Here is a 62,862-nt window from a genome sequence, read left to right as displayed (position 1 = left end):
ATTTCAAAACTTTTGTATTCTCGATTGAAGGTGGTGGCAGAGAGGCTTGTTTCGTGGAATCAGAGTGGCTTTGTTCCAGGGAGGGTGATTTCGGATAATATCCTCCTTGCTCAAGAGCTTACTCATAGTCTTTCTCTCCCCACTCGTGGTGGCAATGTCATTTTGAAATTGGATATGGCCAAAGCCTATGATAGGGTCCAATGGTCTTTTCTGTTGGATGTTTTGAGGCATTATGGCTTTTCAGAGCAGGTAGTGTCGATGATATCTGCCTGCATTTCTCATTGCCAATTTTCAGTTAATATCAATGGTTCACTCACCGGATTCTTTGGATCCACTAGGGGTCTCCGGCAGGGCGACCCTTTGTCCCCACTTCTTTTCATTCTCGGGGCTGAGTACCTTTCGCGTGGTCTTGATCGTCTTTATCGTCATCATCCTGCGATTAGGTACCGATCTGGTTGTGATCTCCTTATTTCCCACCTGGCATATGCTGATGATATCATTATTTTTGCCAATGGTGGGAACCGTGAGATGAACAGTCTCATGGAATTTTTGCATCACTATGAAAATTGCTCGGGGCAGTTGGTGAATGCAGTTAAGAGCGTTATTATTTTGTCTCCGAGGTGTTCTGGTCGTACTCGTTCCCGTCTCCTTCGTATCACTGGGTTTGGGGAGGGTCATTTTCCTATCAAATACCTCGGAGTTCCTTTGTTTCGTGGGAATAGAGTTTGCTCTCTTTTTGATCCCCTGGTGCAGATGGTGCGTAAGAAGTTGGAGGGTTGGGAGCTTAAAACTCTTTCCCCGGGGAGCCGTATGACCCTCCTTAGGAGTGTTCTCCTTTCGGTTCCCATTTACATGTTCCAGGTAGTCCAGCCACCTCTGGCAGTTATGGAGAGGCTTGAGAATGTTTTCAATGGTTTCTTGTGGGGATCCAGATCCTTGGATAAGAAATGGCATTGGGCGAGGTGGTCTCGTGCATGTCTTCCTGTCTCTGAAGGGGGTCTTGGATTTCGCAGGCTCAAAGATATTGTGGAAAGCTTCTCCATTAAATTATGGTTTCGTTTTCGTCAAGGCTCATCTCTATGGGCCAAATTCATGATGAGAAAATACTGCCAGTTGGTGCATCCAGCTTGTGTTTCATCTGCTGGGTTCATTTCTCCCACTTGGCGTCGTTTGCTTAAGATTAGGCCTCGTGCTGAATCTGGCATTCGATGGAGACTTGGGATGGGAGATGTTAATTTTTGGGATGACATCTGGTGTGGTGATGTTCCCTTGTCTAGTCAGGTTTTGGTTAGGGGGGATCGAGGTGTCTGTGTTTCTCACTTTCTTTCAGATGGGGCTTGGGATTTTGACCTCCTCTGCTCAGTTGTCCCTCCCTCTGTTGCTGAGACTATCACTCTGATCCCTATTGCATCGGGGGAACCCGATTTGGCTATTTGGGTGCATAGTTCTGACGGTGTTTTTTCGCTGAAATCCGCATGGGAGCTTGTCCGCTTGAGAGACCAAGTTTCTGATATCTTCACTCCTTGCTGGGGCAGTTGGCTGAGGCCTACTATGTCTTTCTTCCTCTGGAGGTTTTGGCATCAATGGCTTCCAGTTGACGATGTGCTCCAGCGTCGTGGCTTCGAGCTGGCGTCTAAATGTCAGTGCTGTGCGATGCCTGAGACATTCACGCATATTTTCATTGATAGCCCTCTTGCCAGGTCTGTATGGCATTACTTTGGGGCTGTTTTTCATGTCCGTATTCCCATTACTAGTGATTTCAGACTCTTCCTCAGTGCTTGGAAGAGGCATCCGGGGTGGACATCTAGAGGCCACGTGAAGGAGTTTTTGCCTTTCATTGTGTTATGGTTTCTCTGGACAGCTAGGAATGATGCGAAACACCGTCATTTGCACATTTCTGGGGAGACTGTTAAGTCTCAGATTTTGTCCTATTTACGTCTCGCTCACGCTGCGTCTACTGTTAAGCCCATGCACTGGCGTGGTGTTTTGCATGCTGCGAGGACGCTGGGGTTTTTTGTTGATATGCGCAGGGTTCATAAAATGGCGATTGTCCGTTGGTTGAGACCGCCGGTTGGGTGCTTCAAACTGAATGTGGATGGGAGTTCGAGAGGTAGTCCTGGAGCTTCTACTGTCGGTGGTGTTGTTCGTGACTCCTCTGGTCAGGTGCTGGTTTCTTTCAGTGAGTTCATTGGAGTTGGGACCAATATCCGGGCAGAACTTTGGGCTATTTGGAGGGGTCTTCTCATTTCTTCTGATCTTCATTTCTTCCCTCTTTGGATTGAGACTGACTCTCGTATATCTCTTCTTATCCTTAGCTCCCGCCGGTGTACTTGGGGTCTTGAGCATATTGTTACACGGATTCTTTTGCTGATGAGGGGGCGTTCAGTTCATTTATCGCATATTTACCGGGAAGGGAATTCGGTGGCTGATGCCTTGGCGGCGAGGGCTCATTTGCTTATGAATTATACCTTAGAGTTAGGTCCTTCACTACCTAGAGATATCTCCATCCTTGCCCGTTCGGATCGTTCAGGGCTCCCTTACCTCAGATATAGATACTCTTAGCCATTTGTGCCCTTTCCTTTTTTTGGATCTCTTTCTGTATCATATCTGTTTGGATATTTATATATATATATATATATATATATATATATATATATATATATATATGTATTTTATTGCAGGTATATTGCTCTTGGAGTTTGTTTCTCATTTTCATTTGCTCTGTGCTAGTGGTCCCAGACACTGGCACATGATGTGTTTGTACTGGTTGGTTCCGGGTGGGCTACAACACTCTTTATGTTGGTGCTCATCTATGATTTATTCCTGGTTCTTGGCGGGCGTTTTCTGCAGGGTTCTCCTTGCCCGCTGCTTTCGTTCTTGCATAGATGTTTGCTGGAGGTTGTGGTGGTTCAGGGGTTCTTTCTGGATGACCCTCTGTATTGTTGCGACTTTAGTCAGACTTATATTTCATGGGCTTTATCACTTTATTCGCCTGCTTCAGATGCTGGATCTTCTTTGTTCTGGCTGGATTGCGGTCTACTTTTTGGTCTTAGATCGCCATTGTACAGTGACTTCTAGGTCTGGCCTTCTTTTGACTGGTGGGCTTCATACCGTTATCAGATTCGATTTACCAGGATGATAGCTTCCGGATGAGAGTTTCTGCTTGGTTTCTGTTTTCATCTCGCAGCTATCATTTTGTCTTCATCAGTATGTGGTCTTTAGCACTGCTTGTATTTGTTTAGTTTGGCGCTCTTTAGTAGTATTCTAGGGTTAGTTTTGCGCTTGTCTTTACTTCCCTAGTTTGCTTTGTTGTTATAGTTTCTATTGCTTTAGCCTTTTTGAGGAGGTTTTGGTTTTTCCCACCTCTTATTTTAGGTTTTTATTGTCTTCTGTATTTTGTTACTGTTCATTTTGTGGATATATACAGGTAGGGGTCTGCCTAACCCCCCCGCTTCCGGCGGTGTTTTCCGGAAAAAAAAAAAAAAAAAACCCTAAACCCTAAACCCTCAAAAAAAAAAAAAAAAAAACCCCTAAACCCTAAACCCTAAACCCAAAACCCTAAACCCTCAAAAAAAAAAAAAAACCCTAAACCCAAAACCCTAAACCCTAAACCCCTAAAACCCTAAACCCTAAACCCTAAACCCTAACCCCTAAACCCTAAACCCTAAACCATAACCAACCATTTTGCCCCCAAAAAATTTTCTCTTAAAAAACACACAGTAAAAGGTGAGAAAAAACACACTAAACCCGTCACTATTCACGCCCTACCTGCCGCCATGCCGCCGCCGCCGGATCCCGGCCGGCCAACCACCCCACCTGAACCGCCACCTCACGACGACCCCACCTGCCAAATTTCAGACCAAATGGACTCCGGCAACCCCATCGTTTTTCCGACTGAAATCGCGCTGCTTTTGTCTCTTGTTTCGCCGGCGCCGGTCTCTGCACTTCACGGCGCCGGACATGGACCATTCGATTCGCCTCTTCGAGACGAAACTTTTGCTTCACATCCATGCCGTTCTGCCTCCGCCGTTCAGGAGCTTTCACCGATATCATCCTCGAAGTTACTGTTCACTGCGCAGGCGGAAGGTCTTTCGTCGATTCCGGCTGATTCCGACCACCTCTGTTCAAATGGGCTCCCGATCTGTAATCCTCCCTTGGAGACGAAGCTTTTGGCACATGAATCAGCTCCAACGGTGTTCGCATCGGCCGGCAATTTTAGATCTAAGCATCCAGCGTCGGACGCGTTGTTCACGTCTCCTTCATCTTCAAATTCCGGTGCCGTCCCGGCGAATTTTTTCAATTCCTCTTCACATCATGATCGTCCAGTCATGGGTCGTGTTTTGCCTCCATCAATTTCTGGATTCCGGCCACCGGTCGGAAACCCCCAATTTGTAGGGCAAAATCGATTTTATTCTCACCCTTTGGTTCAATCGACCCCTCTTCCGACCGGTTCTAGTGGATTGAAAACCGGTTCCGTGATCTCCTCGCCGTCGCCGATCTTTGGTACAACTCCGGTGGTCAACTCGGTGGTCAACTCGGTCGGGTCAACTCTGCGTGTTGACCGAGTCAACTCAGCGGTCAACAACTCGGGTATGACTTCTAAATCTGATTCTCGTGCGACTAAGACGTTTCCGGTGTCATTTAGGGATGCTCTGGCCCCTACTTCCCCTCACTCGGGGAAGAATGGCTTTGGAGATGTCGTGAATGCTATGGAAGAAATGCCCCCACCGACTCTCAAGGATGGGAAACTGGGTATTTTTTTCCCGGATGAGGTAATGTCTTCCCTGATCGAGCCTTTTAAGTTTTCTTTAGTTGGGAAGATTTCTGGTAATAGATCCTTAGTCTCAAATTCGGAAATTTCTAAGGCATTTGCTCGTTTGCAATTGAAGCGATCTTTTGATTTGAGGTTTTTGCCTCGGGGTTTTCTGATCCTCTCACTTCATTGTGAGGAGGATTATGCGTTTTTTTGGACGCGTGGGCAGATGATGGTGGGACCTCTCGGGATCCGTTTCTCCAAATGGACCCCGGAATTCAATCTACAGGAAGAATCTCCCATCGCCCCTGTTTGGGTGCGTCTCCCGGGTTTGCCCATTCACCTGTTCAACAAGAAAAGTCTTTTTGCCCTTGCTTAGATTTTGGGCAACCCGGTGAAAATGGATGACTTTACTGCTGACTCCTCTCGGAGCGCTTTTGCTCGAGTCTGTGTGGAGTTGAATGTGTTGGAACCACCCGTTAAGCAAATTTGGGTGGGTTGGGGTGATCATACCCAGGAGATTGATGTTGTGTATGAGAAAATACCTGGGTATTGCTTGGATTGCAAGATGTTGGGTCATTCGACCGACGTTTGCTATTCCCATGGTAAAAATCCTAAACCTGCTCGATCCATGCCTGCTGATCGAGGGCCTCCTCAGCCGGAGGCGCCTCCTGCTCAGGCACCCCCTGAGGGTGCAGCCCCTGTCATTGTCCCGGGACCAGAGCCCCAGCTTCATGTCAATGGCCATGGTCCCCGGCGTAGACAGAGACGGAGGCCTGTTCGTCAGGCTCTCCCGAGGGATGATCTTCTTGCTTCGAACTCTTTTGGAGTTCTTTCCCATCTACAAGAGACAGAGGTTGGCTCTGAGGAGCTTGGATTAGGTGTTCCTGATCCCTCTGTCGTTTTGAGTTCTCATCAGGAGGCCCCTTCTTCTGACTGCCCTGCGGTCACGGTGGCTGAGGACGATGAGAGTGTTCCTTTTGTGGACTGCGTGGATGACCTTGGATCTCCACGCCCGGATGTGGTGACTGTGTTTGTCCCCCCGGAGGTTTGTATTGAAAATCATAGCAGCCACTCGGTCCCATCTTTTCCTGCATCCCCTGCTGATGCCACTTCTATGCTGGACGAGTTGATTGCTCGACAGGGACCCCCTATTCTTGAGATGATTCTCAGTCACATGTCGGCTGATGATCCTGATCAGGATTTTGATCGACATTCTGTGTCTGGAGTTAGTTGTGGGTCTGAGTGTAGTATTCTGGACACTGACATGTCCAATCCCAGAAAAAGACCTCAGGATGATGGTCGGCGATCGCGTAAAAAGCGATTGGATCCTTCTTCCACCCGTTCCCCATGAATTGTTTAATCTGGAATATCCGGGGACTTCGAGGTTCGGAGTCCCAGTAGAGGCTTCATGCCTTTGTGAAGGAGAAACAGATTAAGGTTTTGGCTGTTTTGGAGCCCTTGATTGATCTGGATCCGAGATTCATGACTCGCCGTTTGGGGTTTTCTGGAGTCATCTCTAATCTCTCCGGTCATATCTGGGTATTTTTTGCTGCTGATGTGAGGGCGGAGTGTGTTTTTGATCATGCTCAGTTCCTTCACATCAGAGTCTCTGCCTCTTTCTTGCCGACAGAGATATTTTGTTCTTTTGTCTATGCTAGATGTGATTATGTTCAGCGTAGGGATCTTTGGGCTTCTTTGCTTTTGGTTAAGCCTGTTTTGGGTCCCTGGCTGGTTGGGGGCGACTTTAATGTCGTCAGGGATGCAGTCTGAGTGCTTGGGCTCCCGTGGTGGTAGGTTGCTACCCATGGAGGAGTTCAACACTTTTATTCTTGATTCTGGCCTGATCGATGCTGGTTTTGAGGGGTCTTCGTTCACTTGGACGAATAAGACCATTTGGAAGCGGTTGGACAGGGTCTTGGTTTCTGTTGATTGGGGAGATCATTTCAGCTCGATTCGGGTTGAACATCTCGCTCGTACTGTTTCGGATCACTGTCCGCTTTTGGTTACCGCCCCTGTTTTTGCCCGTGGGCCGAGCTCGTTTCGCTTCCAGCGTATGTGGGTTAGGCACCATGGTTTTTTGCAGACTGTGAGGCTTAATTGGAATCTGCCTTGCAGTCTGAGCGGCATGCCTCGGCTTTTTGCCAAGATGAAGCGTCTCAAGCATCACCTCCGGTGGTGGAATCACGATGTTTTTGGTAACATCTTTGATAGACTCACTGAGGCTGAGAGGGCTGTTCGTTCAGCTGAGGATGTGCGTGAGGCCGATCCTTCTGATGCGAATTGGACTTCCCTGTCCGATCGCAATGAGGATCTGGCTCGTATCACCGCCATGGAGGCGGATTTTTGGAAACAAAAAGCGGCTTGCCATTGGCTTGAGGATGGTGAGCGGAACACCAGACTCTTCCATAATATGGTGAGGAAAAAGCGCGTGGCGAATAAAATTTTCCGCATATGGGAGAATGGGGTTTGCCTGACGTCTCAGGATTTGATTCAGCAGTCGGGAGCCTTGTTTTTCCAGGATCTTCTTACCGGGGAGCCCTCTGCGCTCGATTGCCCTGATTTTTCGGGTTTTTCCTCGGTTATCTCTGCCGTGGAGAATGATGGTATTGCTGCGATTCCCTCTTTGGAGGAGGTCCGCGCGACCGTCTTCTCCATTCACCCTGATAGCGTTGCTGGCCCTGATGGCTTTTCCTCGGCGTTCTTTCAGCATTGCTGGGAGATTGTCCATCAGGATGTTTTTGGTGCTGTTCTTGATTTTTTCCAGGGTTCTCCTATGCCTCAGGGCTTTACCGCCACCACGATCACTCTTATTCCCAAAGTCGAGGGTGCACGCGCCTGGTCGGACTTCCGTCCGATCAGCCTGTGCAATGTCACGAACAAGATCATCTCGAAGCTGTTGTACTCTCGGTTGAGGGATGTGGTTGAGAGACTTGTTTCCCCGAATCAGAGTGGCTTCGTTCCGGGTCGGATGATCTCGGATAATATTCTCCTTGCCCAGGAGCTCACTCACAGCATTACTCTCCCCACTCGTGGTGGTAATGTCATATTGAAGTTGGATATGGCCAAGGCCTATGATCGGGTCCAGTGGCATTTCCTCTTCGACGTTTTGAGACATTTTGGTTTTTCAGAGCGTGTCGTAGCTTTGGTTTCGGCCTGTATTTCCCATTGTCATTTCTCCGTGAACATCAATGGTTCGCTATCGGGGTTTTTTGGTTCCACCAGAGGCCTCCGGCAGGGCGATCCATTGTCTCCCCTTCTCTTCGTTTTGGGGGCGGAGTATCTTTCTCGTGGCCTTGACCGCCTCTACCTGCAGCATCCTGCGCTCAGGTACCGTTCTGATTGTGATATTTTGATTTCCCATCTGGCTTACGCTGATGATGTCATTATTTTTGCCAGTGGTGGGACTCGTGGTATGCAGCGCCTTGCTGATTTTCTGCATCACTACGAGAACTGTTCGGGGCAGCGGGTGAATGCTGCCAAGAGTTCTTTGATTTTGCCTCCGAGGTGCTCTGAGCGCCTCCGCTCCCGGCTTTTGCGCATCACTGGGTTCGCCGAGGGTCATCTGCCCCTCAAGTACCTCGGAGTTCCCCTTTATCAGGGGTAATCGCACATGCTCCCTTTTTGAGCCCCTCCTACAGTCTGTTCGTAGGAAGTTAGAGGGTTGGGAGATTCGGACCCTTTCCCCGGGGAGCCGCATGACCCTGATACGTAGCGTGCTCCTCTCCATGCCGATTTATCTGTTTCAGGTGGTTCAGCCACCTCTGGCTGTCATGGAGAAGCTTGAGCGGGCCTTCAACGCCTTCCTCTGGGGGTCGAGACCCTTGGAAAGGAAGTGGCACTAGGCCCGGTGGTCCCGGGCTTGCCTCCCCGTGCTTGAGGGGGGACTTGGATTCCGCAGATTGAAAGATCTCGTGGAATGTTTCTCTATCAAATTATGGTTTAGATTTCGGCAGGGCTCTTCTTTATGGGCGAGATTCCTTTTCCGAAAGTATTGCCGGCTGGATGCTCCTGCCTGTGTCCCCGCCCGTGCTTCTATATCCCCCATTTGGCGTCGTCTCCTCAGGATCCGCCCTCGCGCGGAGCCTGGCATTCGCTGGCGAGTTGGTCTCGGAGATGTTTCCTTTTGGGATGACACTTGGTTTGGGGACGTTCCTTTGTCCTCCCGGTGTGTGGTCCGCGGGGGCCGTGATGTTCGGGTCTCTCATTTTATTTCTGAGGGGTCCTGGGATTTTGATCGCCTCTGTGCGGTTGTTGCTCCTTCGGTTGCCGAGGAGATTGTTTTGATCCCTGTTCTTTCGGGTGACCCTGATCTGGCACGATGGATCCATAGCTCCGATGGTGCTTTCTCTGTGAGATCTGCTTGGGAGCTGATCCGTCAGCGTGCTCCGTCTTCTGATATATTGCGCCCGTGTTGGGGGAACTGGTTGAGGCCTACAATGTCGTTCTTCCTCTGGAGATTCTGACATCAATGGCTCCCAGTTGATGAGGTGCTCCAGCGCCGGGGTTTTGCGTTAGCCTCGAGATGTCAGTGTTGTGATATGTCTGAGACATTCACACACATATTCATTCGCAGCCCGGTTGCTCGGTCTGTCTGGCACTTCTTTGGCGCCGTGTTTCGAGTTCGTATTCCCGACACTGAGGATTTCAGTTTGTTCCTCAGTGTGTGGAAGAGAGATTTGGTCTGGTCCCGGGGGGGCCATGTGCGGGAGTTTCTCCCCTGCATCGTTCTGTGGTTCCTCTGGACTGCGCGAAACGATGCTAAGCACCGTCATCTTCCTGTTTCTGGGGAGACGGTGAAGTACCAGATTTTGTCTTACCTGCGTCTCGCCCACTCTGCGCATACTGTCAAGCCCAGACATTGGCTGGGTGTGTTTCATGTGGCGAGATCGATGGGTATTTCGGTTGCTCTCCACAGATTACATAGGACGGCGATTGTTCGCTGGCTGCGACCGCCGTCCGGGTGCTTCAAGCTTAATGTGGATGGGAGCTCGCGTGGTTTATCTGGGGAATCTTCTGCTGGTGGGTTGTGCTCTCATCCAGCGAGTTCATTGGAGCTGGGTTTTCTCTCCGGGCTGAGCTTTGGACGGTTTGGAGGGGTCTTCTCCTTTGTTCCGATCATTCTTTTTTTCCTCTATGGATTGAGCTTGATTCTCTGACTTCTATTCAGCTCATTCGTTCCCGTCGATGTTGCTGGGGTCTTGATCACATTGTTTCCAGGATTCTGGTCCTTTTGAGGGGGCGGTCTGTTCATATTTCGCATATATTCCGGGAGGGTAATTCGGTGGCGGATGCTTTGGCGGCGAGGGCCCATGACCTTAGGCACTTTACCTTAGAGTTAGGTCCTTCCCTACCTAGGCACATTTCCATACTTGCTCGCTCGGATACCTCCGGGCTTCCCTATATGAGATATAGATGTTCTTAGCTGTTTGCAGCCCTTCCCTTCTCTTGGATCCATTTCTTTTGCCTCTCTATATGTATATGTATATTTTTTCTTTGCAGGTACTGTTAGTTAGGGGGTTTCTCTTTTCCCCTGTTCTGCCAGACTGGTGTGAGTGGGCTCAGACACTCGCACACTACATGTTTGGTCTCCTCGGGATTAGGTGGGCTCTTGCACTCTTCCTATTGGTGCTTTTCTTTGGCCCTCTCATATTCCCTGGAGCGCTATTTCTGTTTGTGCTTCTCTTGGGTCCATTCCTGGACCCCGGCGGGCGTTCACTGCAGGCTTCTCCTTGCCCGACGACTTCTCTCTTTTACTTGCCGACTGTTGTGATGGCTCTGGATGATCTTTTTCATTGGTTTCTATGGCCCGGGGTTACCTTCATGTTGGGGCTTCTATGTTATATATTTTGTTGCGGGCATTGGTGGCTCTGGATGTTCTCTATTGGTTGTTTCTTTTATCCGAGTCACAGTCGTGCGATTCATGCTTTCATTTATGCTATTATGAGCTTAGGCCGTCGTCATTCTCTTCTTCGGTCTGGGAGCTTCTATGGTTTGAGCTGGATTGCGGTCTTATTTTGGTGCTTCGACTGTTATTGTATTGGGACTTTCCAGCTGATTACTGTCTTCACTGCGGGATCCTGCACAGTTGATCGATCTCGTATTAGGATGTTCTTTTCAGTTTGATATTACATTGACATACAGCTCAGATATGGGTATCATCAGTGGTCTTTTGCCCCTACTTTTGAGCTGGATCATTACTGTTTACATATGTTTCGATTTGTTTTCATGTTTCTAGCGTTGCTCTTAGGTGTTCTGTTTTATTATGCATCTCACTTAGGGATTTGCTTTTGGCTCGTGTATTTGCCTCCCTAGGTCTTTGTTTTTTTTTTTTATGTTCTGTATGACTAGCCTTTAGAGAGCTTTGGTTTCATCCTCCTCTCTTAAGGTGTTATCTTGTATTGTTGTTTTGATGTTATATACTGGTAGGGGTCTGCCTAACCCCTCCGCTTCCGACGGTGTTTTATCCAAAAAAAAAAAAAAAAAAAAAAAAAAAAAAAAACCCTAAACCCTAAACCCGAAACCCCAAACCCTAACCCCTAAACCCCTAAACCCTAAAACCAAACCCCAAACCCCAAACCCTAAACCCTAAACCAAACCGCCCCAAATAATTTTTCTCTCCAGTGAATAGTGCCCCAAAAAAACCCAATTTTTCGCCCAAAAATCGCCGCCATTACGGCTGGCATTTTGCCGCCGGTTCCCGGCCGGTTCGCTGGTCCATCTGAAACGCCTTGTCGAGGCGACCAACATACTGAAATTTCAACTCTTTCGGAGTTGATTTGCCCGTTCAATTTTATGTCTGAAAATTCGAAATTTCCGGCCAAAAAGTCGTCCCCGACGAATTTAGCTCCGTTTTTTGTAAATGATATACCATTGGATTCGTCTCTTCACGGCGAGTCAGTTGTCCAAATTTCATGCCAATCGGAGTCGATTTGCCCGTCCGATTTTAGTTCCAAACGTCCGCCTGCACTGTTCACGCAGGAACCGTCCGCGGTTTCCTCGATTCCGGCCAGCTGCGGCGTTGTTTCTCCGATCCCAGCCCCGATCTGGAATGCCCATCCAATTGCGAGTCCAATGGAACAAGGCCTGTCCTCTAATTCGTCCCCGTTCGACGGAAATTTCAGATCTACGAAATTGCTTGTTCAAACCCTAGCGGCGAGCAACGTTTCAGTCGATTCCTCCGGCGTCGGAGCTTTGTTTTCTAATTCATCTTCAGGATGTCTTCCACATGCCATGGGTAACACATTGGTGTCATCAATTGCAGCTTCCTGGCCGCCGATCGGAAACGCCCAAATTGGCGAGTCACGACCGATTTCGTCCCATCTCAACGACAAATTGGACCTTGTCCCGTCCGAGTCTGGCAATATGGTCACCGGTTCTGGAACCACCTCACCGTCGCCGGCCCTCGGTCAGTCGCCGGCCGGTGATATCCGAGTTGACTCGGCCGAGTCACTCGGCCGGTCCTTGCGAGTTGACTCGGCAGTTCACCATGAGAGTTCACCTGTTCCGGTTGCTGCGAAGGCTTCTGGACGTTATGTTCCTCCTACGATTTCATTTCGGGATATTTTGCGTCGTTCCATTCCACCTTCGACGGTTCAGAGTTTTGCTGATGTTCATGACTCGATGGACGAGGTGCCTGATCCGACAGATCGTGATGGGATCCCCGGTATTTTATTTTCGGACCAGGTTATTTCCTCACTCTCTGCTCCATTTAAATTTGCTTTGATCGGACGCATTTCTGGGAACCGGGGCATCACCCCGAATAAGGATATTTTATCTGCTATTTCTTGCACTGGTTTGTTGGGCTCCCACACTGTTCGTTTTCTTCCTCGTGGATATATGGTTCTTACTCTTTCTTGTGAGGAGGATTATTTGAAGTTTTGGGAGCGGCCTGAGATATCTATTAGGACTGTGGTGATTAGGTTTTCTAAATGGACTCCGGAGTTCAAGTATGAGGCGGACTCTTCAGTTGTTCCGGTTTGGGTTAGATTTCCTGATTTGCCCTCCACCTTTTTGATAAAAAAAGTTTGTACCCGATAGCCAAGATTTTAGGTAATCCGGTTAAAGTTGATGAGATTACTGCTAATGGTTCTAGGGGTTCCTTTGCTCGGGTATGTGTTGAGCTCGATGTGCTTAAGCCTCGCCCGGGGAAGATTTGGGTAGGATGGGGAGATCATAGTCAGATCGTTGAGGTTATTTATGAGACTGTTCCCCATTTCTGCTCTCACTGTAAGATGTTGGGACATTCACTTGATTTTTGTGCTCGGAATGTTAAGTCTTTTAGGACTAGGCGGTCTCAGCGTCAGGCTGCTCATGCACCTTCGTCCTCTGATCAGCAGCCACAGGGTCCACGTTCTCCTGGTAAGGGTGTTGTTCCTGATTCATCGATTCAGGATCTTAGTGTGCCGTCACAGGGTGTTTCTTTTGATAATGACCATTCCAGTGATAGTGCTTATGAGCGTCCAGAGCAGGTTTCTAAGCGTCCCCGTCGTCGGCCTGTTTTGAGGGTCGATCCGAATCGGCCTATCTCTCAGAAGAATTATTATGAGATACTGTAGGAGTTACCTATTGAGTCTGGTCCTGGTGAGTCTTCGGGTACTGCGAAACCCCGCCCACGGAGGGTCACGTCACTTGTTAGTAAGATCGCGATTGAGGGAATCTTGCGGCAGGTTATCCACTTCCGGTGCGCTCGTCCAAGGTAGCTTTGGTTCCGGACTGCTCGTCTAAGGATATGGTTTTGGTTGATATGGTGTCTCCTTCTGTTGCAGTTGTTCCTGCATCTGTAGTTGTTCCGGTAACGTTGGTTGAGTCTGCTTCTGCTGTTCAGGATGCTATGGGTGATTCTCCAGTTTATATTACTCTGCCTGTGGATACCCCAGTTTCTACTCCATTGCCTTCATTGGCGATTGGTTCGGTTAGTGTTGGCAGTGTTACACCTGTGATGACTTCTTCGACGACGGAGTGTTTATCGTTACCTCTTCCTGGACGTACGCGCTCCCAGCAGCGAAGGTATTACCGTAATAAGGCGCTTCAGTCGAGTTTGCCCTACGGGCGTCCTCCTGAACCTGGTTGATCTTGTTTTTCCGCCTTTTTTTGGGCGTTAGGTGGTGGGCGTTCACTGCAGGGTTCTCCTTGCCCACCATTTTGTTTTATTTTGTATGATGTATTCCGGGGCACTCGCTGGTTTGTTTGTATTTGTTATGTTGTATTTCGAGTTGCCCTGTAGTAGTATGTTTTTATTTCTGTTTTGATGTTATGATTGTGATATAGCCTTTCCGGAGGTCTTGGTCTAGTCCCCCTCCGTTAGGTTTTCTTTGTGAATAAATAAACTTTATTTTAAAAAAAAAAAAAAAAAAAAAAAACCCTAAACTCTAAACCCTAAGTTGCAAAATGCTCTCAACCCAAAAAACCCCAAAAAATCGCCTAAAGTTGCTGTCACTGCCGCCATGCCGCCGCCGCCGGTTTCCGGCCGGTTCACCACTCCACCGGAGTCGCCTAATCAGATAGAACAACATATCCAAAAATCAACGCCATCGGATTTCGTTTGCCCGCCCAAATCGCCTCTTGAAATTCCGCAAATTCTGGCCGTTGTCTCGTCGTTGCGATCCACCGGTCCGATCGACGCCGATCATACATCGTTGGAAGCGCCTCTTCATGGCGATTCATGTGTCAAAATTTCAGAAAGATCGGAGACCGTTTGCCCAGCCGATTTTACATTCAAAGTTGCGTCGGTACTGTTCACCGCGCCTCCTTCTACGATTTTGTCTACGCCGGCCGATTCCGGCCACCTCTGTTCAATCGGGACCCCGATCTGGAAAGCCCATCACCAGATGATTCTAACGCCTCAAGCCCCATCGTCATTGGTGTTCAATTCCGACGGGAATTTCAGATCTACACTTCGCCCCACTGAAACCCAAACGCCGACGGAGTGTTTCCTCAATTCCGACGCCGTCGCCGCTCCGGTGATGAATTCCTTTGAACCGTGTACTCCACTTTCGATGGGTAATCCAATTATATCTTCAATTTCTGGTAATTTATCTCCGATCAAAAACGCCCAAATCGGCGATTTTCAATCGATTTCATCCACTTCTCGCGTCCAAACGGCCCCTCCGACGTCCGGTTCTCGTGCTTTGGACACCGGTTCTGTACTCCCCACGACGTCTCCGGCGATCGCTGCAACTCCGGCCAGTAACTCGCGGGTCAACTCGGGCGAGTCAAACCGCCGTGTTGACCGAGTTGACTCGGCAGTCAACGGTTCTGCATCTGCGGTCAAACCCGTCCTTCGTGCTGAGGTTCGGGCTTCTGTTTCTTTTCGTGACGCTCTTGCACCTCCGTCTCCTCGCACCGTGCAGAAAAGTTTCGAGGATGTGCGTAATTCAATGGAGGAGATGCCTGAGCCGTCTATTCTGGATGGCAAACCGGGTATCCGATTCTCGGTTGAGGTAATTTCTTCACTGATTGAACCTTTTAAATATGCTCTAGTCGGTAAAATTTCGGGGAACAGGTCCTTAGTCCCTAATTCTTCAATTTCTGTGGCTTTCGAAAAAATGGGACTAGTGCGATCGTTTGACTTGAAATTCTTACCTAGAGGTTTTTTGGTCATTTCTCTCTCCTGTGAAGAAGATTACGCGCGTGTTTGGTCGAGGGGGAATATTTTTGTGGGACCACTTGGGATCCGTTTTTCTAAGTGGACCCCCGAATTTAATCTGCATGAGGAATCCCCCATTGCGCCAGTCTGGATCCGTTTTCCGGGCTTACCGTTGCATTTGTTCAACAAGCGTACTCTTTTTGCTCTTGCGAGTCTTGTAGGTAAGCCTGTTAAGATGGACGACCACACCGCTGATATCTCTCGAGGCGCTTTCGCCCGAGTATGTGTGGAAATTGATGTTTTACAGCCTCCCATTCAGACCCTCCATATATTTTGCGGCCCTCCATATGTGCTTCTACTGTTTTGGTACAGTGCTTCTCCAGCCGGATACTATTTTGATTGCGGGATCATTTACTGCAGACCGATCTCGGACTAGGATGCCCTTTTCATGTTGGACTTACAGCGACAGACGGCTCAGAGATGGGTACAATTGGTTGTCTTTTGCACCTACTTCTGAGTCGGACATTTATAGTTTAGACATGATTCGATTTGCTTTTATGTATTTAGCGATGCTCTTATATGTTCGTTTTTATTATGCGCTTTTCCTAGGGCTTACATTTTGGCCATGTATTTGCCACCCTAGGTTTTATGTTTCTATGTTTTATGTGTTGTCAGACTAGCCTTTCGAGAGGTCTTGGTATAGTCCCCCTCTCTTTAGGCCTTACCTTGTATTTATTTTGTGTTTATATATATATATAAAAAAAAAAAACCCTAAACCCTAAACCCTAAACCCTAACCCCAAACCCAAACCCTAAACCGAAACCCAAACCCGAAACCCCGAACCCTCAAACCCCGAACCCTAAACCCTAAACCAAAAAAAAAAAAAAAAAAAAAAACGCATTCTGCCCCAAAATTTTTTTCTCTCAAGTGAATAGTGTCATAAAAAAAGCCAAAAATTCTCCAAAATTTCGCCCCCCATGCCGGAGCCGGTTCCCGGCCGGTTCACCGGACCACCTGAATCGCCTTCTCAAGGCGAGCATCGTAGCCAAAAATCAGCTTCATCTGAGGTCATTTGCCCCTCCAAATCGACGGTCAAAGATACGAAATTTCCGTCCAAAATTTCGATTCCGGCGAGTTCTACTCCGTTCCGGTCGCAAAATATATCAATCGAATCGCCTCTTCCAGACGCACCTACAGTCCAAATTTCAGAGCAATCGGAGTTCGTTTGCTCACCCAATTGCACGGTCAAAGTTCCGACGGCACTGTTCACGCGGTCGCCATCTACGTTTTTGTCGATTCCGGTCGGCGCCGAACTTGTTTCTCCGATCAAGGACCCGATCTGGAATGCCCATGGAGAGACGCTTCCATTGGTCCATCCCCCGTCACCAGATGTTGCCGGAGGGAGCCGGAATTTCATTTCTACCGATCGGCTCCCTCAAACCCTAGCGGCGCCGGAGAATTTTTCGAATTGCGGCGGCGTCGTTGCTCCAAAATTCAATTCCTCTTCACAGTGTGATCTACATGTCATGGGTAATATTCCTATAACTTCAATTTCATCAAAATCGGTGCCAAACAAAAACGCCCAAATTCAAGTGGATCAACCGATTTTGAGCGATTTTTCCGTTGATTTCGGCCACGTTCTGACCGGTTCTTTCCGTTTCACCACCGGTTCCGATCTCCCAGCACCTTCGCCGGCCCACGCTTCAGCTCCGACCGGTCGCCGCCGAGTCAACTCGGCCGAGTTACCGAGTCAAACCGACAGCCTACCACCCTTGGCTTCTCGTGCGATTTCTACCGGCAAAACAGGTATTTTTACTACTCCTACTGTTTCTTTTAAGGATGCTTTAACACCTCCCTCGCCCCGCTCTATTAAAAAAAGTTTTAATGATGTTCGTCATGGTATGTCTGAGATACCAGCACCGACTTATGTCAACGGGAAACCAGGGATTCGGTTTCCCGATTCAGTTATTTCTTCCCTGGCTGCTCCCTACAAGTTTGCCCTTGTTGGTAAAGTTAATGGGAATCGGTCGCTTGTCCCCAACTCATCTATTTCTGCGTACTTGGCGGCAACCGCCTTCTCGAGACCTTATGATTTAAAATTCCTTCCTCGTGGCTTCCTTGTCCTTATTCTTTCCTGTGAGGAAGATTATGCGCGTCTCTGGTCGCGTAGATCTATGCATTTTGGTCCTCTAAGTGTTCGATTCTCCAAATGGACTCCTGAATTCCAATTCCAAGCGGAATCTTCCATTGCTCCAGTCTGGGTCCGCTTCCCTGAACTCCCCCTTCACCTATACGACAAGACTAGTTTATTTGCGTTAGCAAAAATTCTAGGGAACCCAGTTAAAATCGACGATTTCACTGCCGATGTTTCCCGAGGTTCTTTTGCTCGGGTTTGCGTTGAAATTAACGTTTTGGATCCCCCAATCAAGCAGCTCTGGGCGGGTTGGGGAGAACATACTCTAGACATAGATGTTGTGTATGAAAAGATTCCAGATTACTGTACTGACTGTAAGATGCTGGGCCATTCTACTTCTGTTTGCTATTCTCATGGCAAAAATCCTAGGCCGGCTCGTTCCACAAGATCCACTGCTTCGGCCTTTCGGCCTACTCAAGATTCTCGGGGACCCCAACCCGGAGCTCACCCTTCCTCCTCTCTTCCCTCTGAGGTTCCCTGTCAGAAGGATGATATTCTGCCTACCACTCCTCTCCCTCCTTTGAAGCCTCAGGCTCCGACAGTTCACGCTGTCAGACGACCCCGTCGTCGTAAAAGAAGATCTGCTCAACATGCCACTTACAATCAAACCCCTGCCAAAGAAAATGCCTTCGAGGTTCTTAGGAATTTGGATGAAGGTGATTCTCTAGATTTCCCACCACTTGTTCCGTCTCCTCAGGTGTAGCTAAACATTGTTCTGAGAAGACCCCAGCTTCCGCTTCGATCCCCTGTGTCATCCCTCGCCCTGCTTTCAGTGAAACTTCGCTTCCTAGCCCCGTCCAGTCATCCCTCTCGTTTAAATGTGCCCCTCTAGCTCAGCCATGGGCCAAGGAGGCGGAGGAGGAGGATGACGTTCTTTTTACTGATTGTGCTGAGGACCTTGGTTCCCCGCAGGTCGGTGCTCCTTTGGGAGTGGATCTCATTCCTCTTTGTGTGGAAAACCATAGCAGCCATTCCATCCCTTATAGTCCCTACATACAGGATGATGTTTCCTCCCACCTTCTTGAGACCTTAATTGCCCAGCAAGGATTAGTCTCGTCTGAGGTTAGTCTCTTGGCTTCTGAGTCAGAGCGGGATCTTGCCATTCTTTCACCCCGCGGATCTGCTTCTTGTGATGGTAGGGACTCTGTAGATCTTGATAGGGATTCCGACATGATTGACCCGAGCAAAAAACGTTCTTTGCCCCGGGTATCTGATAATGCAGCCAAGAAACGGCACCCTTCTCGTGGCCGTTCCCCATGAATTGCATCATTTGGAATGTCAGGGGTCTTGGGAACCCGATCTCCCAACAAAGGCTTCATGCCTATGTTAAGAAGCATCGTGTCAAAGTCCTAGCTATCTTGGAGCCAATGATCCCGCTTGATCAGCGTTTCATTACTCGTAGGTTGGGATTTCGTAGTGTCATTTCATATTTTTCGAGTCACATCTGGGTCTTCTCTTCTGAGGATGTTCAGGTTGAGTGTGTCCTTGACCATGCTCAGCTTTTACACGTCCGCGTCTCTGCTTCTTTTCTACCTTCTTCTGTCCTTTGCTCTTTTGTGTATGCCAAGTGTGATTACACTGAAAGGCGCGATCTTTGGGCTTCGTTGCTTCAGATCAAACCTGACATGGGTCCTTGGCTTGTTGGGGGGGGACTTCAATATCGTTCGTGATTCTAGTGAGTGTCTTGGTTCTTCTGGGGGGCGGCACCTTCCCATGGACGAATTTAATGCGTTCATCCTTGAGTCTGGTTTAGTTGATGCTGGGTTTGAAGGGTCGTCCTTCACTTGGACGAACAAAACCATCTGGAAGCGTCTGGATAGAGTCCTCGTTTCGACTGACTGGTGTGATTTTTTCCATTCTATCCGTGTTCAGCATCTTCCTCGTACTGTCTCGGATCATTCCCCCTCCTTATCTCCACTCCCATCAGTGCTCGTGGGCCGTGTTCTTTTCGGTTCCAAAGCATGTGGACGAGACACCACAATTTTCTTCAGACGGTGCGCTTGAACTGGCATAATCCTTGTCATCTTGCGGGTATGACTCGGCTCTTTGTCAAGCTCAAGCGCCTTAAGAGTCACCTCAAGTGGTGGAATCAGGATGTCTTTGGTAACATTTTTGATAAAATCTCTGCTGCCGAGTCTGCTGTGAAAATAGCGGAAGGTGCTTGTGAGACTGACCCTTCTGATTTACATTGGACTCGCTTGTCCAAATGTAATGAAGATCTTGCGAAGGTCACTGCCATGGAGGCGGATTTTTGGAAACAAAAATCTGCCTGCAAATGGTTAGAGGATGGTGAGAAAAACACCAAACTCTTCCACAACATGGTCAAGAAGAGACGTGTGGTTAATAAGATCTTCCGTATTTGGGAAGATGGGGAGTGTCTGACCTCCCCTGAGCTCATCCAAAGCTCTGGTACCGCCTTCTTTCAGAACTTGCTTACTGGGGAACCTTCTGTTCTGAGTTGCCCTGATTATTCTGATTTCATCCCTCTGATCTCGGACTCAGAGAACCGCCATCTTACTGCAGACCCTTCTTTGGAAGAGGTCCGTGCTGTCGTCTTCTCCATCCATAGGGATAGTGTTGCGGGGCCTGATGGTTTCTCCTCGGCTTTCTTCCAGCACTGTTGGGACATTATCCAGCATGATGTTCTCGATGCGGTGTTGGACTTCTTTCATGGGTCCCCGATGCCCCAGGGTTTCACTGCTACCACCATCACTCTGATTCCGAAAGTTGAGGGAGCTCAGTCTTGGACTGACTTTCGTCCTATAAGCCTCTGTAATGTCACGAACAAGATCATCTCGAAGTTGCTTTATTTGCGTATGAGCAAGGTTGTCGAGAAGATCATCTCTATGAATCAGAGTGGTTTCGTTCCTGGCAGACTTATATCTGATAACATCCTTCTTGCCCAGGAACTCATTCATAGTTTCAACCTACCCTCTCGCGGGGGTAATGTCATCATCAAGTTGGATATGGCTAAGGCCTATGACAGGGTCCAATGGCCTTTTCTCCTCCAGATTCTCAATAAGCTTGGCTTTTCGGATACAGTTGTTGCCATGGTATCGGCTTGCATTTCTCATTGCAAGTTCTCTTTGAATATCAATGGCAATCCCGCTGGCTTCTTCAGTTCTTCCAGAGGTCTCCGTCAAGGAGACCCCATCTCTCCGCTCCTCTTCATTCTGGGGGCGGAGTATCTCTCCCGGGGGCTGAACCGCATTTCTCTGCTATTTCCGGATACTCGTTTTCGATCGGGGTGTGGCACCCTGGTTTCCCACTTAGCCTATGCTGATGATATCATTATTTTTGCTAATGGTGGGACCCATGGCATTCGGCGCATTATGGATTTTCTTGGGCATTATGCCAATTGTTCGGGCCAGATGGTCAATGTCTCCAAGAGCGCTATCTTCCTTCCTCCTAGCTGCCCTGCGAGTTCTCGGCTTCGGCTTCTTCGTTTGACTGGCTTCAGAGAGGGGCAGCTTCCCATCATTTACCTTGGAGTCCCTCTTTTCCGAGGGAATCGCAAGTGTTCTCTCTTCGATCCCATTATTAAAGCCGTTAGGAAGAAATTAGAAGGTTGGGACTCCCGCACCTTGTCTCCTGGGAGTCGTATGACTCTTATTCGTAGTGTGCTCCTTTCCCTCCCCATCTATCTCTTCCAGGTGATCCAGCCTCCTTTGGCGGTCATCGAGAGACTTGAGATGATTTTCAATGGTTTCTTATGGGGGTCTCGACCCCTTGAGAAGAAGTGGCATTGGGCCAGATTGTCTCGTGCTTGTCTCCCTGTCTTTGAAGGGGGTCTCGGGTTCCGCAAGTTGAAGGACTTGGTTGATGGTTTTTCGATCAAGTTATGGTTCAGATTCAGGCAGGGCATTTCCCTCTGGGCGAAATTCCTCCTGAATAAATATTGTAGGACTGAGCATCCGTCTTATGTCCCCATTCGGGGGCACATTTCTCCTACTTGGCGCAGGATGATCCATATTCGTCCTAGAGCAGAGTCAGGCATCCGTTGGCGGGTCGGCACCGGGGAATTATCCTTTTGGGATGATACCTGGTTCGGCGATGCACCTTTATCCACTCTGCGTCAGGTCCGTGGTGACCGTGGCATTCGTATCTCTTGCTTCTTTTTGGATGACGGGTGTGTAGTGACCCGTTCCAGAATCACCTACTAATCAAAAACTAAGCATGCAAATAACCTAATCAACAATAATCAGAGATAACAGCGGAAAAAGTCAACAACTATACCGATTATACAACCCAATCGAAGTCTATAACAACTCAAAATAAGGTAAAGAATATCTGGTACAACCATATCGAAATCAAAACAATACCGATAAACTAAACCAACCAGCTACTCAACGTCCTCCTCCTGCTCCTCCTGAGCTGTCCAACCTGAGGCCTGCCCCGTGGGAATGGGGTGTCCAAGAATAAACAAAACCGAGGACGTGAGCGATAAGAACGCCCAGTACAAAAGTATGAGTATACAGACCTATATGAAATGCACATGCTATGATCATGATACCGGGGTAGTCAAGAAACAGGAATCACAAAAGGATCTCAAACTGCTCAGTCTAGAGGCGCCAAGTGGATAGTGCCGCGCGGTCCAACCTCTGGGTCACTGCATCCACTACAAGACAGACGTGGACCTAAAATGTCCCGGACCACCGAAGCCCTCCCGACCCGTCGGCCACTGTGTACTCTCGGTGTCCATGCGTCCACAAGACAGGGCTGAGCGGCCCCAAGATATAGCTTATCTCGAAAGAGATACAGCTCAACAGTAAAGGCTATCTCAAAGGAGATACGGCTCAACATGAAATGCAACGTGCAGTAATAAACGTGACATAATAGCATGCATCATATGACATATATCAATGCACCACATAATCATGCAACACATATATGAATGTATACTCAACCAGGATATCTCGGATAGTACTTTCGTACCTCTATCACAGCAATCCTAATCCACTGGAACCACCAGACAACAGGTCTAATCCAAGCCTATTCATCAAGTGAAAACCATCACTAAACTTATCTACCAGACTTAACTAGATAATCCTGAGATAAATACTGATAAAATTCCAAACCTTCGTCCGTCGCTAGCCCGCTGATGCCGCTAGCTCCCAACTAGAGCACAGCTCTGCTACAAGACCAGCAGCTCCCCGCTAGTGCCCAAATCTCGGAACACGACTAGAACCTGTCAGAAACGACTGAAATGCTATGAAATTCTCTGAATTGGCGAGTCAAAATGAGGAAATCCGACCACTATTTATAGGCCATGTTCGGATCCTCCGAACACCACTTCGGAACGTCCGAACGCTACGTGTCCACTGGCTCTTGACAGCTCATGATCGGATCCTCCGATCATACACTTCGGACCGTCCGAACATGCACGTGTCCAGCTGCTCTTGACACCTCATGATCGGATCCACCGAACCTACACTTCGGAACGTCCGAACTCCCACGTGTCGATCAACTCTTGACACCTAATGATCGGATCCACCGAACTCACTTCGGACCTTCCGAACTCTTCGGTGCTTCCGAACCATCTTCGGACCTTCCGATCATGATTAATCACCATTAATCCGTTAATTACCCAATTTGGAATTCGGGCTACTACATTCTCCCCCCCTTAAAAAGATTTCGTCCTCGAAATCAGGCTTAGAGAATGAACAAAATGAAATAACAACATCATTACCCTCAAAATCTAAAGGACAACCCATCACTAGACGCTTAGCTAACCCCGAATGACCCATCGGAGTAGAAACAGAAAGAATGACGTCTAGAGAAACATGCGGTAACTTATGACGCTTAACAATTCGTCCTGGTCACCCCAACGACCTACACTTCCCTGACTACTCTCATCACCAAAGTGGTCAGCCATTGCTACAACATAGAATAGGGAAACTAGTAAATTGGTCAACGGAATTCCCAAAACAGAAATCTATATCCCAAAATCGTATGCATGCTCTGATACCATAAATGTAGTGACCCGTTCCAGAATCACCTACTAATCAAAAACTAAGCATGCAAATAACCTAATCAACAATAATCAGAGATAACAGCGGAAAAAGTCAACAACTATACCGATTATACAACCCAATCGAAGTCTATAACAACTCAAAATAAGGTAAAGAATATCTGGTACAACCATATCGAAATCAAAACAATACCGATAAACTAAACCAACCAGCTACTCAACGTCCTCCTCCTGCTCCTCCTGAGCTGTCCAACCTGAGGCCTGCCCCGTGGGAATGGGGTGTCCAAGAATAAACAAAACCGAGGACGTGAGCGATAAGAACGCCCAGTACAAAGTATGAGTATACAGACCTATATGAAATGCACATGCTATGATCATGATACCGGGGTAGTCAAGAAACAGGAATCACAAAAGGATCTCAAACTGCTCAGTCTAGAGGCGCCAAGTGGATAGTGCCGCGCGGTCCAACCTCTGGGTCACTGCATCCACTACAAGACAGACGTGGACCTAAAATGTCCCGGACCACCGAAGCCCTCCCGACCCGTCGGCCACTGTGTACTCTCGGTGTCCATGCGTCCACAAGACAGGGCTGAGCGGCCCCAAGATATAGCTTATCTCGAAAGAGATACAGCTCAACAGTAAAGGCTATCTCAAAGGAGATACGGCTCAACATGAAATGCAACGTGCAGTAATAAACGTGACATAATAGCATGCATCATATGACATATATCAATGCACCACATAATCATGCAACACATATATGAATGTATACTCAACCAGGATATCTCGGATAGTACTTTCGTACCTCTATCACAGCAATCCTAATCCACTGGAACCACCAGACAACAGGTCTAATCCAAGCCTATTCATCAAGTGAAAACCATCACTAAACTTATCTACCAGACTTAACTAGATAATCCTGAGATAAATACTGATAAAATTCCAAACCTTCGTCCGTCGCTAGCCCGCTGATGCCGCTAGCTCCCAACTAGAGCACAGCTCTGCTACAAGACCAGCAGCTCCCCGCTAGTGCCCAAATCTCGGAACACGACTAGAACCTGTCAGAAACGACTGAAATGCTATGAAATTCTCTGAATTGGCGAGTCAAAATGAGGAAATCCGACCACTATTTATAGGCCATGTTCGGATCCTCCGAACACCACTTCGGAACGTCCGAACGCTACGTGTCCACTGGCTCTTGACAGCTCATGATCGGATCCTCCGATCATACACTTCGGACCGTCCGAACATGCACGTGTCCAGCTGCTCTTGACACCTCATGATCGGATCCACCGAACCTACACTTCGGAACGTCCGAACTCCCACGTGTCGATCAACTCTTGACACCTAATGATCGGATCCACCGAACTCACTTCGGACCTTCCGAACTCTTCGGTGCTTCCGAACCATCTTCGGACCTTCCGATCATGATTAATCACCATTAATCCGTTAATTACCCAATTTGGAATTCGGGCTACTACAGGTGGGACTTTGATAGGCTCTCATTTGTTGTTGGTCCAGTTCTTGCTGAGGATATTACTCTGATCCCCATTGCTTGTGGTGAGCCAGATGTTGCTCGCTGGATTCTGAGCCCTGATGGCGTATTTTCTTTCCGGTCTGCATGGGAGTCCGTGCGTGCGAGAGCTCCCATTCAGGATATTCTCACCCCCTGCTGGGGTAGCTGGCTGAGGCCCACTATGTCCTTCTTCCTGTGGAGATTTTGGCATAAGTGGCTTCCTGTTGATGAGGTGCTTCAGCAGCGCGGGATTACTCTGGTGTCTCGGTGTCATTGTTGTGACATGGCAGAGACGTTCTCCCATTTATTCCTTGACGGCCCGATTGCCCGTTCTGTGTGGCATTTCTTTGGGGCCATCTTCAGGGTTCGTATTCCTCGAACCCTTGACTTCAGTTTGTTTCTCAGTGCTTGGAAGAAGAACCTAAAATGGTCACCTGGTGGTCATGTGAAAGAGTTCCTCCCCTTCATCGTTCTGTGGTTCCTTTGGATTGCTAGAAATGATGCCAAGCATAGACAGCTGCATATCTCTGCTGCGACTGTCATATCTCAGATCACGTCTTACCTCAGACTGGCTTTTTCTGCACATATCGTAAAGTCTAGCCATTGGCTGGGCTTCTCCCATGCTGCCAGTCTCATGGGCATCTCGGTTCGTCATATGAGAACCCGCAAAATGATGATTGTCAGATGGCTTCGTCCCTCTGCGGGTTGTTTCAAATTGAATGTGGATGGGAGCTCTCGGGGCAACCCCGGTGATTCTTCAGCAGGTGGCATTGTTCGAGACTCGTCAGGCAGGATCATCCTTTCTTTCAGCGAGTTCATTGGTGTCGGGACCAATGTCAGAGCAGAGTTGTGGGCCGTGTGGAGGGGTCTCCTTATTTGTACTGATTTCAGCCTTTTCCCTCTTTGGATTGAGACCGATTCACAGATTTCTATTCAGACTCTCAGATCTAGGAGGTGTATTTGGCTCGTGGATCACATTGTTACCAGGATTGTTTGTCTTTTGAGGGGGCGTCAGGTTCATATTTCCCATATATTCCGTGAGGGGAACTCGGTGGCGGATGCGTTGGCACTGGAGGCTCATACGCTGAGGCGGTATACGTTAGTTCTAGGATCCTCCCTCCCCAACCATGTTTCCACTTTTGCCCGATCTGATCTCTCTGGTCTCCCTTACCTCAGAGCCAGATGTTACTAGTCTACGTACCAGGCCTTGGAAAAAAAATAATAATTTGTGAGTGCGTGCGTGTGTGGGTGTGCCTGTGTGCGAGGTTGTTCGTGTGCGTGTATTGAGTTATTGATTTTCTGGGTGTGTGCATTTTTTTGTGTGTGTTTCGTGTTCTTAGGTTTATTACAGGTGTGTTGCTTCCTTGGGTGGGCTTCATCACTCGATGTATCTCCGATACTTGGGTTGATCTCTTTTAGCCCCAGCTGGTGAGTCATTTATGGGACTTGAGGTTACTATCGATTTTCATAATTGGGGCGTTGTCTACTTGCTCCAACTGTTATTCCTATCATCTCCTGGGTTTCTCAGAGGTTCTACAGTACCCGATTAGCGAGAGCCACTTAGGCTGCTGAGATGGATCAGTTTGTATGTTCTGTGAGACTGGGTTCTGATACTTGCTCTCTCCATGCTTCGTTTCTTTGGTCTGAGAGTGATCCAGCACCTTCTCCGTTGGTGCGGTTTTCTAGACCCCTACTGCTCTCTCGCGGGCGCTCTCTGCAGGCTTCTCCTTGTTCGCCAGCTTTTTTCTTTTATGTTCTATTGGTGAGTGTTATGGCAGCTCTGGATGATTTATCTCAGTGATTTCTCTGTTCCCGAGCTACATTTGTTTTATGGTTTACTGTTTCTATGTCCCCTAGGGTTTAGCTTTTGCTGATGTATTTGCTACCTTAGGTTTTATTGTTGTATTTTGTTCAGTTGCCTTTTGGAGAGGTCTTGGTCTAGTCCCCCTCTTCATTTAAGGTTTTATTCTTGTACTGTTTTATTTTGTGGATATATACAGGTAGGGGTCCGCCTAACCCCCCGCTTCTAGCGGTGTTTAAAAAAAAAAAAAAACCCTAAACCCTAAACCCAAAATCCTAAAACCCAAACCCAAACCCTAAACCTAAACCGCCCCCAAAAATGTTTCTCTACAGTGAATAGTGCCCCCAAAAAACCCCAAATCGCCCAAAAAAATCGCCCCCATGTCGGAGCCGGTTTCCGGCTGGCCACCTGTACGATCAGGTGCGCCTCGTCGAGACGAGGCTGCTGTCCAAATTTCAAGTCCAACGGAGGTCGTTTCGCCAGCCAAATCGACGGTCTACTCTCCGGAAATTGCGCAGATTCCGTCGCCCGGAATCGCCCCTGTCTCCGATCATCGTCCGGCGACGATTTTTACATCATTGGATTCGTCTTCTTCAGTCGATCCTATGGTCCAAAACTCAGCTCAAACGGAGTTCATTTGTATCCCGAAATCGGCCGGTGAAGTTTCGTCGGCACTGTTCATCGCGACGCCGAATGTTTCGGCTCCGATTCCGGCCAAATCCGGTGTTGGATCTCCGATCAAGACCCCGATCTGTAATGCCCATGATGAGACGCGTCCATTGGTATCTTCAATTGCATCATCGGAGTTCGGTGGCGGCGGCAATTTCAGATCTACGGTTGAATGTACTATTCCCGCGACTTCGCCGGGGTCTTTCTTCCATTTCCGGCGCCGATACTTGTTCAAAATTCAATTCCTTTGGCCAGAATACTACTCAAGGCATGGGTAATTGTTCCATCGCTTCAATTTCAGAAAATACGTTGCGGATCAAAAACGCCCAATTTGGTGGGTTAAATTCGAGTTTCTCACCGAGTTTCGTGTCTTCGGAGCCGAGTTCGTCCGGTTTTCTCGAGTTCATGGCCGGTTCTGAGGTCCCCTTCACTTCGCCGGCCGTCGGCTGTACTCCGGTGGGGTCGGTCCGAGTTGACTCGGTCGAGTCACCCGGTCCACTCAAGCGGGTTGACTCGACAGTTCATCTTGTGCATTCATCCGTTCCGGTTGCTTCGAAGGTTTCTGGACGTTCTGTTCCTCCTACGATATCCTTTCGGGATATTTTGCGTCGGTCTTCTCCACCTTCGCAGGATCAGAGCTTTGCTGATGTTGTTGATTCAATGGACGAGGTGCCTGTCCCGACTGATCGTGATGGGATTCCTGGTATATTTTTCCCGGATCAGGTTATTTCTGACCTCTCTGTTCCATTTCGTTTTGCATTGGTGGGGCGTATTTCTGGGAACCGAGGTTTGACCCCGAATACGGATATTTTGTCGGCTCTTACTTGCACTGGTTTGCTAGGCTCCCATACTGTTAGATTTCTCCCCCGAGGGTATATGGTTCTTAATCTTTCTTGTGAGGAGGATTATTTGAAGTTTTGGGAAAGGCCTGAGATCACCATTAGGACTGTGGTTATACGATTTTCGAAATGGACCCCGGAATTTAAGTATGAGGAGGATTCCTCTATCGCTCCGGTTTGGGTTAGATTTCCTGATTTACCTCTTCACCTTTATAATAAGAAAAGCTTGTTTCCTATCGCTAAGATTTTTGGTAATCCCATTAAGGTTGATGAGATTACAGGTGATGGTTCCAGAGGTTCTTTTGCTAGGGTATGTGTTGAGATGGATGTACTTCAGCCTCGTCAGGATAAGATTTGGGTAGGCTGGGGTGATTATTTTCAGTTTGTTGAGGTTATTTATGAGAGGGTTCCCCGTTTCTGCTTCCACTGTAAGATGCTCGGTCATTCGCTAGATTTTTGTTCTAGTAATGGGCAGCGTTTTGGTACAAGGAGGCGTGGGCCTCAGCGTCAGGCTGCTTCTGTACCTCGGTCTTCTGATCAGCAGCCCCAGGGTCCACGTCCTCATGGTAAGGGTGTTGTTTCTGATTCTTCACTTCAGGCTCCTAGTGTATCGACACAGGGTATTACTTCTGATTTGGTACAGTCCAGTCATTCTACTGATGCTTCTGTTATTTTGAGTGTTCCTTCTTCTATGTCAACCGAGCCGGGTTGGGTTCATTCGCGTAGACGCCGTCGACCTTTGCAGCGTCCTGCTCTGACACCGTCTGTTCCCACGATTAACTCCTTTGATATTCTACAGACCATACCAGATGTTGATTGTCCGGGTGCTTCATCTGGTGTTGTACAGCCTCTTTATAAACCGACTGTCTCCCGATCCCTCGTTGAGGGCACAGCTGATGATGATTTTGATTATGGTAATGATACTATCCCTTTTTATACTCCACAAGTTGGAACCCCTCTGGTTGCTGTTCTGTTGGTTCCGTCCCACGTGGTTGAAGTTGTTCCAGTGGGGACAGACCCGATGATTGTTTCCACGGCTCCGTCACAGTTGGTTGTTACTTCAGCTTCTGGTCCCATTACTCCGTTTCAGATCGACCTTGGGAGTGGTTCTCGAGAGGCTGATTTGGATCTTCCTCCTACTACTGCTTCTCAGTCCTTGCCACTACCAGGTCGGACTCGCTCACAGCAGCGTCGGTATTACAGGACTCAGAAGAGTCAGGTGGGGTTACCCTATGGGCGACCGCCTGATTCAGGTTGATATGATTTTCTGATGGGCGTTCACTGCAGAGTTCTCCTTGCCCATCAGTGTTATTAGTTTGTATGATGTATTCTGGGGCGCCTGATGTTTATTTTCTGGGTTGCTCTGTTGTAGTATGTCTTTTATTTTGTTATGATGTTATGCTTATTTCGCCTTTGCTGTGGAGGTCTTGGCCTAGTCCCCCTCCCATCAGGCTTTCTTTGTACTGCTCTTTTGTTGTTCATAAATAAAATTTTCTGGAAAAAAAAAAAAAAAAAAAACCCTAAACCTTAAACCAAACCCTAAACCGACCCCAAAAAATTTTCTCTGAAAAACACACAGTAAAAGATGCGAAAAAACACACTAAAATTCGACACTATTCACGCCCTTTCCACCGCCATGCTGCCGCCGCCGGATCCCGGCCGGCAAACCACCCCATCTGAACCGCCTCCCTCTGGCGAACCTCCCTGCAAAATTTCAGACCATTCCGACTCCGGCAACCCCTTTAATTTCTCGACTGAAAAATCGCGTTTTCCGGCCATTTCCGTCGCGACGGTCTCCACCGTTCCGATCGATGAACAAAATATACCAATAGAATCGTCTCTTCAAGGCGACACTTATGTCCAAAAATCAGTAAGATCGGAAAACATTTGCACCGCCGATTTCACCGTCAAAGTCGCGCCGCTACTGTTCACCGCGACTCACTCCACGTGTTTGTCGATTCCGGCCGATTCCGGCAACCTATGTTCAAACGGGACCCCGATCTGTAAAGCCCATGAAGAGACGATTCTAATGCCACCGGCCCCGTCGTCATCAGTGTTCATTTCCGATCGGAATTTTAGATCTACGGTTCGCCCAGCTGAAACCCTAACGCCGACGGTGTTTTCTTTCAATTCCGGCGCCGTCGCTGCTCCGTTGGCTAATTGCTCTGAACCATATACTCAGATTGCCATGGGTAATTCATCTATGTCTTCAATTTCTCGTAATTTTTTGCCGATCAGAAACGCCCAAATTGGCCAATTTCACTCGATTTCATCCGATTCTCGTGTCCAATCGACCCCTCCGCCGTTCGGTTCTGCTCCGTTTGGTACCGGTTCTGTGCTCATCACGCCGGCGCCGTCCCACGGTGGTATTTTGGCCGTAAAGTCAACGGTCAACGGTCAACGGTCAACAACTCGGGTATGGCTTCTAAATCTGACTCTCGTGCGAAAAAGACGTTTCCAGTCTCCTTTAGGGATGCTCTGGCTCCTACTTCCCCTCGTTCGGGGAAGAATGGCTTTGGAGATGTCGTCAATGCTATGGAAGAAATGCCCCCACCGACTCTTAAGGATGGGAAACCGGGTATTTTCTTCCCGGATGAGGTAATGTCTTCTTTGACCGAGCCTTTTAAGTTTTCTTTAGTTGGGAAGATTTCTGGTAATAGATCCTTAGTCCCAAACTCGGAAATTTCTGCGGCCTTTGCTCGTTTGGGATTGAAGCGATCTTTTGATTTGAGGTTTTTGCCTCGGGGTTTTCTGATCCTCTCACTTCATTGTGAGGAGGATTATGCGTTTTTTTGGACGCGTGGGCAGATGATGGTGGGACCTCTCGGGATCCGTTTCTCCAAATGGACCCCGGAATTCAATCTACAGGAAGAATCTCCCATCGCCCCTGTTTGGGTGCGTCTCCCGGGTTTGTCCATTCACCTGTTTAACAAGAAAAGTCTTTTTGCCCTTGCTAAGATTTTGGGCAACCCGGTGAAAATGGATGACTTTACTGCTGAATCATCTCGGAGCGATTTTGCTCGAGTCTGTGAGGAGTTGAATGTGTTGGAACCACCCGTTAAGCAAATTTGGGTGGGCTGGGGTGATCATACCCAGGAGATTGATGTTGTGTATGAGAAAATACCTGGGTATTGCTTAGATTGCAAGACGTTGGGTCATTCAACCGACGTTTGCTATTCTCCTGGTAAAAATCCTAAACCTGCTCGATCCAAGCCTGCTGATCGAGGGCCTCCTCAGCCGGAGGCGCCTCCTGCTCAGGCACCACCTGAGGGTGCAGCCCCTGTCATTGTCCCAGGACCACAGCCCCAGCTTCATGTCAATGGCCATGGTCCCCGGCGTAGACAGAGACGGAGGCCTGTTCGTCAGGCTCTCCCGAGGGATGATCCCCTTGCTTCGAACTCTTTTGGAGTTCTTTCACATTTGCAGGAGACAGAGGTTGGCTCTGAGGAGCTTGGATTAGGTGTTCCTGATCCCTCTGTCGGTTTGAGTTCTCATCAGGAGGCCCCTTCTTCTGACCGCCCTGCGGTCACGGTGGCTGAGGACGATGAGAGTGTTCCTTTTGAGGACTGCGTGGATGACCTTGGATCTCCACGCCCGGATGTGGTGACTGTGTTTGTCCCCCCGGAGGTTTGTATTGAAAATCATAGCAGCCACTCGGTTCCATCTTTTCCTGCATCCCCTGCTGATGCCACTTTTATGCTGGACGAGTTGATTGCTCGACAGGGACCCCCTATTCTTGAGATGATTCTCAGTCACATGTCGGCTGATGATCCTGATCAGGATTTTGATCGACATTCTGTGTCTGGAGTTAGTTGTGGGTCTGAGTGTAGTATTCTGGACACTGAGATGTCCAATCCCAGAAAAAGACCTCAGGACGATGGTCGGCGATCGCGTAAAAAGCGATTGGATCCTTCTTCCACCCGTTCCCCATGAATTGTTTAATCTGGAATATCCGAGGACTTCGAGGTTCGGAGTCCCAGCAGAGGCTTCATGCCTTTGTGAAGGAGAAACAGATTAAGGTTTTGGCTGTTTTGGAGCCCTTGATTGATCTGGATCCGAGATTCATGACTCGCCGTTTGGGGTTTTCTGGAGTCATCTCTAATCTCTCCGGTCATATCTGGGTATTTTTTGCTGCTGATGTGAGGGCGGAGTGTGTTTTTGATCATGCTCAGTTCCTTCACATCAGAGTCTCTGCCTCTTTCTTGCCGACAGAGATATTTTGTTCTTTTGTCTATGCTAGATGTGATTATGTTCAGTGTAGGGATCTTTGGGCTTCTTTGCTTTTGGTTAAGCCTGTTTTGGGTTCCTGGCTGGTTGGGGGCGACTTTAATGTCGTCAGGGATGCATCTGAGTGCTTGGGCTCCCGTGGTGGTAGGTTGCTACCCATGGAGGAGTTCAACACTTTTATTCTTGATTCTGGCCTGATCGATGCTGGTTTTGAGGGGTTTTCGTTCACTTGGACGAATAAGACCATTTGGAAGCGGTTGGACAGGGTCTTGGTTTCTGTTGATTGGGGAGATCATTTCAGCTCGATTCGAGTTGAACATCTCGCTCGTACTGTCTCGGATCACTGTCCGCTTTTGGTCACCGCTCCTGTTTTTGCCCGTGGGCCGAGCTCGTTTCGCTTCCAGCGTATGTGGGTTAGGCACCATGGTTTTTTGCAGACTGTGAGGCTTAATTGGAATCTGCCTTGCAGTCTGAGCGGCATGCCTCGGCTTTTTACCAAGATGAAGCGTCTCAAGCATCACCTCCGGTGGTGGAATCGGGATGTTTTTGGTAACATCTTTGATAGACTCACTGAGGCTGAGAGGGCTGTTCGTTCAGCCGAGGATGTCTGTGAGGCCGACCCTTGTGATGCGAATTGGACTTCACTGTCCGATTGCAATGAGGATCTGGCCCGTATCACCGCCATGGAGGCGGATTTTTGGAAACAGAAAGCAGCTTGCCATTGGCTTGAGGATGGCGAGCGGAACACCAGACTCTTCCATAACATGGTGAGGAAAAAGTGCGTGGCAAATAAAATTTTCCGCATTTGGGAGAATGGGGTCTGCCTGACGTCTCAAGATTTGATTCAGCAGTCAGGAGCCTTGTTTTTCCAGGATCTTCTTACCGGGGAGCCCTCTGCGCTCGCTTGCCCTGATTTTTCGGGTTTTCCCTCGGTTATCTCTGCCGTGGAGAATGATGGTTTTGCTGCGATTCCCTCTTTGGAAGAGGTCCGCGCGACCGTCTTCTCCATTCACCCTGATAGCGTTGCTGGCCCTGATGGCTTCTCTTCGGCGTTCTTTCAACATTGCTGGGAGATTGTCCATCATGATGTTTTTGGTTCTGTTCTTGATTTTTTCCAGGGATCTCCTATGCCTCAGGGTTTTACCGCCACCACGATCACCCTAATTCCCAAAGTCGAGGGTGCTCGCACCTGGTCGGACTTCCGTCCGATCAGTCTGTGCAATGTCACGAACAAAATCATCTCGAAGCTGTTGTACTCTCGGTTGAGGGATGTGGTGGAGAGACTTGTTTCCCCGAATCAGAGTGGCTTCGTTCCGGGTCGGATGATCTCGGATAATATTCTCCTTGCCCAGGAGCTCACTCACAGCATTAATCTCCCCACTCGTGGTGGTAATGTGATCTTGAAGTTGGATATGGCCAAGACTTATGATAGGGTTCAGTGGCAGTTCTTATTTGACGTTCTGAGACATTTTGGTTTTTCAGAGCGTGTTGTGGCTTTGGTCTCGGCCTGTATTTCCCATTGTCATTTCTCCGTGAACATCAATGGTTCTCTATCGGGGTTTTTTGGTTCCACCAGGGGCCTCCGGCAGGGCGATCCATTATCTCCCCTTCTCTTCATTTTGGGGGCGGAGTATCTTTCTCGTGGCCTAGACCGCCTCTACCTGCAGCATCCTGCGCTCGGGTACCGTTCTGACTGTGCTATTTTGATCTACCCACCTGGCTTATGCTGATGATGTCATTATTTTTGCCAGTGGTGGGTCTCGTGGTATGCAGCGCCTTGTAGACTTTCTGCATCACTACGAGAACTGTTCGGGGCAGCGCGTGAATGCTGCCAAGAGTTCTGTGATTTTGCCTCCGAGGTGCTCTGGGCGCCTCCGCTCCCAGCTTTTGCGCATCACCGGGTTCGCCGAGGGTCATCTGCCCCTCAAGTACCTCGGAGTTCCCCTTTATCGGGGTAATCGCACATGCTCCCTTTTTCAGCCCCTCCTACAGTCTGTTCGTAGGAAGTTAGAGGGTTGGGAGATTCGGACCCTCTCTCCGGGTAGCCGCATGACCCTGATACGCAGCGTGCTCCTCTCCATGCCGATTTATCTGTTTCAGGTGGTTTAGCCACCTCTGGCTGTCATGGAGAAGCTTGAGCGGGCCTTCAATTCCTTCCTCTGGGGGTCGAGGCCCTTGCAAAGGAAGTGGCACTGGGCCCGGTGGTCCCGGGCTTGCCTCCCCGTGCTTGAGGGGGGCCTTGGATTCCGCATATTGAAAGATCTCGTGGAATGTTTCTCTATAAAGTTATGGTTCCGATTTCGGCAGGGCTCTTCTCTATGGGCGAGATTCCTTTTCCGGATGTATTGCTGGCTGGATGCTCCTGCCTATGTCCCCGCCCGAGCTTCTATTTCCCCCATTTGGCGTCGTCTCCTCAGGATTCGCCCTCGCGCGGAGCCTGGCATTCGCTGGCGTGTTGGCCTCGGAGATGGTTCCTTTTGGGATGACACTTGGTTTGGGGACGTTCCTTTGTCCTCCCGGTGTGTGGTCTGCGGGGGCCGTGATGTTCGGATCTCTCATTTTCTGTCTGAGGGGTCCTGGGATTTTGATCGCCTTTGTGCGGTTCTTGCTCCTTCGGTTGCCGAGGAGATTGTTTTGATTCCTGTTCTTTCAGGAGCCCCTGATCTGGCACGTTGGATCCATAGCTCCGATGGTGCCTTCTCTGTGAGATCTGCTTGGGAGCTGATCCGTCAGCGTGCTCCGTCTTCAGATATATTCCGCCCGTGTTGGGGGAGTTGGTTGAGGCCTACCATGTCGTTCTTCCTTTGGAGGTTCTGGCATAAGTGGCTCCCAGTTGATGAGGTGCTCCAGCGCCGGGGTTTTGCGTTAGCCTCGAGATGTCAGTGTTGTGATATGGCTGAGACATTCACACACATATTCATTCGCAGCCCGGTTGCTCGGTCTGTCTGGCACTTCTTTGGCGCCGTGTTTCGGGTTCGTATTCCCGACACTGAGGATTTCAGTTTGTTCCTCAGTGCGTGGAAGAGAGATTTGGTCTGGTCCTGGGGGGCCATGTGCGGGAGTTTCTCCCCTGCATCGTACTGTGGTTCCTCTGGACTGCACGGAACGATGCTAAGCACCGTCATCTCCCTGTTTCTGGGGAGACGGTGAAGTATCAGATTTTGTATTACCTGCGTCTTGCCCACTCTGCGCGTACTGTCAAGCCCAGACATTGGCTGGGTGTGTTTCATGTGGCGAGATTGCTGGGTATTTCGGTTGCTCTCCACAGATTCCATAGGACGGCGATTGTTCGCTGGCTGCGACCGTCGTCTGGGTGTTTCAAGCTTAATGTGGATGGGAGCTCGCGTGGTATATCTGGGGACTCCTCTGCTGGTGGCGTTGTTCGGGATGATTCCGGGAGGGTTGTGCTCTCATTCAACGAGTTCATTGGAGCTGGGTCTTCTCTCCGGCCTGAGCTTTGGGCGGTTTGGAGGGGTCTTCTCCTTTGTTCTGATCATTCTTTTTTCCCTCTTTGGATCGAGCTTGATTCTCTGACTTCTATTCAGCTCATTCGTTCCCGTCGATGTTGCTGGGGTGTTGACCACATTGTATCAAGGATTCTGGTCCTTCTGAGGGGGCGGTCTGTTCATATTTCGCATATATACCGGGAGGGTAATTCGGTGGCGGATGCATTGGCGGCAAGGGCCCATACCCTTAGGCACTTTACCTTAGAGTTAGGTCCCTCCCTCCCTAGGCACATTTCCATACTTGCACGTTCGGATACCTCCGGACTTCCCTACCTCAGATATAGATGTTCTTAGCTGTTTGCAGCCCATTCCTTCACTTGGACCCATTTCTTCGGTCTTTCTATATGTATATGTATATTTTTTCTTTGCAGGTACTGTTCTTTTGGGGGTTTCTCTTTTCCCCCGTTTTGCCAGTCTGGTGTGAGTGGGCCCAGACACTCGCACACTACATGTGTAGTCTCCTCGGGATTGGGTGGGCTCTTGCACTTACCCTATTGGTGCTTTTCTTTGGCCCTCTCATTTTCCCTGGAGCGCTTTTTCTGTTTGTGCTTCTCTTGGGTCCTTTCCTGGACCCCGGCGGGTGTTCACTGCAGGCTTCTCCTTGCCTGACGACTTCTCTCTTTTACTTGCCGACTGTTGTGATGGCTCTGGATGATCTTTTTCATTGGTTTCTATGGCCCGGGGTTACCTTCATGTTGGGCTTCTATGTTATATATTTTGCTGTGGGCATTGGTGGCTCTGGATGTTCTCTATTGGTTGTTTCTTTTATCCGAGTCACAGTCATGCGATTCATGCTTTCATTTCTGATATTATGAGCTTAGGCCGTCGTCATTCTCTTCTTCGGTCTGGGAGCTTCTATGGTTTGAGCTGGATTGCGGTCTTATTTTGGTGCTTCGACTGTTATTGTATTGGGACTTTCCAGCTGATTACTCTCTTCACAGCGGGATCCTGCACAGTTGATCGATCTCGTATTCGGATGTTCTTTTTAGTTTGGTATTACATTGACATACAGCTCAGACATGGGTCCCATCAGTGGTCTTTTGCACCTACTTTTGAGCTGGATCATTACTGTTTACATATGTTTCGATTTGTTTTCATGTTTCTAGCGCTGCCCTTAGGTGTTCTGTTTTATTATGCATCTCACTTAGGGATTTGCTTTTGGCTCGTGTATTTGCCTCCCTAGGTCTTTGTTTTTTATGTTCTGTATGAATAGCCTTTAGAGAGCTTTGGTTTCATCCTCCTCTCTTAAGGTGTTATCTTGTATTGTTGTTTTGATGTTATATACAGGTAGGGGTCTGCCTAACCCCCCCGCTTCCGGCGGTGTTTTATTAAAAAAAAAAAAAAAAAACCCTAAACCCTAAACCCTAAACCCCAAACCCCAAAACCCAAACCCCAAAACCTAAACCCGAAACCCGAAACCCCAAAACCCAAACCCCAAAACCCGAAACCCTAAACCCTAAACCCTAGAGGTTAGTCTCTTGGCTTCTGAGTCAGAGCAGGATCTTGCCATTCTTTCACCCCGCGGATCTGCTTCTTGTGATGGTAGGGACTCTGTAGATCTTGATAGGGATTCCGACATGACTGACCCTAGCAAAAAACGTTCTTGGCCCCGGGTCTCTGATAATGCAGCCAAGAAACGGCACCCTTCTCGTGGCCGTTCCCCATGAATTGCATCATTTGGAATGTCAGGGGTCTTGGGAACCCGATCTCCCAACAAAGGCTCCATGCCTATGTTAAGAAGCATCGTGTCAAAGTCCTAGCTATCTTGGAGCCAATGATCCTGCTTGATCAGCGTTTCATTACTCGTAGGTTGGGATTTCGTAGTGTCATTTCTAATTTTTCGGGTCACATCTGGGTCTTCTCTTCTGAGGATGTTCAGGTTGAGTGTGTCCTTGACCATGCTCAGCTTTTACACGTCCGCGTCTCTGCTTCTTTTCTCCCTTCTTCTGTCCTTTGCTCTTTTGTGTATGCCAAGTGCGATTACACTGAAAGGCGCGATCTTTGGGCTTCGTTGCTTCAGATCAAACCTGACGTGGGTCCTTGGCTTGTTGGGGGGGACTTCAATATCGTTCGTGATGCTAGTGAGTGTCTTGGTTCTTCTGGGGGGCGGCACCTTCCCATGGAAGAATTTAATGCGTTCATTCTTGAGTCTGGTTTAGTTGATGCTGGGTTTGAAGGGTCGTCCTTCACTTGGACGAACAAAACCATCTGGAAGCGTCTGGATAGAGTCCTCGTTTCGACTGACTGGTGTGATTTTTTCCATTCTATCCGTGTTCAGCATCTTCCTCGTACTGTCTCGGACCATTCCCCCCTTCTTATCTCCACTCCCATCAGTGCTCGTGGGCCGTGTTCTTTTCGGTTTCAAAGCATGTGGACGAGACACCACAATTTTCTTCAGACGGTGCGCTTGAACTGGCATAATCCTTGTCATCTTGCGGGTATGCCTCGGCTCTTTGTCAAGCTCAAGCGCCTCAAGAGTCACCTCAAGTGGTGGAATCAGGATGTCTTTGGCAACATTTTTGATAAAATCTCTGCTGCCGAGTCTGCTGTGAAAATAGCGGAAAGTGCTTGTGAGACTGACCCTTCTGATTTACACTGGACTCGCTTGTCCATGTGTAATGAAGATCTTGCGAAGGTCACTGCCATGGAGGCGGATTTTTGGAAACAAAAATCTGCCTGCAAATGGTTAGAGGATGGTGAGAAAAACACCAAACTCTTCCACAACATGGTCAAGAAGAGACGTGTGGTTAATAAGATCTTTCGTATTTGGGAGGATGGGGAGTGTCTGACCTCCCCTGAGCTCATCCAAAGCTCTGGTACCGCCTTCTTTCAGAACTTGCTTACTGGGGAACCTTCTGTTCTGAGTTGCCCTGATTTTTCTGATTTCATCCCTCTGATCTCGGACTCAGAGAACCGCCATCTTACTTCAGGCCCTTCTTTGGAAGAGGTTCGTGCTGTCGTCTTCTCCATCCATAGGGATAGTGTTGCGGGGCCCGATGATTTCTCCTCGGCTTTCTTCCAGCACTGTTGGGACATTATCCAGCATGATGTTCTCGATGCGGTGTTGGACTTCTTTCATGGGTCCCCGATGCCCCAGGGTTTCACTGCTACCACCATCATTCTGATTCCGAAAGTTGAGGGAGCTCAGTCTTGGACTGAATTTCATCCTATAAGCCTCTGTAATGTCACGAACAAGATCATCTCGAAGTTGCTCTATTCGCGTATGAGCAAGGTTGTCGAGAAGATCATCTCTATGAATCAGAGTGGTTTCGTTCCTGGCAGAAATATATCTGATAACATCCTTCTTGCCCAGGAACTCATTCATAGTTTCAACCTACCCTCTCGCGGGGGTAATGTCATCATCATGTTGGATATGGCTAAGGCCTACGACAGGGTTCAATGGCCTTTTCTCCTCCAGATTCTCAATAAGCTTGGCTTTTCGGATACAGTTGTTGCCATGGTATCGGCTTGCATTTCTCATTGCAAGTTCTCTTTGAATATCAATGGCAATCCTGCCGGCTTCTTCAGTTCCTCCAGAGGTCTCCGTCAAGGAGACCCCATCTCTCCGCTCCTCTTCATTCTGGGGGCGGAGTATCTCTCCCGGGGCCTGAATCGCATTTCTCTGCTATTTCCGGATACTCGTTTTCGATCGGGGTGTGGCACCCTGGTTTCCCACTTAGCTTATGCTGATGATATCATTATTTTTGCTAATGGTGGGACCCCTGGCATTCGTCGCATTATGGATTTTCTTGGGCATTATGCCAATTGTTCGGGCCAGATGGTCAATGTCTCCAAGAGCGCTATCTTCATTCCTCTTAGCTGCCCTGCGAGTTCTCGGCTTCGACTTCTTCGTTTGACTGGCTTCAGAGAGGGGCAGCTTCCCATCATTTACCTTGGAGTCCCTCTTTTCCGAGGGAATCGCAAGTGTTCTCTCTTTGAGCCCATTCTTAAAGCCGTTAGGAAGAAATTAGAAGGTTGGGACTCCCGCACCTTGTCTCCTGGGAGTCGTATGACTCTCATTCGCAGTGTGCTCCTTTCCCTCCCCATCTATCTTTTCCAGGTGATCCAGCCTCCTTTGGCGGTCATCGAGAGACTTGAGCTGATTTTCAATGGTTTCTTATGGGGGTCTCGTCCCCTTGAGAAGAAGTGGCATTGGGCCAGATGGTCTCGTGCTTGTTTCCCTGTCTTTGAAGGGGGTCTCGGGTTCCGCAAGTTGAAGGACTTGGTTGATCGTTTTTCGATCAAGTTATGGTTCAGATTCAGGCAGGGCATTTCTCTCTGGGCGAAATTCCTCCTGAATAAGTATTGTAGGACTGAGCATCCGTCTTATGTCCCCATTCAGGGGCACATTTCTCCTACTTGGCGCAGGATGATCCATATTCGTCCTAGGGCTGAGTCCAGCATCCGTTGGCGGGTCGGCACCGGGGACTTATCCTTTTGGGATGATACCTGGTTCGGCGATGCCCCTCTATCCACTCTGCGTCAGGTCCGTGGTGACCGTGGCATTCGTATCTCTTGCTTCTTTTTGGATAACGGGTGGGACTTTGATAGGCTCTCATTTGTTGTTGGTCCAGTTCTGGCAGAGGATATTACTCTGATTCCCATTGCTTGTGGTACGCCAGATGTTGCTCACTGGATTCTGAGCCCTGATGGCGTATTTTCTTTCCGGTCTGCCTGGGAGTCCGTGGGGGGGAGAGCTCCCATTCAGGATATTCTCACCCCCTGCTGGGGTAGCTGGCTGAGGCCTACTATGTCCTTCTTCCTGTGGAGATTTTGGCATATGTGGCTCCCTGTTGATGAGGTGCTTCAGCAGCGCGGGATTACTTTGGTGTCTCGGTGTCATTGTTGTGACATGGCAGAGACGTTCTCCCATTTATTCCTTGACGGCCCGATTGCCCGTTCTGTGTGGCATTACTTTGGGGCCATCTTCAGGGTTCGTATTCCTCGAACCCTTGACTTCAGTTTGTTTCTCATTGCTTGGAAGAAGAACCTAAACTGGTCACCTGGTGGTCATGTGAAAGAGTTCCTCCCTTTCATCGTTTTGTGGTTCCTTTGGACTGCTAGAAATGATGCCAAGCATAGACAGTTGCATATCTCTGCTGCGACTGTCATATCCCAGATCACGTCTTACCTCAGACTGGCTTATTCTGCCCATATCATCAAGTCTTGCCATTGGCTGGGCTTCTCCCATGCTGCCAGTCTCATGGGTATTTCGGTTCGTCATCTAAGAACCCGCAAAATGATGATTGTCAGATGGCTTCGTCCACCTGCGGGTTGTTTCAAATTGAATGTGGATGGAAGCTCTCGGGGCAACCCCGGTGATTCTTCAGCAGGTGGCATTGTTCGAGACTCGTCAGGCAGGATCATCCTTTCCTTCAGTGAGTTCATTTGTGTCGGGACCAATGTCAGAGCAGAGTTGTGGGCCGTGTGGAGGGGTCTCCTTATCTGTTCTGATTTCAGCCGCCTTTTCCCTCTTTGGATTGAGACCGCCTCGCAGATTTCTATTCAGACTCTCAGATCTAGGAGGTGTAGTTGGCCTGTGGATCACATTATTATCAGGATTGTTTGTCTTTTGAGGGGGCGTCAGGTTCATATTTCCCATATATTCCGTGAGGGGAACTCGGTGGCGGATGCGTTGGCATTGGAGGCTCATACGCTCAGGCGGTATACCTTAGTTCTAGGATCCTCCCTCCCCACCCATGTTTCCACTCTTGCCCGATCTGATCTCTCTGGGCTCCCTTACATCAGAGCCAGATGTTACTAGTCTTCGTACCAGGCCTTGTTTTTTTAAAAAAAAAAAAAGAAAAAAAAAAGAGAAAAAAAAAAAAATTTCTTGTGTGAGTGCGTGCGTGTGTGGGTGAGCCTGTGTGCGAGGTTGTTTGTGTCGCTTCTTTGGATGTGCTTCTACACCCGTTATTTCTCCGATGAATGGGTCGCTCTCTTCTAGCCCCAGCTGGTGAGTCATTTATTGGACTTGAGGTTACTATCGATTTTCATATTTGGAGCGTTGTCTACTTGCTCCAGCTGTTATTACTATCATCTCCTGGGTTTCTCAGAGCTTATACAGTACCCGATTAGCGAGAGCCACTTAGGATGTTGAGATGGTTCAGTTTGTATGTTCTGTGAGAGTGGGTTCTTATTTTTGCTCTCTCCATGATTTGTTTCTTTGGTCTGAGAGTGCTCCAGCACCTTCTCCGTTGCTGCTTTTCTCTAGACTACTTCTACTATCTGGCGGGCGCTCTCTGCAGGCTTCTCCTTGTTCGCCAGTTTTTTTTCTTTTATGTTTTATTGATGAGTGTTATGGCAGCTCTGGATGATTTATCTCAGTGGTTTCTCTGTCCCCGAGCTACATTTATGCTTTTCTGTTTCTATGTTGTTTAGTTTGTTATGCGCTTTTCCTAGGGTTTAGCTTTTGTTTATGTATTTGCTACCTTAGGTTTTATTGTAGTATTGTTTTCAGTTGCCTTTTGGAGAGGTCTTGGTCTAGTCCCCCTCTTCATTTAAGGTTTTACTCTTGTACTGTTTTATTTTGTGGATATATACAGGTAGGGGTCCGCCTAACCCCCCGCTTCTAGCGGTGTTTAAAAAAAAAAAAAACCCTAAACCCTAAACCCAAAATCCTAAAACCCAAACCCAAACCCTAAACCTAAACCGCCCCCAAAAATGTTTCTCTACAGTGAATAGTGCCCCCAAAAAACCCCAAATCGCCCAAAAAAATCGCCCCCATGTCGGAGCCGGTTTCCGGCTGGCCACCTGTACGATCAGGTGCGCCTCGTCGAGACGAGGCTGCTGTCCAAATTTCAAGTCCAACGGAGGTCGTTTCGCCAGCCAAATCGACGGTCTACTCTCCGGAAATTGCGCAGATTCCGTCGCCCGGAATCGCCCCTGTCTCCGATCATCGTCCGGCGACGATTTTTACATCATTGGATTCCCGAGTTGGATCCGCCATGTCGCCGCCGCCGGTTCCCGGCCGGTTCACCACTTCACCGGACTCGCCTCACCTTGACGAACAACATACTCAAAAATCAGCTTCATTGGAAAACGTTTGCCCGTCCAAATCGGCTCTTCCATTTCCGCAAATTCCGGTCAATTTTGCGTCGACGGTCTCCACCGGTCCGATTGCCGCCGATCATACATCATTGGAAGCGCCTTTTCACGGCGATTCATGTGTCAAAAAATCAGAAAGATCGGAGCCCGTTTGCCCAGCCGATTTACCATCCAAAGTTGCGCCGGTACTGTTCACCGCGCCACATCCTACTTTTCCGTCCACGCCGGTCGATTCCGGCCACCTTTGTTCAGTCGGGACCCAGATCTGGAAAGCCCATGACCAGACGATTCCAACGCCACAAGCCCCGTCGTCATCGGTGTTCAATTCCGACGGGAATTTCAGATCTACACTTTGCTCCGCTGAAACCCTAACGCCGACGGGGTTTTTCTTCAATTCCGGCGTCGTCGCCGCTCCGTTGGTGAATTCCTTTGAACCTTGTACTCAACGTTCAATGGGTAATCCAATTATCTCTTCATTTCATGTAATTCGCAGCCGATCGGAAACGCCCAAATCGGCGATTTTCCATCGATTTCATCCGCTTCTCGTGTTCAATCGGCCCCTCCAACGTCCGGTTCTTCGCCTACTGGTCCCGGTTCTGTGCTCAGTTCGCCGGCGCCGTCAATCGCTGCAACTCCGGTCGGTAACTCGCGGGTCAACTCGGGCGAGTCAAACCGCCGGTTTGACCGAGTTGACTCGGCAGTCAATGGTTCTGCATCTACGGTCAAACCTGTCCTTCGTGCTGAGGTTCGGGCTTCTGTTTCTTTTCGTGACGCTCTTGCACCTCCGTCTCCTCGCACCGTGCAAAAAAGTTTCGAGGATGTGCGTAATTCGATGGAAGAGCTGCCTGAGCCTTCTATTCTGGATGGAAAGCCGGGTATCCGATTCCCGGTTGAGGTAATTTCTTCACTGATTGAACCTTTTAAATATGCGTTAGTCGGTAAATTTCGGGGAACAGGTCCTTAGTCCCTAATTCTTCAATTTCTGTGGCTTTCGAAAAAATGGGACTAGTGCGATCGTTCGACTTGAAATTCTTACCCAGAGGTTTTTTGGTCATTTCTCTCTCATGTGAAGAAGATTACGCGCGCGTTTGGTCGAGGGGGAGCATTTTGTGGGACCACTTGGGATCCGTTTTTCTAAGTGGACCCCGAATTTAATCTGCATGAGGAATCCCCCATTGCGCCAGTCTGGATCCGTTTTCCGGGCTTACCTTTGCATTTGTTCAACAAGCGTACTCTTTTTGCTCTTGCGAGTCTTGTAGGTAAGCCTGTTAAGATGGACAAACACACCGCTGATGTCTCTCGAGGCGCTTTTGCCCGAGTATGTGTGGAAATTGATGTTTTACAGCCTCCCATTCAGCAGGTCTGGGTTGGTTGGGGTGATCACACCCAGGTTATTGATGTCATTTATGAGAAGATCCCCGTATATTGCATTGACTGCAAGATGCTGGGACATTCAGTTACCGTGTGTTATTCTCACGGGATGAATCCTAGGCCGTCGAGGCCTAAGCCCGTTTTTCAAAAATCTCAAGATCCAGTTCCTCCCAAAGTCCAAACACCCCAGGAGGGTGCTGTTCCTGTCTTTAATCCTGGACCATAGCCCCAGCTTCATGAAAATGGCGATGGTCCCAGGCGTAGACGGAGGAGGCGACCCGTGCGACGGGGTACTCCTGCTGGAGCTCCCCCTACAGTCCCTGCTGTTCCGCAGCCACTTAATTCCTCAAATGCCTTTGAGGTTTTGTCACCCTAGCATGATGAGGCTCAGCGATGCGACGCTACTGAGTTGGTTGGTCCCAATCCTGATCTTGGATCCCACTTGGAGGTTGTGGGTGATGGTTTACTTGGAGATGCTCCTTTGGATCAGGATCCTGTTGTTGGTGTTGACCCGATTAGTTTGGGTCTGCCCATTGTTGACGCCTTACCTTCGGGTACGGCTTGTGTGTCCGTTCAGTCTTTGGTCCATCAGTTTGAGGAGGGGGGTATTGGCACTTCTGTTCAGTGCATGGAGAATCACAGCTGTCATTCGATTCCTACGTTCCTTCTTCTCCAGATGTTTCCTCTCATCTTGAGGAACTTGTTGCTCAACAGGGGTCTCCTGTTTGTGAGCGGATTGTCGAGCGTATGTCTGCTGATGACCTCGACACGGGATTTGATCGGCATTCTGATTCTGGTGCTCAGGATACTGATATGTCGAAGAGAGAGCATGGCCCCCAAAAAATTTCTCTGAAAAACACACAGTAAAAGAGGCGAAAAAACACACTAAATTCGACACTATTCACGCCCTTTCCACCGCCATGCTGCCGCCGCCGGATCCCGGCCGGCAAACCACCCCATCTGAACCGCCTCCCTCTGGCGAACCTCCTGCAAAATTTCAGACCATTCCGACGTCCGGCAACCCCTTTAATTTCTCGACTGAAAAATCCGGTTTTCCGGCCATTTCCGTCGCGACGGTCTCACCGTTCCGATCGATGAACAAAATATACCAATAGAATCGTCTCTTCAAGGCGACATATGTCACCAAAAATCAGTAAGATCGGAAACATTTGCACCGCCGATTTCACCGTCAAAGTCGCGCCGCTACTGTTCACCGCCGACTCCTCCACGTGTGTTTGTCGATTCCGGCCGATTCCGGCAACCTATGTCAAAGCGGGACCCGATCTGTAAAGCCCATGAAGAGACGATTCTAATGCCACCGGCCCCGCGTCATCAGTGTTCATTTCCGATAGGAAGTTTAGATCTACGGTTCGCCCAGCTGAAACCCTAACGACCGACGTGTTTTCTTTCATTCCGGCGCCGTCGTTGCTTCCGTTGGCTAATTGCTCTGAACCATATACTCAGATTGCCATGGGTAATTCATCTATGTCTTCAATTTCTCGTAATTTTTGCCGATCAGAACGCCCAAATTGGCAAATTTCACATCGTTTCATCCGATTCTCGTGTCCAATCGACCCCTCCGCCGTTCGGTTCTGCTCCGTTTGGTACCGTTTGTGCTCATCACGCGCGGGCGCCGTCCCACGGTGGTATTTGGGCCGTAAAGTCAACGGTCAACGGTCACGGTCAACAACTCGGGTATGGCTTCTAATCTGACTCTCGTGCGGAAAAAGACGTTTCCAGTCTCCTTTAGGGATGCTCTGGCTCCTACTTCCCCTCGTGGGAGAAGAATGGCTTTGGAGATGTCGTCAATGCTATGGAAGAAATGCCCCCACCGACTCTTAAGGATGGGAAACCGGGTATTTTCTTCCGGATGAGGTAATGTCTTCTTTGACCGAAGCCTTTTAAGTTTTCTTTAGTTGGGAAGATTTTCTGGTAAAGATCCTTAGTCCCAAACTCGAAATTTCTGCGGCCTGTTGCTCGTTGGGATGAAGCGATCTTTGATTTGAGGTTTTTGCCTCGGGGTTTTTTGATCCTCTCACTCATGGTGAGGAGGATTATGCGTTTTTTTGGACGCGTGGGCGAGCCATGATGGTGGGACCATCTCGGGATCCGTTTCTCCAAAGGGACCCCGAATTCAATCTACAGAAGAATCTCCCATCGCCCCTGTTTGGGTGCGTCCTCCCGGGTTTGTCCATTCACCTGTTGTAACAAGAAAAGTCTTTTTGCCCTTGCGAAGATTTTGGGCAAACCCGGTGAAATGGATGACTTTACTGCTGAACATCGCGGAGCGATTTTGCTCGAGTCTGTGAGGAGTTGAATGTGTTGGAACCACCCGTTAAGCAAAATTTGGGTGGGCTGGGGTGATCAGACCAGGAGATTGATGTTGTGTATGAGAAAATACCTGGGTATTGCTTAGATTGCAAGACGTTGGGTCATTCAACCGACGTTTTGCTATTCTCCTGGTAAAAATCCTAAACCTGCTCGATCCAAAGCCTGCTGATCGAGGGCCTCCAGCCGGAGGCGCCTCCTGCTCAGGCACCAACTGAGGGTGCAGCCCCTGTCATTGTACCAGGACCAAGCCACCATTCATGTCAATGGCCATGGTCCCCGGCGTGAGACAGAGACGGAGGCTGTTCGTCAGGCTCGTCCCGAGGGATGATCCCCTTGCTTCGAACTCTTTTGGAGTTCTTTCACATTTGCAGGAGACAGAGGTTGGCTCTGAGGAGCTTGGATTAGGTGTTCCTGATCCCTCTGTCGGTTTGATTTGATGTTCTCACTCAGAGGCCCCTTCTTCGTGACCGCCCTGCGGTAATCCGGGGGCTGAGGACGAAGAAGTGTTCCTTTTGAGGACTGCGTGGAGGACTGGATCTACCAGCTTTTCGGGATCTGATGGTGACTGTGTTTGTCCCCCGGAGGTTTGTATTGAAAATCATAGCAGCCACTCGGTTCCATCTTTTTCCGGCATCCCCTGCTGATGCCATTTTATGCTGGACGAGTGATTGCTCGACAGGGACCCTATTCTTGAGATGATCTCAGTCACATGTCGGCTGATGATCCTGATCAGGATTTGATAGACATTCTGTGGGTCTGGAGTTAGTTGTGGGTCTGAGTGTAGTAGTCTGGACACTGAGATGTCCAATCCCAGAAAAAGACCTCAGCGACGATGGTCGGCGATCGCGTAAAAAGCGGTGGATCCTTCTTCCACCCGTTCCCCATGAATTGTTTAATCTGGAATATCCGAGGACTTCGAGGTTCGGAGTCCCAGCAGAGCTTCTGCCTTTGTGAGGGAGAAACAGATTAAGTTTTGGCTGTTTTGGAGCCTTGATTGATCGGGATCCGAGATCATGACTCGCCGTTTGTGGGTTTTCTGGGAGTCATCTCTAATCTCTCCGGTATACTGGGTATTTTTTGCTGCTGCTGTGAGGGCGGAGTGTGTTTTTTTGATCATGCCAGTTCCTTCACTCAGACAGAGTCTCTGCCTCTTTCTTGCCGACAGAGATATTTTGTTCTTTGTCTATGCTAGATGTGATTATGTTCATGTAGGGATCTTTGGGCTTCTTTGCGTTGGTTAAGCCTGTTTGGGTTCTGGCTGGTTGGGGGCGACTTTAATGTCGTCAGGGATGCATCTGAGTGCTTGGGCTCCCGTGGTGGTAGGTTGCTACCCATAGGAGGAGTTCAACACTTTTATTCTTGATTCTGGGCTGATCGATGCTGGTTTTGAGGGGTTTTCGTTCACTGGACGAATAAGACCATTTGGAAGCGGTTGGACAGGTCTTGGTTTCTGTGATTGGGGAGACTTTCAGCTCGATTCGAGTTGAACATCATCGCTCGAACGTCTCGGATCACGTCCGCGGATCACCGCTCCGTTTGGGCCGTGGGTGCCGAGCGCGTTTCGCTCCAGCGGATGTGGGTAGGCACCATGGTTTTTGCAGACTGTGAGGCTTAATTGGAATGCTGCTTGCAAGTCGAGCGGCATGGCCTCGGCTTTTTGACCAAGATGAAGCGTCTCAAGCATCACCTCCGGTGGTGGATCGGGAGTTTTTGGTAACATCTTTGATAGACTCACTGAGGCTGAGAGGGCTGTTCGTAGCCGAGGAGGATGTCTGTGAGCCGACCCTTGTGATGCGAATTGGACTTCACTGTCCGATGCAATGAGGAATGGCCCGTATCACCGCCATGGAGGCGGATTTTTGGAAACAGAAAGCAGCTTGCCATGGCTTGAGGATGGCGAGCGGAACACCAGACTCTGCCATAACATGGTGGAGGAAAAAGTGCGTGGCAAATAAAGTTTCCGCATTTGGGAGAATGGGGTTGCCTGACGTCTCAGATTGATTCAGCAGTCAGGAGCCCTTGTTTTCCAGGATCTCTTACCGGGGAGCCCTCTGCGCTGCTTGCCCTGATTTTTCGGGTTTTCACCTCGGTTATCTCTGCCGTGGAGAATGATGGTTTTGCTGCGATTCCCTCTTTGGAAGAGGTCCGCGCGACCGTTTCTCCATTCACCATGGATAGCGTTGCGTGGCCCTGATGGCTTCTCTTCGGCGTTCTTTCAACATTGCTGGGAGATTGTCCATCATGAGTGTTTTGGTTCTGTTCTGATTTTTCCAGGGATCTCCTATGCCTCAGGGTTTTACCTAGCCACCACGATCACACTATTCCCAAAGTCGAGGGTGGCTCCACCGGGCGGACTTCCGTCCGATCAGTCTGTGCAATTGTCACGAACAAAATCATCTCGAAGTGTTGTATCTCGTTGAGGGAGTGTGGAGAGACTGTTTCCCGATATCAGAAGTGGCGTTCGTTCCGGGTCGGATGATCTCGGATAATATCTCCTTGCCCAGGAGCCACTCACAGCATTAATCTCCCCACTCCGTGGTGGTAATGTGATCTTGAAGTTGGATATGGCCAGACTTATGATAGGGTTCAGTGGCAGTTTTATTTGACGTTCTGAGACATTTTGGTTTTTCAGGACGTGGTTGTGGCTTTGGTCTCGGCCTATTTCCCATTGTCATTTCCTCGTGAACATCAATGGTTCTCTATCGGGGTTTTTTGGTTCCACCAGGGGCCTCCGGCAGGGCGATCCATTATCTCCCCTCTCTTCATTTTGGGGGCGGAGTTCTTCTCGTGGCCTAGACCGCCTCTACCTGCAGCATCCTGCGCTCGGGTTACCGTTCTGACTGTGCTATTTTGATCTACCACTGCGGTATGCTGATGATGTCATTATTTTTGCCAGTGGTGGGTCTCGGTATGCAGCGCCTTGTAGACTTTCTAGCATCACTACGAGAACTGTTCGGGCAGGCAGCGCGTGAATGCGGCCAAGAGTTCTGTGATTTTGCCTCGAGGTGCTCTGGGCGCTCCGCGTCCCAGCTTTTGCGCATCACCGGGTTCGCAGAGGGTCATCGTGCCCTCAAGTACCTCGGAGTTCCCTTATCGGGGTAATCGCACATGCTCCGTTTTCAGCCCCTCCTACAGTCTGTTCGTAGGAAGTTAGAGGGTTGGGAGATCGGACCGCTTCTCAGTTGGTCCGTGAATGCCCTCAACTACTCGTAGCCGCATGAACTGATAGAGTGCTCCCCTCTTTACCATGTCACGATCTTTACTGTTTCAGGTCGGTTCCAAGCCACCTCTGGTGTTGGAAGCGTACGTTCTCTTCATTCCTCTTTTTTCCTCCTCCCGCTTTTTTTTTTTTGTCTCCAGGCGGATTAGTTCTCCGCTTACACGTTGCCCCTTTGGCAGGAGTCCACCCGATCCTGCGGCTCCAATCTCCCCCCTTGTTATTGAGGGCGAGGCTGCAAGGAAGTGCCGCGGTTGGTCCGGGTTGCCTCCCCGTGCTTGAGGGGGGCCTGGATCCGCATATTGAAAAGATCTCGTGGAATGTGTTCTCTATGAAAGTTATGCGTCCGATTTCGGCAGGGCTCTTCTTCTATGGGCGAGATTCCTTTTTCCGGATGTATTGCTGGCTGGTCATGCTCTGCCTATGTCCCCGCCGAGCTTCTATTTCCCCCCATTTGGCGTCGGTCTCCTCAGGATTCGCCCTCGAGCGGAGCCTTGGCATTCGCTGGCAGTGTTGGCCTCGGAGATGGTTCCTTTGGGTGTGCACTTGTTTGGGGGAGTCTCTTGTCTCCCCGGTGTGTGGTCTGAGGGGGCAGGCACGTGATGTCAGATCTCTCATTTTCTTGTCTAGAGGGGTCTGGGATGTTGATCGCCTTTTTTGCTGGTTCTTGCTCCCGTTTCGGTTGCCAGGAGATTGTTTTGATATCCTGTTCTTTCAGGAGCCCCTGATACTGGCACGTGTGATCCATAGACTCCGATGGTGCCTCTCTGGAGATCTGCTGTGGGAGCTGATCCGCAGCGTGCTCCGTCTCAGAGATATTAGCCGCCCGTGTTGGGGAGTGGTTGAGGGCCCTACCAGGCGTTCCTTCCCTGGGAGTTCTGCATAAGTGGTCCACAGTTGATGAGGTGCTCCAGCGCCGGGGTGTGCGTTAGCTCGAGATGTCAGGTTGTGATATGGCTCTGAGACATTCACACACATAGTCATGGGGCGACAGCCCGGTTGTCTTCCGGATCGTTCTGGCACTTCTTTGGCGCGTGTTTTTCGGGGTCGTATTCCCGACACTGAGGATTTCAGTTTGTTCCTGTTCAGGTGGTGGAGAGAGATTTGTCTGGTCCGGGGGGAGCATGTGGCGGGAGTTTCGGGGTGGGTGGCGGCGCCGTGGGCAGTCGACTGTGGTTCCTCTGGACTGCACGGAACGAGCTACGAACCGTTCATACTCCCTGATTTCTGGGCGAGACCGGTGAAGTCATCCAGATTCCCTTGTAGTTACCTGCGTCTTGCCACCCTGCGGCCTATCTGTCAATGCCCAGACATTGGCTGGGTGTGACTTTTCTGGTTGCGAGATTCTGTGATCGTGTTGTGTCGATTTCGTCCTCCACAGGTATTCCATAGAGGAGATTTTCGGCGTAGTTTTGCGCTTTTTCTGCCTCTCCGCGACGCGCGTTGATCGCTGGTTTTTTGTTCAAGCCTAATGTGGATGGGACGCTTGCCCGTGTATATCATGGGACTCCTTTCGTCTATGGTGGCGGAGTTGTTCGGGATTGATTAGGACGCGGGTGTTGGTTGTGCTCCTCATTCATACGAGTTCATTGGAGTCTGGAGTCTTCCATCCGCGGTACCTGAGCTTTGGGCGGGTTTGTGGATTCGGCGCGTCTGTCTCCGTTGTTCTGCCATTCATTTTTCGCCTCTTGGATCGAGCGTTGATTTCGCCTGACTTCTATTCAGCTCATTCGTTCCGTGCGATGTTGCTGGGGTGTTGACCACAGTTATCAAGGATTCTGGTCCTTCTGACAGGGGGCGGGGTCTTTGCCTAGGTATTTCCGCAAATATACCGGGAGGGCTAATCTCGGTGGCGGATATTGCATGGCGGCAATGGCGCATACCCTTAGGATCACTTTACCTAGAGTTAAGTCCCTCCCTCCCTAGGGCACATTTCCCATACTTGCAACGTTCGGATACCGTCCGGACCTTCCCTACCTCAGATATAGATGTCTTAGCTGTTTTGCAGACCATTCACTGTGTTGATACCGTCTGCCGAGTTACTAAGTGTCATGGATTTTATCCGTTAGTCTTGCATTATGTAGATTGTACCCATTTTTCTTGCGGTACGTTCTTTTGTTGGCTTTTCTTTTCCCCTTTTTTTTTTGCCCACTGTCTTTGGTTCCCCCCCCTCCTGTGAGTCTGGGTAGGGTGATACACACGTATCATATTCATGTCGTGAAACACTTCTACTGACCTCAACCCCTGTGCTTGCTGGTGACCTATCTGGGATCTCTGGTGTGGTTGCGTGTCTATACTGACACCCACTCTCTCCACTCTCTCACTCTGGTGACTGTTTCAATTTGGGTTCCTCCACTCTCTCACCTTTCTTTTCCGCTGACCGCTGGAGCGTTCTTGTTCTGTTTGGCTTCTTTGGGAGGCCTTTACTGGACCACGGAGGGGGTTCACTGCAGGGCTTTCTCCTTGCATCGACGACTTCTCTCTTACCCCACCTTCTTTCTCCTTGCTCACTGACATTTCTCGGTTGCATTGTCTGAGTGGTCTTCCTGGGAGTGATCTCTTTCACTGCGTGTGTGCTATACTGACGCCCCTGGGCGCGTTACATTCATGTTCGGGGCTTCTATGATTATATATTTTGCTGTTCTGCTCTGGTGAGGTTGGGCCATTGGTGGTATGGCGGTGACGTTACTCATATTGGTGTTTCTATTTTATACCCCGGAGTCACACAGCATGCGATTCATGCTTTCAATTTCTGATTTATGACGCTTACGGCTCGTTCGCATTCTCTTCTTCGGTCTGGAGCTTCTATGGTTTTTGAGCTGGATTGCTCGTCTGGTCTTTGATTTCGGCTGCGCGAAAGTGTGATTGTTGTACTTGATGATCCCTTGCCAGTGATTACTTCTTCACAGGGGACGCACAGTTGATCGATTCTGTAGTTCGGGATGTTTTCATTTTTTAGTTTCGGTATTTACCAGTGCACATACAGCTCAGACATGGGTCCCATCAGTGGTCTTTTGCACCTTACTTTTGAGATTGGATTCATGACTGTTAGCATATGTTTCGATTGTTTAGTTTCTTAGCGTTGTGCCCTTAGGTGCTTTGTTTTAGTTAGGCATCTCACTTATGGATGTGCTTTGGCTAGTGTATTGCTTCCCAGGTCTTTGTTTTTTTTATGTCTGTATGACAGTCCTTAGAGGTTGTTTCATTCCTCCTCTCTAAGGGTGTATCTTGTATGTTGTTTTTGATGTTATATAAAGGGTGGGGAGGCTGCCCAACTTCCCCCCCGCCTTTTTTCTTTCCTGGGCAATTTTGTTCGTGTCTGTAGGTAAACCATCATTAACATGCATATAACAAAATTTAGCTCTCATATCTTAGATACTTGACTACACACTCGCCTTGACTCCGATATCTCGGCGCACCTCTCCCCCTCACCTCAACCTCTTACACCCATGATCCATGCGCAGTAATCCCCACCAAACCTTCCATTCCTGCCACATCACATCCTAAATCCCGAAAGACCCGATTAATACTTACCTCTATGCACTTCCCTAAGATACTACCTACACTATTCACCCCAACCACAATCCATCTCCCCGCACATACCCTAAACTTACACTCTATCCCTATCGATAGGTTCGTCTTGGCTCTGTGTCACTGCCCGCAGGGATCTTTCCATACTTGCCATCCCGCGCCTTCGGCATTTGCTCTTGTGATCGTATGGGTACTTGTAGATTGTTACGAGGTTTATCCCTCTTCAGGCCCACAACCCACGAATGATCTTTCCTTTACCCATTTTAGCTTTTAAAAAAACGTTCTTGGCCCCGGGCTCTGATACCCTATTTTTCTCGCCCTAAGAAACGTGCGACCCACTGTCCCTCTTATTGCTTTCGCTGGCACACTCTTACCACATGCCATGCTATCTCACACGCTTGTTTGCACGAGGGTCACGCCCTTGGATCGTGTACTCTTTGGCCGATATCCCCTGCACGCACTATACACCCATTTTTTACCACATACAGCGTCTACCTTTATGCCTATGTTAAGAAGCATCTGTCAAAGTCTAGCCTATCTTTGGATCCGACAACATTGTATCCTGCTCTCGCATTCACGTGTCTGTGTCTATTTTAACTCCGTACCGGTTCCCCGGCATTTCGTTGTGGGTACATTTCGAACTGTTTTCTGCGCTAGCGCCCAATCTGGCCGTGTGTTCTTTGTTCTGAGGATGTTCATGGTTTTGTTGAGTGTGTTCGTACCCTTTGACTACATTTTGCTCAGCTTTACATTCCCCCCTCGCTGTCCCGTCGTTCTTCTATGCCTTCTTCCTTTTCCCTGCTTGTATGTGGTCTTCGCCTCTTTGGTGCCCCTCATGCCACAGGATGTATTGTGTACCACTTGACCCCACGGCGCGTAGCTGTTGGGTCTCGTTGCTTCTTCGATCTCTACACACGACCCCGGCCTTTGGTCCTTGGCTTTTCCCCCCTTTTTCCGGGGGGGTTCGGATATTTTTTTAAAATTAGTCGGTCATGATAGTTGCACCACACCAGCCTTTTCGTTTTCTCCCGGTTCTTATGGCGGTTGGCCCTTTCCCCTGGCTCATTTTTTTCCTCTTCTTCTTCCTCTCCCCCCCTACCCTCCCTGGCACTTTTCCGGATACCTCCCCCATTGGTAACGCCCCAATCACCTTCACACCTTCGCGTTTACCTTCTCTTGAGTCTGGTTTAGTTGATGAGCCCAGTTCCGTGTCTGTTACGGTGTTCTCTGTCATCTCATTGACCCTTCCACCGCACCACTAAAACCTCATTTCTGGTAAGAGTTAGGGAACTTGTTTGTACTGACGGTCATAGACCCTAGACATGCTTATTGGCTGTGTGATTTTTCCATTATTGCATCAGAAGCAGTACTAGTTTCTCGTCCATTGTCTCCCGCACCCCCCCATTCTCCCCCAATCTTCTATTATGACTACCACACACCCCCAGGTTAACGCTGACTTCCCTTGCCGACTTTTCCTTCTGTTTTCCTCTCCCCTGCGCCGTCCATTTTGACGTGTGTTCTCAATACTTCGCACACGTCGCTCACTTTTGCGGTACACCCCACGAGACCCCCCAACCACATTTTTTTCAGCAAGTTCGCTTTCTTTCCCTGATATCGACCCCCCTTTCTCTCCCTTCCTCCCCCCGCCCCCTTGTGTTCCCGACACACATTATGCCCCGTTAGATAATCCTTTGTTCACCAGCCTGCCCCCCGACTCGTCCATCCCTTCCCGAACAAAGTCTGTTTTCCACCTTTTTTCCTGCCCACGTTTTTATACCCGCTTGAGTACTTAAGCGCCCCCCACCCAGACGTCTCACACCTGGTCATATTTTAATTGTGTTTGGCGGTACTACGTCCAAGCAGCCTCTCCGATCTCGACCCTCCTTTCCGTGCAATTTTCATTTTTGTATAAATTTTAGTGTATGTATTTGCCCCCCCTCGTGACCCCTGCCGAGTCTGCTGTGAAAATAGCGGAAAGTGCTTGTGAGACTGACCCTTCTGATTTACACTGGACTCGCTTGTCCATGTGTAATGAAGATCTGCGAAGGTCACTGCCATGGAGGGGATTTTTGGAAACAAAAATCTGCCTGCAAATGGTTAGAGGATGGTGAGAAAAACACAAACTCTTCCACAACATGGTCAAGAAGAGACGTGGGTTAATAAGATCTTCGTTTTGGGAGGAGAGGGGGAGTGTCTGACCCTCCCTGAGCTCATCCAAAGCTCTGGGTACCGCCTTCTTTCAGAACTTGCTTACTGGGGAACCTTCTGTTCTGAGTTGCCCTGATTTTTCTGATTTCATCCCTCTGATCTCGGACTCAGAGAACCGCCATCTTACTTCAGGCCCTTCTTTGGAAAGAGGTCGTTGCTGTCGTTCTTCCATCCATAGGGATAGTGTGTGCGGGGCCCGATGATTTTCCTCGGCTTTCTTCCAGCACTTGGGACATTATCCAGCATGATGTTCTCGATCGGTGTTGGACTTTTTCATGGGTCCCCGATGCCCCAGGGTTTCACTGCTACCACCATCATTCTGATTCGAAAGTTGAGGGAGCTCAGTCTTGGACTGAATTTCATCCTATAAGCCTCTGAATGTCACGAACAAGATCATCTCAGAAGTTGCTTATTCGCGTATGAGCAAGGTTGTCGAGAAGATCATCTCTATGAATCAGAGTGGTTCGTTCCTGGCAGAAATATATCTGTAAACATCCTTCTTGCCAGGAACTCATTCAAGTTTCAACTACCCTCTCGCGGGGGTAATGTCATCATCATGTTGGATATGGCTAAGGCCTACGACAGGGTTCAATGGCCTTTTCTCCTCCAGATTCTCAATAAGCTTGGCTTTTCGGATACAGTTGTTGCCATGGTATCGGCTTGCATTTCTCATTGCAAGTTCTCTTTGAATATCAATGGCAATCCTGCCGGCTTCTTCAGTTCTCTCCAGAGGTCTCCGTCAAGGAGACCCCATCTCTCCGCTCCTCTTCATTTGGGGGCGGAGTATCTCTCCCGGGGCCTGAATCGCATTTCTCTGCTATTTCCGGGTAATCGTTTTCGATCGGGGTGTGGCACCCTGGTTTCCCACTTAGCTATGTGATGATATCATTATTTTTGCTAATGGTGGGACCCCTGGCATTCGTCGCATTATGGATTTCTTGGGCATTATGCCAATTGTTCGGGCCAGATGGTCAATGTTCCAAGAGCGCTATCTATTCTCTTAGCTGCCCTGCGAGTTCTCGGCTTCGACTTCTTCGTTTGACTGGCTTCAGAGAGGGGCAGCTTCCCATCATTTACCTTGGAGTGCCCTCTTCGAGGGAATGCAAGTGTTCTCTCTTTGAGCCCATTCTTAAAGCCGTTAGGAAGAAATTAGAAGGTTGGGACTCCCGCACCTGTCTCCTGGGAGTCGTATGACTCTCATTCGCAGTGTGCCTCTTCCCTCCCCATCTATCTTTTCCAGGTGATCCAGCCTCCTTTGGCGGTCATCGAGAGACTTGAGCTGATTTTCAATGGTTTCTTATGGGGGTCTCGTCCCCTTGAGAAGAAGTGGCATTGGGCCAGATGGTCTCGTGCTTGTTTCCCTGTCTTTGAAGGGGGTCTCGGTTCCGCAAGTTGAAGGACTTGTTGTTGATCGTTTTCGATCAAGTTATGGTTCAGATTCAGGCAGGGCATTTCTCTCTGGGCGAATTCCTCCTGAATAAGTATGTAGGACTAGCATCCGTCTTATGTCCCCATTCGGGCACATTTCTCCTACTTGCGCAGGGATGATCCAATTCGTCCTAGGGCTGAGTCCAGCATCGTTGGCGGGTCGGCACCGGGGACTTATCCTTTTGGGATGATCCTGGTTCGGCGATGCCCCTCTATCCATCTGCGTCAGGTCCGTGGTGACACGTGGCATTCGTATCTCTTGCTTCTTTTTTGGATAAGGGTGGGACTTTGATAGGCTCTCATTTGTTGTTGGTCCAGTTCTGGCAGAGGATATTAATCGATTCCCATTGCTTGTGGTACGCCAGATGTGCTCACTGGATTCTGAGCCTGATGGCGTTTATTTTTCCGGTCTGCCTGGGAGTCCGTGGGGGGAGAGCTCCCATTCAGGATATTCTCACCCCCTGCTGGGGTAGCTGGCTGAGGCCTACTATGTCCTTCTTCCTGTGGAGATTTTGGCATATGTGGCTCCCTGTTGATGAGGTGCTTCAGCGGGGGATTACTTTGGTGTCTCGGTGTCATTGTTGTGACATGGCAGAGACGTTCTCCCATTTATTCCTTGACGGCCCGATTGCCCGTTCTGTGTGGCATTACTTTGGGGCCACTTCAGGGTTGTATTCCTCGAACCCTTGACTTCAGTTTGTTTCTCATTGCTTGGAAGAAGAACCTAAACTGGTCACCTGGTGGTCATGTGAAAGAGTTCCTCCCTTTCATCGTTTTGTGGTTCCTTTGGACTGCTTAGAAATGATGCCAAGCATAGACAGTTGCACTATCTCTGCTGCGACTGTCATATCCCAGATCACGTCTTACCTCAGAATGGCTTTTCTTGCCCATATCATCAAGTCTTGCCATTGGCTGGGCTTCTCCCATGCTGCCAGTCTCATGGGTATTTCGGTTCGTCATCTAAGAACCCGCAAAATGATGATGTCAGATGGCTTCGTCCACCTGCGGGTTGTTCAAATTGAATGTGGATGGAAGCTCTCGGGGCAACCCCGGTGATTCTCAGCAGTGGGCATTGTCGAGATCGTCAGGCAGGATCATCCTTTCCTTCAGTAGTTCATTTGTGTCGGGACCAATGTCAGAGCAAGAGTTGTGGGCCGTGTGGGGGGGTCTCCTTATCTGATCTGATTTCAGCCGCTTTTCCCTCTTTGGATTGAGACCGCCTCGCAGTTTCTATTCAGACTCTCAGATCTAGGAGGTGTAGTTGGCCTGTGGATCACATTATTATCAGGTTGTTTGTCTTTGAGGGGGCGTCAGGTTCATATTTCCCATATATTCCGTGAGGGGAACTCGGTGGCGGATGCGTTGGCATGGAGGCTCATACGCTCAGGCGGTAACCTTATTCTAGGATCCTCCCTCCCCACCATGTGTTCCACTCTTGCCCGATCTGATCTCTCTGGGCTCCTTACATCAGAGCCAGATGTTACTAGTCTTCGTACCAGGCCTGTTTTTTTTAAAAAAAAAAAAAAGAAAAAAAAAGAGAAAAAAAAAAAAAAATTTCTTGTGTGAGTGCGTGCGTGTGTGGGTAGCCTGTGTGCGAGGTTGTTTGTGTCGTTCTTTGGATGTGCTTCTACACCCGTTTTTCTCCGATGAATGGGTCGCTCCTTCTAGCCCCAGCTGGTGAGTCATTTATTGGACTTGAGGTTACTATCGATTTTCATATTGGAGCGTTGTCTACTTGTCCAGCTTATTACTATCATCTCCTGGGTTTCTCAGAGCTTATACAGTACCCGATTAGCGAGAGCCACTTAGGATGTTGAGATGGTTCAGTTTGTATTTTTGTGAGAGTGGGGTCTTATTTTTGCTCTCTCCATGATTTGTTCTTTGGTCTGAGAGTGCTCCAGCACCTTCTCCGTTGCTGCTTTCTCTAGACTATTCTACTATCTGGCGGGCGCTCTCTGCAGGCTTCTCCTTGTTCGCCAGTTTTTTTTTTTTATGTTTTATTGATGAGTGTTTATGGCAGCTCTGGATGATTTATCTCAGTGGTTTCTCTGTCCCCGAGCTACATTTAGCTTTTCTGTTTCTATGTTGTTTAGTTTGTTATGCGCTTTTCCTAGGGTTCTTTGTTTATGTATTTGCTACCTTAGGTTTTAGTAGTATTGTTTTTAGTTGCCTTTTGGAGAGGTCTTGGTCTAGTCCCCCTTTCATTTAAGGTGTTTACTCTTGTACTGTTTTATTTTGTGGATAATACAGGTAGGGGTCCGCCTAACCCCCGCTTCTAGCGGTGTTTAAAAAAAAAAAAAAACCCTAAACCCTAAACCCAAAATCCTAAAACCCAAACCCAAACCCTAAACCTAAACCGCCCCCAAAAATGTTTCTCTACAGTGAATAGTGCCCCCAAAAACCCAAATCGCCCAAAAAAATCGCCCCCATGTCGGAGGCCGGTGTTCGGCTGGCCACCCTGATTCAGGTATATGATTCTCTGATGGGCGTTCATTGCAGAGTTCTCCTTGCCCATCAGTGTTATTAGTTAGTATGATGTATTCCGGGGCCCCTGATGTTTATTTTCTGGGTTGCTTTGTTGTAGTATGTCTTTTATTTTGTTATGATGTTATGCTTATTTCGCCTTTGCTGCGGAGGTCTTGGCCTAGTCCCCCTCCCATCAGGCTTTCTTTGTACTGCTCTTTTGTTTTTTATAAATAATATTTTCTGGAAAAAAAAAAAACCCTAAACCCTAAACCCTAACCCTAAACCCTAAACCCTAATGGGACTCTGGACCATCATGAGTCTAAAATATATGGGATCTAACTCCTTACCGACATGAGTATAAACTGCCTGGGATATTATATAAAATATTGAAATACAAGACCTTGGCCTCCATAAATAACTTGTGGGGGTCAAATCTTTTTAACCAAGTAGCCTTTGGCTCAATGGTTATGTACTCACTTCATAGTGGGGAGACCAGGGTTCAATTCTCAGCGAGGACGAATTAATTGTAACCCTGGATTTCAGTCCTTGAAGTGGGTTAGTGGACAATTGGGCCCTCTGGGCCCCACCGATCTACTAGCCCATGAGGTAGGGGCAGAAACAAATTTATCAAACGCCTGAAGTGGGCCGGAAAGAAATATTATTGGGCCCAATGGGCCCTCTTGATCCGGAAGGCCCATGATGTACGAGTTCGAAATCTCGTGGCCCATCACGAGTATAATCTAATGGGACTCCGGACCATCATGAGTCTATAATATATGGGATCTAACTCCTAACCGACATGAGTATAAACTGCCTGGGATATTATATAAAATACTAAAATACAAGACCTTGGCCTCCATAAATACCTTGTGGGGGTAAAATCTTTTTTAACCAAGTAGCCTTTGGCTCAATGGTTATGTACTCACTTCATAGTGGGAAGACCAGGGTTCAATTCTCAGCGAGGACGAATTAATTGTAACCCTGGATTTCAGTCCTTGAAGTGGGTTAGTGGACAATTGGGCCCTCTGGGCCCCACCGATCTACTAGCCCATGAGGTAGGGGCAGAAACAAATTTATCAAACGCCTGAAGTGGGCCGGAAAGAAATATTATTGGGCCCCATGGGCCCTCTTGATCCGGAAGGCCCATGATGTAGGAGTTCGAAATCTCGTGGCCCATCACGAGTATAATCTAATGGGACTCCGGACCATCATGAGTCTAAAATATATGGGATCTAACTCCTTACCGACATGAGTATAAACTGCCTGGGATATTATATAAAATACTGAAATACAAGACCTTGGCCTCCATAAATACCTTGTGGGGGTCAAATCTTTAAATTCTCAGCGAGGACGAATTAATTGTAACCCTGGATTTCAGTCCTTGAAGTGGGTTAGTGGACAATTGGGCCCTCTGGGCCCCACGGATCTACTAGCCCATGAGGTAGGGGCAGAAACAAATTTATCAAACGCCTGAATTGGGCCGGAAAGAAATATTATTGGGCCCAATGGGACCTTTTGATCCGGAAGGCCCATGATGTAGGAGTTCGAAATCTCGTGGCCCATCACGAGTATAATCTAATGGGAGTCCGGACCATCATGAGTCTAAAATATATGAGATCTAACTCCTTACCGACATGAGTATAAACTGCCTGGGATATTATATAAAATACTGAAATACAAGACCTTGGCCTCCATAAATACCTTGTGGGGGTCAAATCTTTAAATTCTCAGCGAGGACGAATTAATTGTAACCCTGGATTTCAGTCCTTGAAGTGGTTAGTGGACAATTGGGCCCTCTGGGCCCCACCGATCTACTAGCCCATGAGGTAGGTGCAGAAACAAATTTATTAAACGCCTGAAGTGGATCGGAAAGAAATATTATTGGGCCCAATGGGCCCTCTTGATCCGGAAGGCCCATGATGTAGGAGTTCGAAATCTCGTGGCCCATCACGAGTATAATCTAATGGGACTCCGGACTATCATGAGTCTAAAATATATGGGATCTAACTCCATACCGACATGAGTATAAACTGCCTGAGATATTATATAAAATACTGAAATACAAGACCTTGGCCTCCATAAATACCTTGTGGGAGTCAAATCTTTCAACCAAGTAGCCTTTGGCTCAATGGTTATGTACTCACTTCATAGTGGGGAGACCAGGGTTCAATTCTCAGCGAGGACGAATTAATTGTAACCCTGGATTTCAGTCCTTGAAGTGGGTTAGTGGACAATTGGGCCCTCTGGGCCCCATCGATCTACTAGCCCATGAGGTAGGGGCAGAAACAAATTTATCAAACGCCTGAAGTGGGCCGGAAAGAAATATTATTGGGCCCAATGGGCCCTCTTGATCCGGAAGGCCCATGATGTAGGAGTTCGAAATCTCGTGGCCCATCACGAGTATAATCTAATGGGACTCCGGACCATCATGAGTCTATAATATATGGGATCTAACTCCTTACCGACATGAGTATAAACTGCCTGGGATATTATATAAAATACTGAAATACAAGACCTTGGCCTCCATAAATACCTTGTGGGGGTAAAATCTTTTTTAACCAAGTAGCCTTTGGCTCAATGGTTATGTACTCACTTCATAGTGGGAAGACCAGGGTTCAATTCTCAGCGAGGACGAATTAATTGTAACCCTGGATTTCAGTCCTTGAAGTGGGTTAGTGGACAATTGGGCCCTCTGGGCCCCACCGATCTACTAGCCATGAGGTAGGGGCAGAAACAAATTTATCAAACGCCTGAAGTGGGCCGGAAAGAAATATTATTGGGGCCCTCTTGATCCGGAAGGCCCATGATGTAGGAGTTCGAAATCTCGTGGCCCATCACGAGTATAATCTAATGGGACTCCGGACCATCATGAGTCTAAAATATATGGGATCTAACTCCTTACCGACATGAGTATAAACTGCCTGGGATATTATATAAAATACTGAAATACAAGACCTTGGCCTCCATAAATACCTTGTGGGGGTCAAATCTTTAAATTCTCAGCGAGGACGAATTAATTGTAACCCTGGATTTCAGTCCTTGAAGTGGGTTAGTGGACAATTGGGCCCTCTGGCCCCCACGGATCTACTAGCCCATTAGGTAGGGGCAGAAACAAATTTATCAAACGCCTGAATTGGGCCGGAAAGAAATATTATTGGGCCCAATGGGCCCTCTTGATCCGGAAGGCCCATGATGTAGG

General features: G+C 48.8%; 1 protein-coding gene across 1 annotated transcript; it reads left to right on the top strand.

Moving 5' to 3' along the window:
* The first annotated feature begins 11,353 nt into the window (after window positions 1-11,353).
* Window positions 11,354-59,679, top strand: LOC140817148 (uncharacterized). The gene is made up of 3 exons (XM_073176758.1): window positions 11,354-13,046; window positions 28,824-29,584; window positions 59,665-59,679. The coding sequence occupies exon 1, from the start codon at window positions 11,549-11,551 to the stop codon at window positions 12,791-12,793; it is 1,245 nt and encodes a 414-aa protein (XP_073032859.1). The 5' UTR covers window positions 11,354-11,548; the 3' UTR covers window positions 12,794-13,046; window positions 28,824-29,584; window positions 59,665-59,679.
* The last annotated feature ends 3,183 nt before the right edge of the window (window positions 59,680-62,862 follow it).

This window comes from Primulina eburnea, chromosome 16 (genome assembly GCF_022965805.1).
Source record: "Primulina eburnea isolate SZY01 chromosome 16, ASM2296580v1, whole genome shotgun sequence".
NCBI classification, from domain to species: Eukaryota; Viridiplantae; Streptophyta; class Magnoliopsida; order Lamiales; family Gesneriaceae; genus Primulina; species Primulina eburnea.
This window is presented reverse-complemented; position numbering and strand designations above follow the sequence as displayed.

Bases quoted from the DNA above. Each gene is read 5' to 3' on its own strand.
- LOC140817148 (XM_073176758.1), top strand. From the start codon at position 11,549: ATGTCTGAAAATTCGAAATTTCCGGCCAAAAAGTCGTCCCCGACGAAT.